Below are 71,926 nucleotides of genomic sequence, written 5' to 3'. Positions count from 1 at the left end.
AGTACAATACCACCACATGATACCCACAATTTTAAGAGCTGCCCCTCATTTATATCCACCCCAGGGCTGTTACATGGCAGACCAAACTGTAACGAGCTGATCTGTCCTTCTGGGAAACTAATAGCAAATTGGGTGAAGGCTTTGGGGAATTAGTGGCCCTGAAGTGATTAATACAGCTGAGGACACCACCCAGGCCAAGGGTGTGGGGAGGATCCAGCCCTAGCAGCACAGCTGTCCCTGACATGTGCCCAGAAAGGCTGGTCCAGGGGAGTTGCCCCTGAGTAAGGGCACCTTACCCCATCATTAACATTGGCTTTCTGAAAAGCCAATCTCATATTCCTGGGGAGGAAACTCAGATAATAAACAGCTCCTTCAGCTGCTCCTCTGAGGCAGTGGGCACATTGCTGTGGGTTGGCAGGGAACTGTGGCGTTCAGTCATTAAAGTACAAACCTGTGTTGCTGTGCTCCTGCATATTGCAGGGGGAAAAAAAACCCCAAAAACCAAACCAAAGACGAAGGAAAAAACCCACACTCATTGCTATTGATTTAAATAACTGTGGCTATATTATCAGATGGCAGCAACAAATGGCCAGCGACGTGGAAGCCACTTCTCAGGAGCTGTGTGGGCGGCCGCTGGCGAGTGGGGCTGCACCGGAGGCTCTGCAGAAACACAGAGGCAAACAGGGATGTTGCAGTCTCTTAGCCCTCATGATCATAATCAAAACCTTCAGTGTCTGCAATCTGTTCCTATCTTGAATGTGTGCCTTTAGCAATTGCGTTAATGTTTGGCAAGGTAAAAATCCTTTTATCAAAAGAACACCTGGGCTGCGGCACTGCCCTGAGCCTCCTCATCATCACCTATCCAGCCCCAAGGCACATGTAGTGCACAAATCGTGCTGAGATAGGAATGTTTCATACATCCCCACACCCACCTCAACCCACAAGAGCCAAGGGAGTGGCCAGGGGCTACAAATCTAAATCCCCCTTTGCCAAATGTGGTCAGTTTTTCTGGAGCTGTTTTAGTTTGCTCCCATTTTGAGTTTGGTGCATCATACCAACACAATGTGTTTTCCACCCAGCTTCTCCAGAACATGGGCAAGAAAGAGAAGACTTTCTAAGTGCAGAAATCCCAAGAAAATGGTTAAAACCAAGTACAGCAACACTGGCACACACCCACACATGCCTCTCCATCACCTGGAAAAGCAACAGTAGGTACTGAAACCCCCTCAGCCCAGCAAACCCTGAGACATTTAAGATCCAACCCTGCAAATAGAAAAGCAGTGGCAATACAAGAAGGGGTAAAGCCCAGTGCCTCGGAGCTACTTCCTGGGATGGGGCTGAACAAGATCTACGTGCCTCAAGGCTCAGAGAGAGCCTCAGAGCCCCTACACAGCACACCCCACAGCTCCACAGCCCCCCAGGACTGTGCCCAGCTCCATGGGGCTGTTTGCAGGAGCTACTTTTACAGCAGCACTGAGCTTCCCACAGAAATCGCTGTATCATTAACCTGAGCTTGGCTTTGAACCAGGGCTTTCAGAGTTTATACAAGTAGCAGCTAAAAGGCATTTAATAGCACACTGCAGCCAATAAGCAATGAATTATTTAGAATATTTTACTAAGAATAATTGCTGGTTTTAAAGAGATTTTTTTCCTTCCCCATCCTCCCCGGGGCCTGTAAATGATTTCATGGTAGTAATAGCATGTAAGAAAAAAACCCCAAAATACAAAGCCACCTAATAGTGGCTGCCTGGCATCAGCTAAACCATGATGCAGACAAGGAAGAGTATCTCAAATGTGGTTCCAGAGTATGTTTATTAAAGTACATACACAACCGCCAGCAATAAAGCAAATGCACTGCCAAGAGCTGGGTTCACAGCCAGCTAGTCCAGGCAGAATCCTGTACACTCTCTTGCTTTCTAAATGTATTATAACTCCCCCAAAATGCTAAAAAAGTTGCTGCTTTGTGCCTGGGCTCCAGCATGTGCTCCTGACACGACGCCATGCACAGCCCTCGCATGGGATCCCAACGCCACGGGGTGCACCACGGCAGAGCTGCAGCATGCAGCTATCCCCAAAACACTTCCCTGCATTTTGTCTTCCTTTTGGCTCATGGAACTGCCACAAAAAATAACCAGAAACATTATTTTCTTTCAGTTCTTTGAGTACTTTCCCTCCCACCCTGATATATAACTGACATTTGTGGGCTGGGAGCTCCAAACCTGAATTTCAGCATGGGGTCATTTCCCAGCAGTGAAGGACAAGCAGCCAAGGGAGCACTGATGCTCCCTGTCAATGGTGCCATGAGTTGAGCATCGAGGGATGCCATGGCTCCAGGGACCTGGAGGTTCAATTCAAAACACTCAACCTGTATAAAAATGTATGGTGATGTTCAACCCATTCGCCTGGTCCTGGCCCTGCTCAGATCAGGGCTGAGGCTCCCAGTAATGTCCAGGGGATGCTCTGCCTGCTGAAAGTCTCCTCTCCTGGAAACTCAGCAGCTGCTATGTGTCAAACCAACAAACTATGTTTCCTATTTATGTGCTGTTTCAGGCAGCAAGCACTGCTGGCGGTGATAAGTGCAAGAGAGGAGGGATTGGAGATCTACTGCCCAAAGATTTAAGTGAGGGGTTCAACTAGAGGAGGGTTGTCCCTGGATTTTGCTCACATGTTTTGGTAATCTATGGTTTTCCCAAAATCCTGGGTGAGAAAAACCTTCAAAACACAGGTGGGAAGGAGATGCTTTACTTAGGACACAGAGGAGTGAAAGAGAGAGAAAGGAAAACCAAACTCACCTCCAAACACTCAGTTTAAAAAAAAATCCAAGGATTTTCTGGCTGTCAGTCTTTTCCCCTGGATTGCAAATGTTTCCTCTAATTAATAGTACTCTGCTCCTTGAGTGTCTACTAATGATAAGCTCTGGGCAAAAGACCTAGAGCTGGGAGCTCTCTATTGATTCCTGTATTGATTTTTTATCTTTTCCCCTGTTGTTATTGTACATGCAAATGGCTGGTAATGACTCAACATTACGACCACTCTCTTCAAGTGACATTTAGGAAAAAGTGATATAAACACGGCTGCTTTCCCTCACAGTTCCCCTGTGCCTTGCCAGGGTGACCCCATGGCACTGACCTTGCCTCAGCCCCCATCTCCTCAGGAGCATCTCAGTGGGACAGGGCTCACGCACCATTTCACTTTATTCTCCCCAAAAATCTGCCCAAATGTGGGCTGAACTTTCAAATCAGTAAGGTGAGACAGCTTTCTTTCTCTTTCTTTCTTTCTTTCCTTCCTTCCTTCTTTGGGTTTGGAAGTGACCTTTAGAGATCATCTAGTCCAACTCCCTGCAGAAGCAGGTCCACCTAGGTCAAATCACACAGGAATGTGTCCAGTTGGGTCTTGAAAACCTCCAGAGAAGGAGACTCCACACCCTCCCTGGGCAGCCTGTGCCGGGGCTCCCTCACCTGAACAGTAACATAATTTTTTCTTATGTTTAAATGGAACTTTTTGTGTTCCAGCTTCCCCTTGTCCTGTCACTAGATACTATAGAAAAAAAGAGATGCCCCAACTTCCTGACATCCACCATTTATATACTTATAAATATTAATGAGGTGCTCCCTCAGTCTCCTCTAGATCAAACAGCCCCAGTTCCTGCAGCCTTTCCTCATAAGGAAGATGTTCCAGTCCCCTGATTATCTTGGTGGCCCTGTGCTGGCCTCTCTCCAGAAGTTCTCTGTCCCTCTTGAGCTGGGGAGCCCAGAATTGGACACAGGACTCCAGAGGGGGAGCAGAACCTCCCTTGACCTCCTGCCCACACTTTTGTTTCTCGTTCTTATGGCTGTAACTTTAAAACCCCTAAAGCTGTCACTTTCTTCATTTTTAGTATGCTTTTTTATAATCTGTTTGAATAAGAACACATATTTATTCCTTCCACTGAGTTTACTGCTATCATCTTGCTTTGCCTACACAAACAACTTGTTAAGGGATGTATCTCCTTTCCTCTCTATTTCTTCAGTATTTGTGCGTGGGACCAGTGAATTTTGTGCTACATTCTCAAAACATGCCAGCAAAGAAGTGCTACTTTCCTGCAAGCCTCACCATTTTCTTGCTGCTTTTTCCACCCTGTAGCATGCAGACCACAGCCATGCACCAGCACAACACGATCATGTCAACACAAATCAGAAAAACAAAGAACCCTGAAGGACCAAATAAATTTTGTCTGAATGTGGCTAAAGAAAAAAGAGCCCTGAAGGAAATGCCTGGTCCCGGTGCTGGTGGGGAGGCAGGACACCTGCAAGCCCTCGTGCTCCTCTGTCCCAGCAACTCTCGACAGTTCAGCTGGAAAATCAAAGACTACAAATTTTCTGAGGAAATTCCTGACATTTTTCTCCTTCTGGATGGCCAGAAGATATCGTGAGAGCAGCCTTTCTCCTGGCATTTTGGTATTTCTTTTCTGGGAACCTCCTCGGTGCAGGCAGGCAGAGCCAAGTCTCCCCTGTGGCATCTCCCACAGCTCAGCCAGGCACCAGGGATGGCACGAAACACACTTCAGTCCCTGGCTTTGTAGTCAAGCTAGGAACATCATTTCCTGACTAGCAAGGAATCTTTTCTCATTTTTGTTTTTTGCCAAATTTTGTAATGTTTTACAAATTAACTCCTGCATCTGGGAGATGGTTTATTCTTGTCCTCCAGAGTGGTCTGGCCCAAGAGGTGATGGCGACATGACCCAGGGATAAATGGTCCCTGGCAGAACAAGCTGCTCTATCAGAGGCTACCCTGGTGCAGCAGCTAAGAGAGCAGACAGAGTGTGGCCAAGGGAAATGGTCGGTCAGATTTGGAGCAGGATTAGACCTCAGCTCCGTCCCATCTCCACCATCCTGCAGAAGGGCCAGGGAAGGGGACAGTGAAGCCATCCCACCTCTTGATCAAACTCATCCACATTCTGATAGCCTCGGCCCATCTGCAAGGCTGATGCTGCGACCCTGCATGGGGACTGAATGCTGGGCCAAAATGAAGCAGCCACATCTCTGCCCCACAGAGTTCCCTCTGTGCTGGGCAAACAGCTGTGGGGTTTCTGAGCATAGGTGTCAATGAGGTTAATGACATTAACCGAGGGTCTTTGTGGCATGCTTTGTGATTCACAGAGGAGGTGACCCATGACACCCACACTTAGAGATAAAAGTAGGACAGTGGAAAGAAGGAGCCCTTGGGAGCTGTACCATTCCCAGCTCTCCTAGAGAAACGTGGAGCTATAAATGCTGAACGTACATCACATTAATCTGATGACTCTCCAAGCTGTCTAGACTATTGTTGGAGCTGATAGGAAACTGGCATCATCCAAGTGCTTTGAGTCTTTCTTGCCTTTTTTTTTTTAGCTTGTAATAAGATTCTTTTCATATTAGGCACTGCTGGAAAGTCCCGTTTGCATGCAGACAGCTGCTGTGTTTATAGACACCGTCCAAAACGCAGCTAAACCCAACAGCTCACTTCAAGCTGAGCACCAGGTATTTGTTAAAATGATCATTTCCAGAGGGACTGCAGGAGCTCTCATTTTTGGGGTTTTTTTTTTTTTCTATTTTAAAGTCAAAACCCTGCCCTTAGGCAGAGACAAAAGTCTCACATGGAAACACAGGTTGGGAAGATCCCACAAGGAAAACAAGAAATCCTTAAAGCTGAATGACACCCTGGAAATCAGCAGCTCCCTTACTGTTAACTGAAGATATAAGTGATGGACTGAACAGGCCCTTCTCCATGAGCGGTTGAGAGTTGTTTCAAAAGCAGAAGAACGCCATCTCGCCTTCAGCACTGAACAAACAGGACACCTGAAATACTTCCTTGCAGATCTGCTGAGTTAAAATAAAAACGAAGTAGGGAATTGCATCAAAACTGCCTCCAATTAAAACTAAAGTCCATGAGAAAGGCAGTCTGGGAAAGTTCCTTCCATGCCGTTTTCCCCCGTTATGACATAAGAAGGAAGAAAAGCAAGGGTAGGAGAGTTAATTTGAACATGCATTTCAAACGAAACACCATTTTTCTTCCAGAAGGAAATCCTACACTGAAAGCAAACAGGTAATCTCTGGTTAAGACAAAACAGAGCTTGGGAGGGAGAAAATCAGCTTAAAGTTGAAGAGCAATGCAGAGGCTGCCCATGATGCAGCCACGGTTCAGCCCTCCCCACGCTCACCCTGCCCTTGCCCCAGCCCTTTCCACCCAGTTTAACCCAGCATAACATACTGAGCGGGTTTGAATTCAAAGCCAGTGTCCAAGGACCCAGATAAGAAGGGAGCATCTCTGCGCTCCCGAGCTCTTTCCCCGGAAGATTTCCCCATGGGAGGGGAAGTAGGGGAATCGTTTGGCTGCTCTGCCGCTGCACAGCCTCCCACCTAAAGCAAACTCCTCCGGAATGTACGTTCCCTTGGATATAACAAAGTACATAGTGCCCTCTCCTGCCAGCAGCCTCTGGGTCTTTTAAATATCCCCCCCCCGCCCCAGCTGCCTTGTTGCCCTCGTTTAAGTGATGAAAAATAATTTATGGCTTGCTTTTACAAGGTGATGATCACAAACTGCCAGCGAGCTTGAGAGAATGGTGTGATTTTTCCTCGCCAGGCGTTTTGGGCTGAGGCAGCCCCGGCTGCAGCAGCACAAACCCAGACCCAACCGTGACATCTAGCGGGTGCGCGGCTCAAGGCTGCAGCTCTCCCCTACAGAGACAAGGGGAGGGAAAGGGTCATTTCTTTCCACCTTCCCACTCATTCCTGCATTCGGGCGACAACAGCCGTTTCCATTTGACGGTGTGTCCCGTGGGGAAGGGCCGCAAAGCCGCCGGGCAGCCGCCGGGCAGCCGCCGGGCAGCCGCCGGGCAGGCGGCGGCTGCCCGGCGGCTGCCCGGCGGCTGCCCGGCCGCGGTCCCGGCGCGCTCCGGCCGGGCTGTGCGCAGGGACAGAGCGCCGTGCCGCAGTCAGCTGCAGCCCTGCGGCGAGCCAAAAACATGGGGAAATCAAATAATATTCCCATCTCTTCGCTGAGGTCACAGTAAGGAGATTCCAAGCTCTATTTTTCAAGCAGCTCCCAGCAGTTTGAAGGCAAAACCCCTTGTTTTCTATGATTCTATCTAGATGCAGACCTCATGCACAAAAACATGTTATGCAGTCGGGGCAATAAGCGCTATTCCTGACAAGCCCCAAAGCTTGAGAAGCTCAGGTTCTTACTGCATTGAGCCACACGTCTCCTCTACTGCGATGTGGCAACATCTTTGTATGGAAACAAGCATCACAAAAAAAAAGCAAAGAAAGATTAGAAACGTAATTAGCTTTCAAAACCAAACTCTGAAAGCTTGCTGTTTATTATTTCGTTGCTGTTTATTATTTGGTTGCTGTTTCCCTTTGCAAAAGGATTGCTATCAGACAACACAGGACTGCTGCTGAAGGTTTAAAAGAGCTGAGACCCCTGAAGTCTGTGAGCAGCTGGAATGAGAATCTGTCCCAGTCAAGAGTCACTTGTCCTGGACCTCCTTCTGCAGGTGCAGAGAGAACATTTTCTGTTTCCATTTATTCCACATATTCAGTGTACAGTTCACTCAGAGTTAAAAAGATCAAATGAGATTTCAAGGAGAAAAAAAAACCCACAGGAAACTTGTTTTCTTCTTGCAGTTGGATTAAAAATAAAATCAGAGATGAGACTACAGCACTCAGCATTCTGTCACTGTGGCAGTCCAGGCTGGAAAAAAACAGCAGGAAAAGCATTTAATGAATGGCAAACCAAGATAGCATTAAATCAATTATAGATGCAAAACATGCTGACTGCAGGTAGTCTCATTTAACACAAAAATCAGTTCATGCATTTTTATTGGGTTCTAGTTTCCAAACATAGCTTAAGAGGAATCATTCTGTAAAGTCAGTCCATGAGATCTGTTCTGTCATTACAACACAGAGAAGGTGTCGAAGCCCAGTCTGAATAAATGCATGCGAGCAAACAATTCGTACAAATCTATGGGTCTCACCTAGCTCCAAAGTAACTACGACAGAGACACTTCAGGATGTGTCATTGCTACTGAATAGAATGGAAGTATTTTCCCAAAGAACGCTTCAAATTACCTGGCATCACACTGACTGCATCCTGCTCAAGAGGCCAACAGCCTCCCAAAGATGTTTCCCCAGACCAGGACACATTCTCCAGCTCAGCTCACCAAGAATGTGGTGACTCAGTAGCACGGTGCCAGTTTTTAGGTGCTACCTTGCCCAGCTGTTCTGGTGTACACCTGGTAGTGCATTTTGAGAAGCACTTGGCTTCCTGAACATGCTCCAAAGAGCTGTTTTAACCCACTGGAATATTGCTGAGGTTGGCATAAGGAGATGCCCTGCAAACTGTGTGTGGATCGCTATTGGTTTCTCTCTTGGTGGCAGCTGAGCTCATTTCTATGAGCACGCTGGAAAGGAGAAAGTGCTGATACACCTGGCTTACAAAACCAGAGTAAATTATCATTAGGTTTTGTGTAAAGGAAATTATGAGCTTTTATCTAGGCAGTAACCCCAAACATACACGTCCCCAGGGCAAATTCATATAGTTTTTGGAACAGTCCCATCTCCTCTGTCCACAGTGCAATGATACCCTCCAAAAGGCAAAGCAAGCGTACTCTGCTCTGTGTGCTAGAGCTCAGAGGAGATACAGGGGAAAAGGCAGCTGGCACAGGACCAGAACTGAGGGAGGTTAAATCCCACAGCTTGCCTGGAGGAACTATTTCAAGCATGTTAAATTTTAACCACACATGGCAGCATCTCTGTGCTCCAGGGGGAGGTCACCACAGAGAATCACAAGCTCCATCCCAAGTTGGTCCAAAATAAGAAACAATTTTTCAAAACACTCCAGCTCCCTGCAAGCTGAGAGTCTGGAGCAGAGCTCTTCCTCTGCCTCAGGGCAAGAAAACCCACACAGCTCTCTTCATTGCTGACCTTTAAGTTGTCAGGAAACTAATACAAGCAATCTTCCCTGGGAAGCCATGGGGAAGGTGAAGAAGAACATGGCACATGAATAAATGTTAATCTAGAGGGGGGTGGGGGAGGAAATCAACATTATGTAGTGTTGTGCCTGATCAAGGTTATAATTAGGAAAGGAATCACAGAGTAGACGAGATTCCAGCTGTCATACCCCTTTGTTGTCTGAGTTCCTAGCTGGAGCATGGCAGTCACCCTATAGCAGAGGTGTTATGGGACTGCCTAAGAATCATAGGGATGTTGTTTCTGAAAAATCAGTTGTCATCAGTTCTGGCACACACCACAGAAATCCATCTGAGATGCAGAATCTGTTCTGTACCCTAGGCCTGGAACTCAACTGCGGGACACACAGAAGACAGTCTTCTTCCTGAAATACCCATTTTCAGTGGCAGGGCCCACTTCATCGCTTCCTCACCTTCATCCCACTCCTGAAGCTGGCCCCTGTGCAACAACCTTCAGTGCAATACTTCACTCCCTCATATTCCTCTTTCCCCTCTGCTACTGCCAGCTCACCCACTGTCCTCTTGTCACAAAAGAGAAGCCTCAGTGCCAGCACTGACCTCCAGGAGAAAGCAGAGTGGCTGCATCCTTCTCAGCCCCCGTTCACTACAGCATCAGTGCTGAAGTGCTTCACGTTGAAGCCACACCAGCACTAGAAGGGAACATATGCAACGGGCAGAGGGGAAGAGGACTCCTTTTGTCTGCTGTCTTCTCTTTGCACATCACCTTCAACCAAAGAGAGCTCTCCCAGAGGAGTATGAGCCAATACAAGTACCTAAGTCTGTGCCAGGCTGTGTTGAGAAAGGCAAAGCAGAGGAACACCACATGGGATTTTCCCACAGTCACTTTATTGATGGTTGGCCCCACATCTGAGTAGTGGTTTTACACTTTCCGTGCGTGGTCAAGTATCCAGAGAAGGAACTGGTCACTGTCTCAATGCCAACACAGCTCCAACATCAGAGGGACAGGACTAAGGGCTGCTTATGCCCTGGTCCCTGCCTCACATGCTGAAAAGCTGCTGCCTCCAAAGGGTCTCTCCCACCTGAGCCGCTTGAACCAGCTGCAGTAATACATTGTCTTGGTGGCCATGACCAGAGAAGTCATGCCTGAAGCACTACTCTCCAAACTTCCTATATCCCACTGACATCCTTAATTTCACCCACGTCAAGTTGTCATGGCACAAAAGAGGTCAGACTCCTCCCAGTGTATCTGCTCTCAAACGGGGATCCCCTCGGCTGCCCCACTTCTCCATCCTGATGTGGCAGTGCACAGACTTGCCCCCCACCAGCCTCCCCCCAGGCAGCACTGCTGGGATTGCTTCCTCAGCAGTGAGCAGAGCTGCCAGCAGGAACCGGGGCTGGAGACACTCGGGGCTGTGCACAGCAGCTGCGGGTCAGCACAGCTGCTGCCTTGCTCCTTAGGGGTGGGGAGAAACCAGATTCATCAATGAAACCAAATCTGATTCATCAGAAACTACAGCCATCTGTTAGATTATTAATAGATACAGAACTCATGTAAGACACTGTAAGAACTCATGTAAGAGTCTCTTTTTCTGGAGGAAAAGTCGAGGTTAGCAGCAACCGCAGTGCTGAGGGTGTGGGGCAGAGAGGGGTGTCAATGGTGCTTAAATCAGTTTGTGATTTTACTTCTACAAAATCAATTGGTGCATTTCTCCCCCTTTTCCTCCAGTGCAGCTGCTCACCCCCAGAAGGCCTTATTTATTTTTTTTAATGTAATCCTTAACTCAGGCCTTCTTTAGATTCCTAAATCGTTCACTTACCTGCCTGCTCCTTTCTCAGGACTCGTCCCACAGAAGGGACTTCAGGTTCAAGTGGGAAATAACCTCCCAGCCCCACTCTGATAAGGAGCACATCACAGCCTTGTCAGGTGTGCAAGGTGAAAACCAGGAGTCGTTTTCACACAGGAGACCAGTAAAACACTCGTGGAAATCCAGTGTCACTGAAACCAGCTTATTTGCACTTCCTGTACTGAGAGACTGAAGGGGTGGAGGTCATGCAGAGGAAACAACTTTCCAGATTATTTTAAACCATCTCTGTTATTTCTGATATGCATTTAAACTGCATGCATGCCTTGCTCTTCCTTTTTCATAACCAAGAGCTATTTCTGTACTGTGCGTGATTCTCTTGTGAGAACAGGCAGCTAAAATAAACACTCCATATTTACTCACATCCAATAGTTTTTCCAAGAGGAACTGAAATATAACTGATGAGTGGCCTATTTTCCCTTAACCTCCGGCTTCTTGTCCTTGAAACATGGTGATTGGAGGAACCAGCCTCCCTCCCTTGCACTGCTGCGATCTGCTCTCTCCGGAGCAGACACAGGGATGCGCCAGAGATGAGGCAGCAGTGAGCTGTTCTGCATTCATGTAATTTTTCTCATGCCTGACTGACTAGATGTGGTGCAGCCAGACCAGATATAACATGTTTCTAACGTGAGCAATGGGGACTACATGGAGCCCCATCCTTGCAGCCTCAGAGCAGGTACCTTGCTCCTCCTGCACAGCCCAGACACCACGCCAATGCTGCAGAATTCACTTCTGCAGCCCAGGAATGAAAGCAGTCAAGAGTGGAGAGCAATTGAATGGGCGACCTACAGATGTCAGACAAGCCACAACAAACAGGCTTAGAGTAGGAGAGCAGCAGTAGTTCCTGGAGATCAGTATAAACCAACCACGATGATAAAAGCAAGTGGGCAGCAGACAGGCGCTGCAGCTCAAGATCTCAACCCGCTGCTAACAAAGAGCAAAGCTGGAGCCTGAAATAAGATCCATGCTCCAGCAAAATGGACTATTTCCAAGAATCTGAAAAAGCTCCAAACAGCTGTGGGGATAAAAAAAAAAAAATCTCTCACAGCCTGTGACAAGGCAGAGCAGGGCAGACACGAAAACAAGGTCTCCTCTAACACAGAAAAGGCATTGAGTCTTTGAGAAGGCCGGAGGGCAAGGGTGGTGCTGGCTGGGCACGCTCAGCAGGCTCCTGCTGCTAAACCATGCTTCAGGAAAATCCTCCTTCAAGATATTTACCAAGACTTGCCCACCCAGAAGACTCCCAAGAAACCAATACAGCTGTAAGCTATGTTTTGGGGGATCAGGAAAACGCAGGACACATTCCAGGGGACAACAGTGACAGCTTTGCTTCCTCCGGCAACTTGCCAGCAAACCCCGCCTCCCAGCAGCATCACCTGGCACATCTGAGGATGCTGATGGCCATGCAGAAGGCCGAGTACGAATCTAAAATTGCAAGGTAAAGGATTTTTATAACTATGAGGCTTCAGTAAAGGCATCTCTTCCTACTGTATATAACTACCATGAGCAGGGGCTATGGCTGCTGCTGCAGTCACTGCCTCCACCTACCCCTGGGACCATCACCCACCACCCAGCATGACAGGAGTAAGTTGGCAATTATTCAGAGTAACTTGGATTCACTTCCATGCGAGGTGCTTGAGAAGCTCCAGAGCATCTGTAAGACTTTTTGTAGGGCTGCTCAGAGCTCTTGAAAAAGCCTCTGGTCTATTATGCGTGTTTTATCTTTTGCCTTAATCCAATATTAAGCTTTTCTCTGGAGGAAAAACGCACAGGCTGTGCAGCAGCGGGAGCAGTAAGGCATTATTCTTTGCAAATTGCAAGTCATGAATTTTAACAACTCGGAGAAAAGTGTTTGTAAGTATTTTCCCAATCTCTAAGATGAGAAATTGAACAGAGATTTAGCCATAGCTCCTTACCAAGGAAAAGAGCAGAAACCTTTTCAGGCTCTATTTTCAAAGTAGTGCTGCTTTTCTCTCGTGTAGTTAAAAGGATCAAACATTTTAAATACAACGTTGTCCATTAGTTAGAAGTTACAGGTATATGGTGCAAACCAACTATTTAATTAAATCATAACACACCTCAACATGCCATCGTTGCAACAGATGGCAAGCGGGTAATGGGGAATTGCACTTTGCCTTGAACATTGTGTAGAGAAGAAATATCCATTTAAGCTTTAAATACTTGAAGTATTCATCACCTTCATGGTAAAAGGAGCTATTTTCCAGGGTTTGGGCCTTTCCTTTGTTTTAAAATCTCATTGCTGTATTTTACTTATGTTTTCCTTTGCAGTTCAAGGGAACTGAAATATAAGCAGAACTCGCAGTGCTTTCTAATAGATGTTGCATTGTCATTTCTTGTTAGACTACTGTAGTATTCCACTAGGAAAAAACCCCACCCCAACCCCAAAACAGAGTCCTTTGGCCACGTGGTTATTTATAGTTATTAGGATAAGTAATATCCTAATCAATTAAGATAAATAAAGTTAGGATAAACAAAACCTGCAGTATTTCATATGAAACGTGGTCAATTGGAAAAGCCTTGGGCTTGCATGTTAAAAAAGGCTAGCTTTAAAAAAGCCTGTAGCTTCTTTAAGAAAGGGAAAAGAAATCCTGTAATTGGCAACGTCTGTCCTTCCAACAGCCTGGAGCAACAGCACAGGGAGCTGCAGTCCAAGATTAAGGATATGCATTGGAAACTGGGGCAGCAGCGAAAGTGGTACGGCCTCGTGGAGATGAAGATGCGAAACGCAGAGAGAGCAAAGGAAGATGCAGAGAGAAGAAATGAAATGCTCCAAAAAGAAATGGAGGAGTTTTTTGAAACCTTTGGGGAAATTAACAGATGGAAGTAAACAGGAATGTGATCATTTTCAAATTGAGCTGAACTGTAGGAGAGAGACAGATCACATCCCGATCCCAGCACATACTCCCATTTCAGAGGTGAAATAAGAACCCTCCCCACAGTCAAAACTAGGCTGTCAATTCTAAAGTGAGCAGTTGATACAAGCTCATTGGGAAGCAGGAGCTCTGCATCACCCTGCTCATGTCAGGGATGCTTCATCTTTCAGATGCTTTTCTGACCTGGGAAGGACCTGGATGGTTTTTGGCTACCCTTTGGTCTTGTGCTGATGCACTAAATGCTGAGTGGGAGAGAGGTTTCAATCAAGGGATTTCCTGCTTTCTGGAGTGTGTTTCACTAGCCACCTGAGAAGTCACATAGGTATTAAGAGGAACTTTATGGAGAGTGCTGAGCTCATACCTGCATCCCAAAGTCAGCTGTGTGAATTAGAGACAAATACAGAGAAACAATGAGAGAGCACTTGCATCTCCCTGCAGCTCCCAAGCACCGTGCAGTTCCTGTTCTCTCACTGAAGGGACATTTGTTCATGAAGGAGAAGGTATTCTCTTTAGAAGGCTATTTACTCCTCTGCATTATAATCAGTCTCCCTATAGACTCCCTTAAGAACACATTAGTCCAACGACCATCTCTGGTAGGCTCTCTCCCTTACACCTCTTCAGGGCTCTCTCTCTCCACGTGAGAAACGTGTTAACTATTTTGATGCCAGTATTAATGACAAATACTCACTTAAGAAAATAACCACTGTTCTTTTAACTCACTGCAGAAAAGCTTTAATATAAACACTGACACTTGTATACTTAAATCTGTATTGAATTTCAAATTACACTTTATATGAGAAAAAACACGTGGTTCATTGTTTGCTCTTTAAGTGAGATTAAATGTGACTATTTACTTGGTAAGTCAGCAGCAGCTCATGATGTGGAGGCAGAAACCACACAGATGTTTCTCTTCTTCCCCAGAGAGGAGTGAGCAAGCAGTTTAAGATGAAGTATGAGTGAATAAGAGCAGCAGCCGTGTCCTGCAGGGTTCCCAAGTGCCACAGCACTGCCCTACTCCCTCCGGGGCACCACTGCAGCCCCTTATTCCATGGCCAACCCCTTCCTGTCCTGCCCGGCCTGCACCAGCACAACTTGTTTCTTTGCAGCCTTACCTTCACACCTAGTAACCACAAACTGAGCAGGTTTTTCATTTGAATTCCATGACCTTACCTCTTCTTCTTTTTTTTCCCCACTTCCCCCCACCCCAACCCCCCCAAGACATCAGTACTATGAAAAACCCAACTTCTGAAGTCTCTCTTTCCTCAAAAATTGAGTCTTCTTGAATCACTTCCCTTCCTCCTCACCTTTCTAGAACCATCCTGCCAACTTAAAGAAAAATAAAGAAAAGGCACATTGTAAGGTAAGGAATGCATTTGGGTAATGCTTTGTAAAGCATTTCCCTGCACATACGTCATCATCCTGCTTCAGTATTTTTTTGTTCTCAATTTAATGAACTAGATCTACCTCTGTAGCTGAAAAGAAACCCGAAAAACATCATCAAATACAGGGGAGCTTTGGCATCTACTGGTACCTTTGCTTTATTCAGACACTGTTTAAATGCTGTGTAAGGAGAAAACCTCAGGTTCTCCACACAAGAAATTGCAGAGTGGTTGTAAAAATTACTTCAGACTGCCAGTAGTGAAGCTTTTACAACACCAAGTCTGTCTTGAGAGCCCTGGTCCTGCATCTATAAAGACAGCTATGCTACCCATTCCTTTAATACCAGGAAACCTTCATTAAAAGCAATCACATCAAAGTAGTTGCTTGGTTTCTCTGCCTTTGCTGGAGTTAGAGCAGGCAGCTTCCAAAGCACCAGGAAACCTCAGCACTCTCTCTGCAATACTCACCTCTTCCTCAAAGAACAACAGAACTGTTTTTTCCAAGTTGGCTGTACCTCCGCCTTGCTCAGTGAGAACCAAATGAAACACAACATTGCTTGAGCACAAAGGGAAGAGAAAATTCTTCCCAAGTTATTTTAAAGAGGTACAGCCAGTAGCTCACGTGACACCTGCAAGGAAGCCTGACAACCCCATATGATCCTGCATCAGCACACGGATGGCAACACACACGTGTCAGCACTACCAGGCAAGCTTCTGCAGTTTAAAAAACACAACAAATTTCAAAATACACTTGGCAGTAAAACCAAGTGCTGTTCATGTTTCCAAATGTTCCATCTGATCAGGAGAAAGCAGCTCCAACCAATCTTTTAAAGCTGTCCTTCACTGTTTTTTCGTACCAATACTTACCATTTTAGCTTCCAACTAACTGAAACGTAACTGAAGCTTGGTGTTTTCAGATAACTAAGAGCAGACATCGTTTTGGTTATGGTTACAGAAAACATTCCACTTCAAAACAGGAAGAATCAAGAAAGAGTGCTTCAGTAAATAAGACAGACTGCTCAAATCTTTTAAGTATACATATTTATTTGTCATTTTACAGTGGCTTTTGTACTGTTTTACGATAAGGTTTTTGGAGAAATAAAAAACAACCCAAAAAGCTTCAGAACAAGGCTTTAACTAGAATTTCAGAACTAGTTATTGACAGTTTTCCTTATGAAATTCTAGTTTCCTTAAAGAAAATCATTCCATAAAAACAAGGAAGCATGACTGCTACCCATAAAAAAACCCCCAAAACAACCACCTAAACCCAAAAGACTTTCTAGTCATCCTGAAAACAAAGTCCAGCATCAGAGAAAATAGCCACTGCACTGAAAGGAACATGTTCCTATTGCACAAGCGTCAAGAACGAGACATGACAATCAAAGCCTAATTTCATAGGCAGAAGAGGCCACGTGTAGCTATATAATTAGACTTCAAAGTACATCTTTCTTCTGAAATTATATACCATACTAGAACTGATATTAAGGCCATAAAATCAGAACACTGTATCAAGTGATAGGGCTTGATGCTACTTTTTGTGACATTTAGTAAACAGGAGGTGGGAAAGAGGGCCAAACCAAGATATACAAGGCATTCTGAAGGGAGTGAAAACACAAAGGCATTTCAAAATAAATTCTCCAAGAACTGAATTTTGGAGGGGGTTATTTTGAGCCACTAGATAAAACTGGATTTTGTAACAAATCACTCAAGGAGCCTATTATACCCTTTAGTAGCATGTGTTCTGGAGTATACTATAGAATATATACTCTGCAATTAACTTATGAATTTGTATGAAAACAGTTAATTATTTCTATTTGCTATTCCCTCTTTAAAATAGATGACAATTTGCATACTCTTTAGAAATTACATTAACAACCAGGTAAGGCTTCACTGTACTGAGTTCACCACACACAGGTATCTGATTTGCTCTTAATTAGGTAACTTGACTACACTAAACTGCTAAAACCACCTGGGGAACCCAATACCTCATGCAATTTAAAGTCTGGGGTAGTTATGTATTGCTATCCTCTCTAATTGTGTTCATTTAATTAGTGTATAGTGTAGAACATATCTGAAAGCAATAGTTCCAAAGCAGCAGAAGCTACCATGGAAGTCAAAACATTTTACTTAGGGAAAATCTGGGAGTCTAATGAAGCTGAAAATGCACATTAGTCATTTTATAAAGTTTGGCTTGCCGTCATTTAAGAAAATATAGGTATCAAAAACAGACAAATACACTGCTAACCATCTGTTACATCGTCTTTACAAAAATTAGCACCAATTTAGGCATCTGAATTCATAGAAAAGCTAGTGACACTTGTTTGTTCAAAAAAGTTTTTCCCCATTAGAAGACAATACAACATATGCTCACGGGTGTTAAATCAGCTTTGTTATCAGTAACACACAGAACTACTGTTACAGGTAGTGAACAGAAAATGGTGTTCTTAACCAGTTGCTTTATTCTCTGCTTTTGTTATCCTAGGAAACTACGGAGTCCCGAACTACAGACCCAGCCTGGGAAGCAAATACACATGTACTTTCTTAAGTACACCCTAGAAAACATCTGGGTTTCGGGCTCCAGTATTTCCAGGCAGGGACGGCCTTTTCCTCTGGTATTCCCAGAGCACCTGTTGCAGTGGGGTCCCAACAAGCAGATACTCCAGCCTTACCACATACAACTACCTTACTGTGCATAGCCAAAAGTTAATAAAAAGGTTTTTTGTTTAAAAACCAGAATGCTCGTGCTCATAGCTTGCTGATCTTGCTGTAGGAACACACACGGTTGTATCTTTGTTGTACCTTTGGATCATAGATGGCCAGGTAGTCACATTGCTATTCAAGTCACCCTACATGCATTTGAGGACAGATAGTTCTCAAATGATCTCTTACTATGGTGTTACATTTCAGCCCATAAAAAACGATTTCTAATTTAAAATCTCCAAAAGCAGGTTTGTATTTAAAAGGAACGTGCTGATCAAATCTATCAGAACAAGACTGCAACCGAAACTGAAACACATCAAACATCTTCTACGTCATTCCTTTTTAAACCATATACCGGTTGTATTTAGAAGAATCCTAAAGTGCTTCAAACTCAGCAATTAATAAAGTTGATTTATTTTGTGCAAAACTGCAAGCACCTTCTCAAAAAAAATCAGCAGCAGCATCAAGGAATAAAGACTTAAATAGTTAAATGTACTTTCTCTATTTTGCTTTGAATTCTTGGACCAAAATAATTTGCCATATTTTCAGTAACAAATTGCAGAAGAGTGCATTTTATTAGTTTAATTTTGTATTGGACTTGATATACAGATACTATTTGAAATAGCGGACCCGGGTATATTTATATCCACAAAGCAACACTGTGGGATTGAAATCCAACGGCTAAGGTTTTAAGCTACAAAAATAGTCATTTTATAGAACACAAACAGAAACTGTGGTTATCCCTCTGCTTTCCTCCAACACTACTATGAGAAAAGATGGTTTACACTTAAAACATTAATTTAGCTCCAGACATTTTTAGCATGCAGAGTGGGCAAAAAATAAAACCGGTTTGATAAATTGTGTACTAAGCTTTTAGAACATCACTATCACTCTTGTAATAGACAATCTAAAAGATATGTAAAATAATGAGCCAGAATACACTTTTTTTTATCTGTCATATTTCAACATATTTAAAAAAAAAAAAATCAAAGACACTCTGGAAAAAACAAGGAAACCATTAGATTCACCTATAGGAACTCAAGTCCAAATTCTGCATCTGGGTGCAGGTGTCCCCTGGATCAAAACCTGTTTTGAGCAGGAATTACACAAAACACATCCCAGGAAAGAATTTGGTTCCCAGTATATGGTATCACTAAGTTTAGCATCAAGCCCTGATAGAATCCATATGGCATATGTAGAATATACAGACAAAGGCTGTTCGGCATTTACCCCCCACCATGTTTAAAGCCCTTCCATTCCAAGTGTCACAGCTCAAATGAAACACTCCCCACCAACTGAATTGCTGCAAGACTCAACCTCCACTCAAAATCCAGCATTATGCTCCATAAAGATTTGTCTGCACTTCAGCATCTGAATTGCCAAACTAGAGGACTGCACTTCTGCCAAAAGAAGGGTCATCCGCCCAGTTCTTGGGAGACTCGGTGTGTCAGCTGTGTTGTCAATGCCTAAATCCTACTTCGTTCATTGAATTGTAATTTTAAGCCAAGTACAACCTGATATAAAAAAAGAAACCTATTTACCATTTCGGGTAATTCCTTTAGGAAAGAAAAATTAAAACATATGGCATCATTTTTTTCTTTTTTAAACTCTTTTTGAGTAAAAATGTACGCTCTGTCAGGACTTTAAACAGACAAAGAAAATCTCAGGAGCCTTCTTGTTCCCTGACCATTTTTGAAACCTACCAACCAACTAGTTAATTTCTAGTTAAGACTGAATTTATTTTTCATTATTTTGACAAGGAAATGCAAACCCTTAGGGAAACATTGCAAACCTTCACAGGCTGTTTGCAAACACTTGTTTCTAGTCATTAGATTGATTTATTTTGTATGATCCATGCAGACAAAGCCTTAGTTTTGACATTCATTTCTCGTCTTTTTCAATATAAAAACCAGACTTGTCATATCACAGTATTTCCTCAGAGCACACTGAACAGGCTGCTTATCCAGATTTCGAAACACCAAGCTTCTCTTTCTGAACGTTTGGGTTTTTTTGAGGAAATATGATAAGAGTACAGATGAAATGAACTGTTTAAAACATACTCCATTTCTGCAATGCCATTCAGCTACTCAGTGTTCATATATTTAACATCCTGTTTGTGGTAAATAATCTGATTGATAGCCATAGATTCCCCTCTCCCTTTATTTTTTTCTTTCAGGTGAGCAGTTAAGATTACAGATTGTGTCTATGTTGACCACCATGTATTTTTATTTATATTTCATCATTTGTTTATGCATACTGCAGTAGTGTTAACACTATACAAAGTTTCTCAAAGAAAAGTAACATTCATGTTTACAAAACTGAGGAGGTTTCTTAATATATAGATGTATATGTATACATACACTCACATATTCTTAATCTTTAAATACATATAAATATTTATAAATGCCAAAGTGCAACAAAAAATGGTCAATTGTATCACTTTACAAACATGATTTTAGTATTAGGAATAAACGTGATTATATTGCACACCAAACTATAAACTTTTAAACCCCTGGCAAGTTACATGTGCATTTTGTTCTGCATCAGTGATGAGGTTCTCACAGCACTGACGATCCTTCCACAAACGTGGAACTGAACTTCCTCTGCAGTCAGGAATAGGACTATATGTCTAGAATCCGCATGCAGTGCATTTATAGTCTATATGTGCACACTGAAATAGCATGGGAGCTTTAGCATGCATCTACTCTGCATGCTCTGCACACGTGCCTTCTTCACATGGATGTTGATTCAGCTTATCAGCAATTTGGGTTTTAATTATACTGGAATCAAAATCCACGATATTCACAGACATTTCATGCATGCTTCAAAGGCAACAACACCTCTGTAAAATTCTGAAGCTTCAATGTATCCCACAGCAAGATGACAATTAAAAATAAAAAGGTATGAGTCAGCTTTTCCTGCAACAAGATTTACAAATAGACTCAGTTAATCTCAGGGCTGGTTGGTGAGGTTTTTGTTCCATATTGTTCCTCACCAGGATAAGGTCAAACACCAGTTCAAATCATGGAGATAAGACAGTTTTGTTAAAAAAAATTAGAAGACAATTTGAATCATACAATAATTTAGGTTGGAAGAGATCTGGAGGGGGTTGAGGAGCCTCCTTCCTTGGAGGTCTTTAAGACCCACCTGGACATGTTCCTATGCGACCTGATCTAGGTGAACCTGCTTCTGCAGGGAGGTTGGACTAGATGATCTGTAAAAGGTCCCTTCTAACCCTACCATTCTATGACTCTATGATCTGATCCAACCCCTCACTATTCAGAGCAGCCCAAGTACAGTAGGAAAAAATTTAAACTCTGCATATACCCAAAATCCACGAAAAAACCCCCAGACTTTTTTTGCATTAAGTCACCTAAAGCAGTTAACTGTTAAAATGTGCACAGTGCAACTTCTGCTGACAAAGGGAGAAATCTGGAAAAATGAAAACCCGCAGATCACTTCCATCATGAATCACTCACGTTCACTTTGAATACGTGTCTTCAATAATTTTAACTTGCACAAATCACAAGGATTAAAAAAATGCAGCAGAACAACAATCTGTACTGTTCTGCTATACAGTAAATATGTATTTAAAAATGGGGTTTTTTTCCAGTGACAAAAACACACTAAAAATATTTCACATGTACTGTCAGTATCCAAAGATAAACTAACGTGTCCATAGATTTCAAACCAAACAACAGGAAAAAACCCCAAGCCCCAATATTTAAATCAATTTGCAATTCAAATGAAAACAATTTTTAAAACCCTACATTCCAGATGACAATTCTGAATTCAAGATTATATTATGTATCTTCTTCATTTTAATTTTTTTTTACCTTCTGGGACCATAAAACCTTAATTTTTTTTTGCTACAGCAAGTATAAGCTATTAAAAAGGGGTACAATTGCATTACAAAAGCAATGTTTGCATAAAGAGAAATTGCTGCTTTTCAAATCCTACAGTCAAAAACATCGGACAATTTTCTTTTACAAGACAAATATGTCAGTAATGCAGTGGCTGGCTGGGCTGCTGTATTTTATATGTTCTATTTATATATTCAAGTCAAGAGTATCTGGATCAACAGCTAAATATAGTGCCTTCAAGAAAGTGGTGGTTTACCTCATCTTGTAAATCTCTATTACTCTTTACAGTTATACAGTTTCATCTTGCACATGTGCACACACAAGATCTTTTAGGAAAACCTCACACCTGTGCACTCCCAAAGTGAATGTGCACAAACTCACAAGTGTGGAGTACAAAGCAGTTTCAGCCCTACTCTACTGCAAACACATTTTCTAATTCAGCATACTGTGCAATGTAACAGGCAATGTTTGTACTATCCGATTCTGAAAACTGTGTTGATAAGCCTTTATTGAAGCAGCAAATAATCTCCTCTGACACTATATTTAGAAAATACATATTAAGTACAGTTTCCTCCTCCAATACAAATAGAGAGGTTTTCCTAAGGTGGGAATAGAGCTAAGCTCTGTAACTAAATACTTAATTTACAAGTGACTTAAAACTACTGTATTTTTATTTAATTACTTGCTAGATAGAATGGACCCATTTAAAAAATGGAAAACATTCATGCAGCTGTTTTTGAGGCTACAAGTCTCTCCAATTCATCTGTCCTTTCACCAGGGTTTGCAGTGAATGAAGAGCATCACAGATATAATTGCCTTTTGTGTTTGTTTGGTTGTTTGTTAATGGACCAGGATCACAAGCTAGAAAATACAGAGCATTCTAGCACTCACTCCTCTTCTAAACAGGCACTGCTTCACAGGTTTAGTTGAGCCCCTGTTATCTTCCATCCACATTTTAAAAAGTGAAAAACAGTTAGAGATACATACTCATAGCCAAAATACAAAGTAATGGCTATATTCTTTACACTTCACATTTCTCTCTTCTACAAGAAGACAGACAGAATCTTTGGAAAGTGAAGACAGGAAGGGCTCAATTAAAAAAAAGTGCTACATGGAAGAATAACTGCCCTTTAAACATAGTACTGAGAGTGTTCAACATGCCAGTTCACACATACATACAACACTCCAGTTGTTAAATACAGCAAACTGTCACAGTCACACCTTAAAACAAACTTCATAGAGACTATACATTCAAAAAACCTACTAAGAGCAATACTGTACTAAAATGTAAACAACCATTGTGGCACAGAAGCCTGACAGTCAGGACTCAAGATTCATGAACCCATTTAAGAGGAGTTATTGGCTAAAAGTCTATTATAACTGCTCACCTGAAATAGGCTGAAACAAAGAAAAGCCTATAATAGTGTCTAAATTGAAATTTTTCTGTTCTTTAGACATCAATTTGCTTTCATTCTACAACATTAAGCAGGCAATTTCATAACAACTGAGTAAAAAAACGGGCATTACTTTAGCAGAACATGCAGAACATGGAGTTTTTCTACTTGGTTCCATTAACTTACAAGCAATTCAGGCCCAATGGAAGCAAGAGTTCTTTCCCAAAGTCAAGTCTGCAATCCTGGCTGATCATCGACATCCTTCAAGGGGTCCTGTCAAGGCATCGAGGCTGCTGTCTGTATCTGAGGCCAATGTTTGCTCTGTTGACATGGATGAAATGTCATTGATAGATGATGACTGGGAAGGACTGGTGTTGCTATTCACTGCTGCATCTGTGCTAAGTAAACCAAACATAATAAAATCTGAGGCAAGACAATATTGCAGATACAAATAACCACATTTCCAGGCTTTCAACATCACTTTCCACACAGAAATGCTTAGAAAATAAAGGAATTAATAAACAGTAAAAGCAAGCATTTAAGCTCCCTAGCACTCAAAACCCAAGGTGAACATTAAGAGATTTTTCTTTTCCTCCCTCTCTGGAGATGTAATATGGTACCAATTATGGCATTCCATGCCTGAGCCCTTTGAGGAGATGGCAGCTCAGGGTGTTGAACACACAGAGACTTCTTAAGTTTTCCTATGACTTACTTCATAACAATGAAAAAGTTCTGCACATGGGTCTCCAAAGGCAGACCAAAATCCAGAGTCTTGAATAGCAAAACTTTTGCCTACCTGGATTATTAAGCAGGATTCTTCATTCCCTAGTACAACAGATCAGCACTGTGTACCAGTTACAGGAGAACTACTGAAACAATGACTAACCTGAGGGCTGATCTTTTACCACACCATTCTTGCTCCTTTCTTCCCAATCCATTACTTCTTTGTATATTAATTCTTAGAAGACAAAGGCAAGGGGAATGAAAGAAGAGACATAAAAAACATTTTAAGATCAGCAAGGATTTGTACACAATTCACACACACATAAAGGTACAACAAAATGGTTATGTGTCAGTCTGGAATTACAACTGTATAGGTATTTATCTCTCCTCTTTATTTTTATAAAGGTCTACACTCATGATTAGAGATTCTACAGGTTTTCTTTATGCATCACAGAAAGACACTAGGCATGTACCCAAATTAAGACATTTTATAAATAGAACAGCAGTCCATTTAAAAATAACAACCATCCCACTCCAAAACTTTATGTATACCTACGATGCACTAACTGCAAAAAGCCCCAGATTTGGATTTAGAAAAACCCATATGGATAAATCCCATGGAAACTCTACTTTGATAACAAAGCCATACACAAACAGATGTGTTTCTTCTCAAAGACCAATCTCTATGGATACATTGAAGCAAGTCTGGAAATGTTTAAGGAGGTTAAACAAACAAAATGTTGCATGTAAACACTAATTTACTGATTAAGGACAACTGTGGATATAGGCACATGACCAACAACAAAATCAGAGCTGTGCTTTTAAAGCAGCATCCATTGTTCTGTTTGGCATGTCTGTAGTGTGGTTCACACAAGATGGCTTACCTCAGCCCCTTCTAGAGCAAAAGGATAACTCCTGCTGCAGAGCACTAGGTATACCTTTAAGTTATACCTTCAGATAACTCACGGTAGCTTGTGTATGCACCCACTGTCTTAATGTAAATCAATCTATTTAAAAATTGTTATTCTTGAGACCCCTTGAATTCTGAGTAACAACATTTACAAATAGATTCAGTTAGATTTCACTGACCCATTGGAATTTTCCACCTTGCGTTAATCCCAAATAATGTGAAGGGTGGCTGTGCAGAACATGCCCCAAAGAAAATATGTATAAGCTAGAATCAGTACCTGAAATTTACAATGCTATTTTACTAAAACAAGTAGCTTTCAAAGTAGTCAGCAAAGACGTCTGTCTTATCTCTCTCAGTTTTGTGATGGTAGATGTTTAAAATTTCAACTGCCTCACCACTTAACGGTTTTGACTGCCACTATAAGGTGTAATTGATTTCAACACCACAACAGTGTTTATTCTTTTAAGTCAACAGTTTAACCTATTTGGTCAATAAATAAGCAATGAGAGGAAAAAAAAACCTCAACGTGAACACTGCACAAACACACCAAAAACCTTTTCTGCTTTTTAAGATCTCTAGAATTAATGAATTAGTAAATATTGTCAAGAGATATGGCTTAAATAATGTACACTGAGAAGAGGCATATGTTTCTCTTTCAGAGACTTTTCTATCAAGAAAACTACTAAGATTACAAACACTAAAGAAAATACTCAGTGGAAGGAAAAAAGAATTTAAAACCAGGGCACTTTGTTGAACAGGCTTCACAATGTTACATGTATTATATATGCACATATATGTATTCGATCCAACCAAAATATTTTGCATTACTGTTTTCTTTGTGCATTGTCACAAGCAGTACTTGTGGCTGGAATAGTGAGTTCCAGTTAGTGACACAACCCAGAACACATGAACTGAAAGCCATGCTTTAATAACATCGGTGATTCAAATAAATATCATTTGTCACACTCATTTATTTTACCTTTCCATTCTTCAATTGCATGTTCTCTTTCTTCCAATTGTGCATCATAGATCTGAGGTGGAGGCTACAAAGATAAGAAAGTCTATGATGTATCTGCCACACCAGACACAACCAACCCTAACAAAAAATAAATCTATAAATGACAACTTTTTTAGCATTTGACAATCATCTTTGGCAGTTTACTCCCTATACTTCAGAGACACAGCCATTTTTCAAGTCCTGAATTTGCTTCTAAGTTCTATCTCCCACTGAAAGGCTATTTAAAAGCATCAACTAAATTTCAAATCCTTGTAGGACTTTGTGGGGCCTTGGAGAAAGTCTCTTGTCAAAAAGCCCTAGATTACAACTGCATAGGCAACTGTTTATCTAAAGTGAAAAGGAACTGCCAACAACCACTTGCAGAATTGTATCAGCAGCAGTCATCAGGTGATTCTGCCCCTGATGTTTATCTGAATGCTTTGTGTGTGACTTTTAGTAGCCAAAGAATGAGTTCAAAGCATGCTCTCAACTAAAAGTATTCTTTGAAGATATTAAATGGATATTTTTAAATACAAACTTACAGCTTCTGCTTCGGCTGGATCATACCAGACAGTAATATAAGGATGACGCAAGGCTTCATCTACAGAAATTCTCTTGTCTGGATCTACTACAAGCATTTTTGATAATAAATCTCTAGCTTGGCTGGCTAGAAAGTAAAACCAAAAAGAACATACATGTAAAAGAGCTGTAGAGTTTAATGTCTGACACAGAATATCAATACTGAGAACACAGGGCGCAGACTGTAACATTTGTGAAAACAGACTCATAGATCGAAGCTTTGCTATACAGCTACATAATAAAAACCAAAACCATCCTTTAAAGTAAATGTTACTTTGCTATTTTCCAAAGTGAACCTTGCAGCTCACATAAACCAACCTCAATTTTAAAAAGTTCTGCTGTTACATGGGTTACAGGGTTGGTTTTTTTTGGACTAACTACTGAATATAAAACACATTGAACATTTTTAATAAGCTTGTAAAAATACATCCTGGTACAGTAATGATCTCATTTTTGTAATATCAAATTAGTTTTTCTTTTAAAGGTGCTACCCATGGTTGCAGTGGCACTTCACTCATTTCTTTTTTGTCTGAAGGATATATGTAATAATAGAAATAGGCAATAAGAAGTTATGTAAAAAAAATCTTGGCCATCTGGAGAATCTAACGAGGTGAGTTTCTTCATTTCATCTGTAATTATCTAAAATCAAAATACAGTCAAAATGAATTACATGCACATATCAACTACAAAACATATAGATAACCTCCATAAAAAGTATTACTTTCAGAGAACTTTCAAGGAACAGACATGATTCAATCGATTACAATCAAGAGAGTTAAACAGAATGCAGGAGACAGGGCATAAGAGGTTCCAAAAAAACATAAGGAAAAGTTTCTTTCCTGTGAGGGAACACTGGAACAGGCTGTCCAGATGGGTTGTGGAGTCTCCTTCTCTGGAGACATTCAAAACCCACCTGGAATGAGTTCCTGTTTGACCTACTCTAGGTGGCCCTGCTCTGGCAGGGGGGTTGGACTGGATGATCTTCCAAGGTCCCTTCCAATCCTTAAGATTCTGTGAAAAAGTCCTGCATTTAATGACTAACTACTAAGATTCCAGGACGTGTAATAAATTAAATAGATAGAAGGTATGCAGCTTCTAATGTTGACACCTATTGTAATACAGATTTTCTAGTAGTTTCTTTAATTATTTTGCAAATATTTTAAATGAAAAAACTCTCCTTACTTTTTAACTTGTCACGATCAGATTCTGATGGAAATATCCAGTCTGGGAAGAGCTCTTCAAATTTAATACCAGGATATTTTGGCCTGTTTTCTACATAATTCCTCACTGTAGGCTGTAGTTTCTTCATGAAGTCTGCTGATGGTGTTCCTAATTGTTCAATAACTTTATTCCATTGATCAATATCTGCACCATATCTTTAGGAAAATCAGCTGAAGAATTTGAAGTCTGCACTACACAAAAATATCACTTACAGAAAGGTTAATGAAAACTTGAACTAAGGACACAAACTTCATTCTCACATCAACAGTATGCTGAGTTGCCATGCAAAAAGCTAGACTGACATAAAAATAAGATTCAGATTTTGTTATCTTAAGGATAGGCAAGAGGTGCTGCACAATGCACTGTATTTAAGTATTTTTGTTAATTATTAGCTATTGGCTAGTATTAATGAAAGCAACAGTTTTTCAGATTCCAAAAGAAGCTTTATTTGGCAGTTGTATCCATAGCAAAACTACTATAAGGACAGAAAAGAAAGGCTACTGTTGAATCTTCTGAAATACAACATAATATCATCAACACTGAAGATTCTTGAAGGCAGGGAAAAATGAAAAAAAATCCTAAAGCACAAATACATCCCATTCAAAGAAAGGAATGTGGTGGCTGTTTCCTAAGGAAATTAAGGCTTTAGGTTGTAGGGTTTTATTATAAGAGAGGGGGTTTTGGTTAGATAGTTGGTGATTTTTTTGTTGAGTTTTTTAATTTTCAATTTCAGACAAGGTTCAAAGGAGTTCTGAACACTGAGTCCCGATTCCTGTGGGTTTTTAGCAGGTTCTTTTGTTTAAGCATTTCAACTGTAGTAATACTCGAAGACTATTCTGTTCTTAAATTAAGAATTTAAGTATTTTATAGGAATTGCATTGACAAGCCACAAGATGGAATCGTGCCTCATGTTTCTTCTGGACTGTCGCTTCTCTGTCTTTCAGGAGAGAGCATTTCCCCTAGACATTGTGACACTAGTTCTAGAGATACCCGAGTCTGCTCTGAATGAGCCCAGTCAGGATAACAAAGCTCATTTATCACACTGAGAAGACACAGCATTAGCATTCCTGATATTTAAATTTACTGAGATATACACTCTATCTATTTTCTGATAAAGACAATGTGCCGTTTCAGCAGATCACTCAAGGACCTTGCAAACATTCACAGCTAAACTCATAACCTAGACACTCTCATGGACAGTTGAATTAAGTAATATTTAAAAACCACTGAGGTGCTTTTATTGCAGTTAGTGTGACAAGAATACAACTGAAAATATATGCATAGTCACTGCTTCATGCTAAGACTTTAGACTTCTCATATGAAGACTGAAAATGATATTTACTTATTGAATATATTGCAAAGGAAAAAACATATTGAAATCTGAATTAATAAGTCAATATTAACTCTCATGCTAAAACAAAGCACATACAAAGAGAACTTCAACATACATCAGGAAATTTTGTTCTTAGCTGGAAAAAGACTTCTCTGAGATCTCCACCAGTCTAGATTCAAGAAGATGCTTTTTCTTTGAGCAACAGCAGTCTGGTTAGTCAGCTAATAAAATCGCAGTCTAGTCTATTTTGGTTTGGGAGCACTGGGAGGAGGGCAGAAAAAATTCATGACCTATCCCACTTTAGTAATTAAAACTGGGGAAAAAAAAATGTCTCAGTGGGATTGTGTCAAAGTACTTTACACATACTAAAAACTGAAATAACCCAAATTCCCTGATACAGTGTTGGCCCTGAAATAACCTAAGCTTGTTTTAGAAACCCACTAGAGAAAACTTTAGCTTCCACGTAAAGCATGCAGGGCATGCAATGTGAACAACCCTGCAACCTGCAGACAAAACGACTGGTCCTGTTCTAGCGACCTCAGCATTTAGTGCATGCCAAGTATGCCTGCCTACTCTGGGACTCTGGAAGAAGAAAGGGTGAAAACAGTCTTATAATCACAGTAAAGCATGATTTTTCCCAAGAAAGCATGAATATCTCCCCTCCATGCTTTTTGCATCAATCCATTAGTTTCTTTCATCTCCTGGACAGAAAGAGCACTAGGAACATTCTTTACTTGCTGGGCTTTCCATTATTTCATCTTAGGTATCTGCATTGCCTATTTTCTTTCTACATTTCTCATTTCCAGTGTAACAGCAATTGCCCATAACTCAGGCCACTAAGTGTAAGCCCCTGTTCATCCTCCATAGCACCAGTCAGGAGTAGACTCAGGAGTAGACATCGCTCTGGCAATGAGGAGCATCTCAGTCCAACCAGAGCACTGCTGCAAGTATTCCAGCAATTCCCATCCAATATATGGGAAAATAAAATATACAGAGTTTAAGAGTTGGCTTGCTGGAAGACAACCAAGAGCACATCATGAGGCAACATGTTGAATTTGGTTCCCTCTCTAAATCCCCAAACACTAAGACATTTTCAAATTTATCTAAAAAATCCCACAACCAACCGAACCCCCCTCCCCCCAAAAGAAGGTAAGCTTGATGGCCAGTGAGACCAGCATCCCCTGTAAATCACACTCAAACCAATCCTGCAGCTGAAGGTAAAAGAAAACATCAATCTGACTGAAGCAGTTATCAGTCAGGAAAAGATTCAACATCATACACAGTTATGAGGATTTCACATTAAAGAGAGCTGCAAGTCTTGCAAGAGGAAAAAAAAAGAGAGCCCTGTAATCATAGCTGTGCATTTTAATAAGACAGCAGGGAGGAGACTCCTTGAAACATAGACTGGTGTAGTTTTGTTGACCTCCAGAGAACCACAAGTGGTAACTTGCATATTCAACAAGTATGGACAAAATTTCCTTCATTTATTCATGAATAAATCAAAACAGTCCATGCAACATGCAGGTGAAAGACATATAACATACATGAAGAATTGTGTTAGGTTGGTCTGAAGGCTCCAAAAGGTAAAATAATACGTATAGAAAGGAAGAAAGGTGGAAAACAAAAAGACTTATTTAACAATTAATCATTTGTAGTACTAAATAATGCATGATCAACTGCTGAAGATTAGTGTCATGAAATTTAGCATTAAAATTGATAGTGGTCCTCTATAAGATCCATAGGTATTTCATATTTTTAGCGATGGCTTCAACTTTTCCTTGATGACAAGCAAAAAAACCACAAAAACAAAACCAAAACTTTCTTCAAAATCTTGGACCACAAGTAGGTAAACCTTCTTATGACCTACAGCCATAATGGGCAACTCTGGTTTAATCCTATCATCTGCATTCCAGTTATTTAAAGATCAATTTTGAATGCCCAGCCCTACTGCATTGCAAAACGTAGGATGAAGTTGGTTTCACTCCATTTGTTATGATTGGAACCTAAAGTACATTGACATCTTCAAAGGATATTTATGTCAAATGATCACTTCTGTTCACTTACTACAGTACAAAGACTTGTTTGTGATCGAGCGATGTATTAGGGAGGTTTCCAATCTTTAAAGCATGAAAACATACATATGAGGGGTTTTTAATACAGTAACATTTCCTACAATTACTATCATATAAGAAAGCAGAACTTTATCAAGACAAATGTTAGTAAAAAATATTGGCTGGAGAAATGGAGTAATAGCACTCTTACAGAAAAAGCCCAAAATAAACTTCTCATAGAATGAAAAAAAAAAAATCTTCAAAATATGTTTTCTTTTTATAACAAATAATGCTAATTATTTTAAAAATATTTCTCATTCAGTGTAGTTGCAATAAGGACACTGCTGCCCAGCAAGTTGTAATAAACAAGAAAAAAGTCTGATTGAAACTCAAAAAATTGTACAATAAAAAAAAGAGTCTACTGTTCAAACAACTAGTAAGCAAAATCCATGCGTGGGAAAAACTAACTTTGTAGCCTTTTTTGTAACTTATCTAGAAAGAATAAAAATATACTTACTGCTAGTTATTTTTTAAACCTAACAGTATCTTTAAGGTACAAAAGCTGAAGCTCTTAACATAATTTCTATGGATTCAACCAGTACAATTGACGTTAAATATTGTCTAAGAAAATAAAATGGAAGGCTCAACAATTTGCTTAATGACACTAATTTCAAATAGTACAGTAGATCTATTCAAACATATGATTATTATTATTAAAATATTGCTTATGCTTTTATACTTATACAGATCAAAATAATAGTGTTTCTGTTGGAAGTGGAATGGGATTCAAGGATGATTAGGGAAGGATACGATCAGTGCCTTGGAATATCACACAACCTTTCACCAATTCTCCCATGATGCACCCAACTGACCAGATATCAACTGAAAGTAAAAATGAAATGATCAAATTATGAAGTATCATGAACAAAAGTGAGGAAAACAAACAAAAACATCTAGCACCTACAATAAAACACAACACTGTGGAAAACCAAACAGCTAACACGAATTTTCAATCATATCAACACCAACTGACCGCTGCTGAACTTTGTTATTAGCATTTTGTAAAATATCCGTGTTCACATTCCTTAAACGACCATGAAGAAGGATACAATCTCTTCCTGGGAACAGGACTTTATGGAGGACCATTTCTGCCATAATGCACCCAACAGACCAGATATCCACTATCATATGTTAGGTGCAACAAGGACAAAAGATTAAAGAGGTTTTTTTAAACACCACAATTACGTATTTGTATGCTCACACTGTATTGCTACAGTCCTTCAGAAAATTTATTGTCTTATCCAGAACAGCCTCTACTAAAGTTCTGGTTCACATCAGCACTTGCTGTTTGACAAGCTGTTTTGCACATTAATGAAAGGATTTCTTTTTCATTATCAGTGGCACAACAAGGTTCTGCGAATCCCTTGTTTTACATAGCCAAGGTTAACTCATATATAAAAAGCATGGCATTTCCAAGCCCTAGTGATAAAGCAGAAGATGTACTAGCATAAAAGACCAGAGGAGGCAGCAAATTACTCCACATCTAGCAAAAAATGGCAAGTAAAAATCCCAATAATGCCAGTCAAAGACAATTTCCTTGCTAGCATTTTTTTTGGCTGAATATTCAACATATTATAGCTGTGGGTTTTTTTAGTAGTATCACACCCAGCCTCTCTGGGTGCTATGGAGACTTAAGAGGGTAGAAGGTGTGGTTTAGGTTAAGGATCTGAAACAGATTTTAATAACCAGAGATGCAAAGACAGACAGTCAAAAGAATCTTCATAATAAAATCACATTGATAAAAGGGTTTATTGCTTATATATTTGATGGTTGTTACTTTTTAAACATCATCCAGCTTAAGTATCTTTTGGAAAATAAAAATACGTCAACAAGACAACAGGACAATATGTGACAAGATATAACAATGGCAGGAGAGAGGGGACAGTTATGTTTAATGGAGACTGGCATACAAAGCAGATTATATTCTCTAAAATTATTACAGTGTAACTGTTGTATTTCCAACACCATGACTATCATACTTTAACAACAGACACAGCAAGGGGAAACCAGCGCACCCTGCCTACCCCTTTTAAAGCTGTGATGTTCTGAGATAGTTACGCTTTAGACAAAAGATGTGAAGTGTAACTGCAGCAACTTACCATTCTCTTTATATCCCATTCCAAGGATAACCTCTGGTGCTCTGTAGTACCGTGTTACTACATACGGAGTCATCATAAAGTTAGTACATGCTGTTCTTGCCAGTCCAAAATCAAGGATTTTGAGCGTACAATCTGATTTTACTACTATGTTGCTGGGTTTCAAATCCTAGTAAGAAATTACTTCAGTTAAGGAACAATCAACATACAACAACAATACATCCCCCACCCCTAGTCAGTCTATACCACCAATTCGTATCATCATCAACTGCATACTCCTGCCCTGATATGTCTGCTTATTTATACACAGGCTAGAGATAAATTAAATGCTAAACAGTTAAGTACTCCAAAAACTCAGGGAAAAAGAGAATCAAAGTGGTTTACAGAGTCTCATTTTTTAACCATTTGGGCACTGACAGTAATCAGCTACATAATGGTCTGTATATATACACACACAGAGTACACATACCTGCTTCCTTTAACACATTAAATGGACCTATTTTGGGTATGAGTACTTGCACAGTGAAGAGTCTCTATTTCAAATACTGTCATTATTAGGGGACAGATTCTAAAAAAACCGTCATGTATCAAACAAGGATCTGTAGGAAAAGGACTATCCCAACACACAAAGCATTAGTAAGTGTATTTGTTAAAGACAGGTAAGCCTCCTGCGTTATAGTGATTAGCAAGTTTCACAGAATTAGGATGTGGTGAAAACACAAAATTATCCAATGACTAAGGACAAAACCAAAATACCTCAAGACATACGTCTCATGGGAAGAATCATTACTGCACCCAAAACAATAGACAGTTTGGAAACCTGGGTTTTGTTCACAATCTCAGAAGCATCTGAATTACAGATGCACAAGTATTCATTCATTCATATTCATAGAATGGTAGGTTTGGAAGTATATTTAATTCTGCTCAAATGCTTGACTTAGTTTCAACCACACAAACTATGTTCTCAGGTGCAGAACTTCCTTTTCTTAAAGGGTATGGGGATATGCAAACAGTTCATGTAGCTTTGCATATTTTGAGAAGGCAACAAATGATCTGCAGAACACTACTGAACTTACTCTATTTGGTCACAGACTGAGTAATTTCTAGATGTAATTCCCACTACTCCATTCCTTCTGAACTATCCTAGTTGTTCCTTTCATAGTCTGCTTTCTTTTTGAAAACAAATCTTTCAATCTAATCAAGAGTTTCCAATCCATAAAGTTTATTCTGCTTTGCCCTCAAACTAACCCAGCCTAAGCTCACCACTTCAGCTCCTCCACTCAAATCACTTTACGCTTCTCCTTAGCTATTGACCGTGCAGTTCCTCTCATTGCCCACTTTTGTGTTCAACTAGTATCAGTTCTGCTGATCACTCTCAGGTGGTGTTTAGCTGTGTTCCAGTCCTCTCCAATTAAAGTCTCTTGCACACCTCCATAATTTTAGGAAAGCCCAGTACAAAGAGTACCTGGTTACAAGCTTACTCTATGTAAAACTTTCTTTCTAATACCACAGGATTTTCATGGTAGATTTTTTTTTTAGCAAAGTTGAATTGTTGTAATTGATACAGCTCCTCAATTATGTTTTTTAGATTGAACACAAAGAAAAAAAGCATATTAAACTTGAACTGGATAGTTTTCAGCCACCAGGCAAAAGACAGACATTTAAAATGCAAGTGTGTCCACGACACAGAGGAATAAAAGGAGCAGAGTCATCAAAAAGATTAGTCTTTTTTTTTTTTTTAAGTTAAAAGAATGAAGAACAGAGGAGCAGCAGCAGAACCACAGAGGGAGAGAGATACATGAAGCTTGCACACAATCTGGAAATTCTAGTCACTTTATGAACTTTACTTTTCAGAATCACAGAACGGTTGAGGCTGGAAGGGACTTCTGGAGGTAATCTGGTTCAACCTCCCTGCTCAAGCATGTCCACCTACAGCCAGTTTCCCAGGTCCATGTGCAGAGTATCACCCAGGACAGAGATATGTAAGAGGTAAATATTACATTTTAAAGACTTGTTCTTCAGTAATTTGTAAAGTCCACAGATACTCACGTTTCACTTTTTCAATCAGTTCAATAATAGTTAAATCCACCCTGATTTAAGATCTGTTTACAATACATTTTTTATCTTTGAACTAGAAATAATCTTCAGGTTTAATAATATTACAAATTAAAGAAATATAAAATAGCAATCCTTTGTCTTCCCCCATTTCATAAGAACATCTGTGTTCATAAAGAGTTTTGTTAATGATCTAATACTACCTACTCTGTGGATGATACCAGCTGAGTGGAGATGTTTGATACCACATAACATCTGGTAAAGAAGGTAAGACATTCTTTCATGATCCAATTCCATATGAATAACCTGGCACAAATTTGCATCCATCAGCTCCATAACTAAATATCTAAGGCACAAGGAAAAAAGCATTAAGAAAACTCAAGTCTTACTTTTCATATCAGGTTTAAGCCTAGCTTTTTAATAACAGTCAACTGCTTTGCTAACGTCAGCATCAAAAAGCTTATGATTAAAGAGAATAATCGTGCATGACTACAGTTTCGAAATTAAATTATCTACTCAGATACCCTACTACTAAAAATTAAGTGTTCAACAGTCCATCACAAGAGATTAGAATTTCACAAGTTTTACAAGCAGAAGAATAATTCTGAGTTTCTGCAGTGTGAAAAATTAAGGCTGACTGATGTTTATGCAGAAATTGCACATATTGCAATGTATCAAAACACCAAATGCTTCCTTTCCACTGTATTTTAATTTAAAAAGAGGAAAGCACAGTAAGAACTAAGAAAGAAGGATTAAGTTTCAAGTTATAATATTGTTTGCTTGCTGGCTTCAGACACACACACACACTCCCTCATTTACCCAAGAAGTCTGTTCACAAACCACACAGCATGTTCACTGGAACCACTGCATACCCCATCCATTAAATCACCAGGAATCTCCTCTCCACCAACTGACAGAGCTTGCATAAAAAATAAATATATTCCATTCTTAGCTGAGGACACAAATATTGTTGTGCTGATGTGACTGGTATGGCAAAAAAACAGCAGGTTATCCAGACCAAGTTATTACCCTGAGATGACCCATATAGCTAAAGGACAAAGCACACAAAGCAGATGCATATGTAGTCTGTGAAGATAAGAGGTAAATAGCCTTTTTTTTCATTTTCTGCTTCTAGAGAAGCAACTTTCTTGGTTTTTCTTAAGGAAATTTATAAATAAAGACTAATTAAAGGCTAAATTTTGCTTTTAGCTACCCTTTATTTTCAAAGTGTGAAATCTGTAGGACACTGGAAATACAGCTCCAGGGCTTAGGCCAGTATGTGGCAGAGAAATTAAAATAAAAAATGAGTACTTACACATCCTGAAATTCTTCTAGTGACTTCTGTGGTGTAAACACATTTAATAAACTTATTATCTATAAAAATAAACATAAACATAAAAATAAACATAAGAAACTTCCACTTTAATTCACATAAAAATCCACTACTGCAGAAGTTCCTATTCAAAATCAAATGCACAATGTCACTACGTACAATTTGAATGTTACTTGGCTTCACTTAATTCACATGTGCTGAAGAACTGCCAATTCAGAAATAGTTCAAAACTGCAGCATCTATGCCAAAGGAACTAAGACAGGACAAAACCACTTCTATATTTTTAAAGTCATATGACACCTTTTATCTCCGTCCCCAGTGCCTGAAATATATCCTATTTTTTCCCCCATAAATAATCTTGTTTTTTGAAATTCCATGTTGTGTAAGGAATTTTAACCAAGGCTGTCCAAGAACAGGCACACAGAGGTGCCCCATACCATGCCATTCAACTTGGATTATGATTTACTATTTCCACAAGAACTGCTAAAATTACTGTACTGCTAACCTTAACAGCCACCTTGCTTTTATCCTTCTACTTCTAAGGAGGTTTCTTAAAAAAACCCAAACAAGTAAACAAAACAAACAAACAAACCATTCCTAAAAGGCTGACTCCAGGAAGTTTGAGACAGGAGGGCACAACTTAAATGACCTGCAATGCTTCTAAGTTCATGTTAGTTTCAGAACACAACAGTCACATTAAACTTACATTCTTCTAACTGAACACTGAAATGTTGATTTTAAGGCTTGTTATTTTAGAAGGTTCAAAGACTTTAAAATATGTTCCCAGTGTCTACATATCTCACTTGTTTACCAATAAATTGTTGGACAGTGCTGCACTCCTGCAAACCCCACCAGTTAAACAGTATACTTAATAAAAATCTTTTTTTAAGCTCAGAAGATTTAACTACAGTGCAGTCACATAAGCCAAACCCACAAACCCATTGTCAGACAGACTTTGCTGCAGTACAACTTAAAAGGGCAAATGCAATACAGCCAAGGCCAGCTCTGTAAATCTGATGGCAAAAACTAGATCAACAATATAGAAAAAACCCTCCTCCTCTCGGCACTTGATAGCCCATACTGCCCACTCAAGAACCTCCACATATTGCGGCGAACTGCACTATCCATAGCAAATCTTTCCAGTCTCTCTCACTATTTTTCCATTACTTGGGTTATTACGAGCAAGTAAGAGAGCAGATCTTGAGCTTTTTTGACAACTTGGGGTAATGAGGGAGAGAAATATAAAGCCACACTTACATTTTTGTGATTGACACATTTTAAAAGAACAAGCTCTCTGTAAGCTCTTTTTGCGTGGGTTTGATTCTGAAAAGGACGACTCAGCTTCTTTACAGCAACATTTATTCCAAGGACTGTATCAAATGCAGCACTACAAGTTTTCAAAGACAAAAAACTTAAGTTGAATTCTGTTCGAGGGAGATGAGGAGGTAAAAGGGAGACGAGATTTTAGACAAAGCATATCCTCTAAGCTGGTTATACGAACTTCATCTAATTATCTGCAAAACACCCTTTAAAATCCACACATCCTATAATAAAAAAATGGGTTAAACAGAAGTCACTGACACTCATCACAAGTCTTCCTGTCCTTTCTGTCTTAATTTCGAATCTGATGACTCAAGACACTCAAAATTGCAAGATCTAAAAATATTTTAAGCTTATTTGAAATCAAGAAGCATTTCAGTTGCCTAATTTGCCTATTTGAAGTGTTGCTGACTGACAAACATTTAGTACTTGCAATAGAAATTTCTCTTTGGTAAAGGAGAGCCACAATCATGGATACTAACCGAGATCTGTTCTGCAGGCATCCGTACTCTCCTGTCTGTGGACAGTTTACAATTATAAACAGTTGTAGTAACCAGCAGAAAAATCACATTGATCATCTAGCTTGCAGAAGAGGCGACTGATGGGTGACCTCATTAATGTTTACAAATACATAAAGGGTGGGTTTCAGGAGGATGGAGCCAGGCTGTTCTCAGTGATATCCAATGATAGGACAAGAGGCAGTGAGTACAAGCTGGAACAGAAGAGGTTCCAAAGAAACACAAGGAAAACTTCTTCCCTGTGAGGATGACAGAGCACTGGAACAGGCTGCCCAGATGGGTAGTGGAGTCTCCTTCTTTGGAGACTCAAAACCCACCTGCATGAGTTCCTGTGTGACCTACTCTAGGTGGTCCTGCTCTGGCAGGGGACTTGGACTGGATGATCTTTTGAGGTCCCTTCCAATCCTTAAGATTCTGTGATCTGGTTTTGGAAAAAAACCCACATAATTGAGAAATATGGAAAACTCAGGATTGCAGGGAGCATTACGAGAGTTAAAAAGTGAACATGACCATTAATTTTATCTTGTCTTTAAGTCATGCTTGTTCCTTCTCCCTGCAGTTTGAGGCTGAGGAGCAAAGTTGCTTTAACAGCTATAAGAATCTAAAGCTGTTACTTGTATATACAGAACACGACTGAAGTGGGAATATTCTTCGTTATTAACACATAGACTGTAGGGCAAAATATATGTGAATTCATACCGCAAACTACTCAAGAGTTCTAACCTTTAAATAGTTCCAGATTTAAATAAAAATTCCCACATTACTGCCATTTAATGCTACTTTCACAGCGTAGGAAGGAATTCTCATTCATATATATTTTCCAAGCATATTTAAGCCATTTGTGAGCTCCTCTCTTATCTCATCAAGACAGGTACACCACCAGGCTTACAAAGACCACCACATTCTAATACTCTTACAAAAAAGTATAGTTCTCCTGTGATAACAACATTACTCAAATTCTATGAACTTCACCAGCACCAGCCACTGCTTTGCCTACTGGAAAACGCAACACCACCTCAAAGCAGGGCTCACCTATGAGATGATGTGTTTTCTTGGAGGCATGTCCCAAGTTAGACATTCCAAATTTAAATCAATGTGCCACTTGCACTAAAGGCTTGCTAGTATATGTTTCAGCTTATTTCTGTGAAACATGTAAGTCATTATTCAATGATACAATCACTCTCAGATTTACCACCTTTATGTCTGTGCAAAACAAAAAACTGGAGGGCTACTGGACAGATAACTGCAGAAATAACTTTCCTCCTAGATACGAAAGCACTGATGCTTTAATATTTATTTCACCTACAAGACAATTTACATAAATTAAAATGTTCTGCATATGTTAATGACTTCAATGACACAGGAGAATTAAGGGACAAAGAAATAATTTCAGGGGAAGTGTCCCTTCATGATCTGACCAAACAGGTGTATTTCTAGGATCGGTCCAAGCACATATGAAGAACATTTGAACCTCTTTTTTTGCTCATCCACATAGGAATGACTGATATTGGAGCTCAAAAAAATTTTAAAAAGCTGTCTGCTACCTACACAACGCAAGGGAAAGAATTAAAAACAGTCTGGTAGAAAAAAAAAAGGATTAAAAAATTGTGTAAGCATACATTTATTTAGTTTACCAAGGAAAAACAAGACAGAAGAGAATCTCTATTACCATCAAGACCACATCACATAATGGTACATAAACTATCAAACAAAACAATCACAGTTGTAACTGATGTTCAATTCCATTCCCCATGGTAGTTATTTGAATTCAAGAGACTTTTTCATCATGGCAACTGTTTCAGGCATAGATTTTTTAAAAGTGGATTTGCCAGAGTCTACTCAGTTATCATCTTGGCTACTAACAGAATGCCTACAAATTATTTCAGCATTTGATATCACAGAAGAATCTCAGTGTCTATGCCCCTGTACAACGATTCCAATTTGATGGTGAACTGTAGTAGGGTCTTCACTGCATGTGTGATAGCTTTGCATTTTTAGCAAACATTTAATATTAAAAATAGTGATGTCACATAATATTTTGTTAATAATTTCATCATTTATGACTTAAATTATAGTAGGAAATGACACTTCATTTCATCTATGTTTCTATATGCTTTGAACTGCAATATGCTACTACTATGGATTCTTCTCTGTCACTTCACTTGATTAATTCTTGCCTTACTGTCTAAAAAGGAGTTTGTAAATAACAACAAACTTATCCCAACTGTTTCTTCAACTGCAGCTGTAAGTAAAATCATCAACACAGTCAAAGGTGTGCTATTTATAAGATCATGGTTTTTCAGCATTGCAGGACAGAAGAAACTTGCCAGGATAGGAAAAAAAAAAGTCAGATTCGCTAGAAAATCAAGAACAAGAAAGGAAAAAATATGTCAGGAAGTTGAAGACAAAAATTATTTCAAAATAATAACTTTGTGTAAGTATTCAATTCTAGATTATAAGACTGTAAATGTATTCTTAGGAATAAAGTAGCACAGAAAATCATATATAGAAAGCACTTTGTATATGAAATACAAAAAGCATATCCAACTTCTCCCCTAGCCTGTTTGCAATGTGAGCTAGAAATACCCTCCATGTAACTCAGTTACTACTTCATCTTCTTAGAGGAAAAGTGATAAATGAAAGCTAAGTGTGTATTTTAAAAACTACTTATTTTGCTACATTCTAATATCAAAGAAAAAACTAAGTAGAAGCAACATGAATGGAATTTCCCATTAATATTTTGAGGGAAAAAAAAACCTAATAGCAAAATTCAGACCTCTGCTAGTTGAAGTTCTGTATGTAAAGTGACATATGTGGTATTAAAATTTTCTCAACAACAACAAAAATTCAAATCCACACACAGATCTCCAGAATTACTTCTTCTAACTTTTATGTCAAACACTGAATGATAAAAAAGCATATAAATTATTATGGTTATGAAAAGGCCAAAAAAGACACCGGTAGGTGCTGCATAAGGAGTTTCTCACAATACGTGAGTCATCACACTTGTTCTGCAGAATTTATAGCTGAGGAGAAACTGCAGACTGGGCTTAAACAACCCACTATGTGTTGTGATTAAGTCTAATATTAGGGAGTTCCTGAGCATATCTGTTTGGTCCCCTGTGTATGGCATTAAAAAATGCATCAATAAACATTTCTGCTGTCATCAATTAAGTTCTGCCCAACAAAATACGGGCTGGCAATAAGTCACGTAGAATGGATTGCTGCAGTCTAAAAAACATTTGAAAGTGTTTACCTTTAGCTGGCCCAGAGGTGTGGTGCCATACAAGAGACTAAGGTTCAGGATCAGACTAACGACTCTCACGTCCTGGGCCAGTGGAGGCTGGACACATAGCCGAGGTGACACACCAAGGAAGAGCCGGCCAGCCCAACCCCTCACACAGCATCCCTTTCTGGTTAATCCATGGAGTGACAATGACATTGATTTGCCTCATCCTGCCAGTTAATGGCAAGGCACTGCATTGATGGCTCCTAGAAATGGACAGGAGTGATCGGGAATAAAAGGGGGGAAAGAAAGGGGGCCATGAAGAAACGAGTAAAACCCAGAGTTGCTCACCATCGCATTGTCACACCTCACACTGCAATATCATAACTACACGGGAAACGTGAGGACCAGAAACAGAAATAAAGTGGTTAATGAGAAGGAAATTTGTTGACCATTTAAATTTATGCAGTTACCCAAATATTAATTTTCCCCTAAAAACAAAACAAAAAATAGGTTGGCACACGAGCTATAGCAAGCAGGTGTGTCAGAATTTATTTAGTCCATAACCCTGTAGCAAGAGACAGAAATTATCATCAGTACTTTACATTCTGGCATCTCTCAGAAATACATTCAAATTTCTGGTTATATAAAGTATTTATTACTCACCAAACAATGCCCTGTGCCCCTGATCCTATAGGCTTCAACTGCTGGTAACGTTTTAGTACAGTGAATGTTGAATCTGCAACTTGAACACTGTAAAACTGACTGTCACATTTACTGTCACTCATGGTGTAGTGTCATGTAGTTTTCTCTCTTGAAGACCTGGTAATGTTTTCAAGATCTTAAAGAAAAAGAAAAAAAAAGAAATGTTCAGTCTCTTACTAATTTCAGGCAGGCAAGATGGAAAATATATATATTTTAATACAGATGAATTTTTCAACAGCATCAACTTTGTGTATTACCACTGCTAATGAAAAATACTTACAGATAGCAAATAATTACAGCCTTCAAAGCTTTAAGTAAATGTATATTTGTATTCCAATCCCTAGAACAAAAAGTAGCTAAATAAACAACCGTAAAAACCAACAAAACCACACAAATCCAACAACTCTACTCCTTGAAGGGCACTCTCATTAACCTGGAATTAATACTATGTGCTAGGACTGTATGAAATTTCTGTATTACAGAGAATCACATATGATGTCTTTCAAACACTCGTAACAGATAAAAACAGCAGAAACCCACGGAGCTCACAGACATGGAAAGAAACAGGGTTTTAATAAAAGACTTGATTACAGCTATAAAACAGGTGTGAAACACAACAACTGCCCCCAAAATCCCTACAGCGAAGGCAGTTTCTCCAACATCCCTTTCAACCTGGTTCAGTAGGAAATTTCAAGCAAGGCTCTCCCTCCTCATCTCTGCCAGGCAACTTGTCCCCCATCCATACCTGTTGAAACTCCTTTCCATTTTAAACACAGCATACAACATCTTATGCTATCAGTTACTGTACCTACAGTCCTACAAGAATGAGAGTTTTGTGCTTATCATTTGAAAGGGACTTTCATGCCATAAAAGAGAGTAAGTTATATCCATTTGTCAAGAATGAATTAGAGGTAGGTAATTACAGCAGAGAGCAGGGTAATGTACTAAAGCTCTTTAGCTTTAAGTGCTACAGTAACAAGTGCATAGACCTCCAGTTTTCCTGCACCTCCACCCCTCTTCCAAATCTTAGAAGAAAATTGCCTCAGTAATTACTGAAGAAGTCTCTCCTATGTTATTTTCACATTCCCTATGACAGATAGTGTCAGTTACCATCCAGAGTAAATTGCATAGTCAAGCGCTCCTTGAAGCAGGAAATTAAAGCAGATCACCTTCTCAGGAGAAGCTGTCCTCACCATCAGCCTCTACAATCCCTGTTTTAGCTAATGGAAGAGCAACTAGTCTCCCTCTCTCTCTTTGCTGGCCTACAGACTATTTGTGAGCTGATGTAAAACTGAAAAGCTTCAAGAGCAACCCAGATGCCTATCCTGGAAGGACAGAGCCACAGGAATAACTTTTGGTTGCTTCACAAATTAGAACCTGGACATCTCTCTTCCTAGGTGCATGTAGGACGGAGCAGTATCTTCTCCATGGCTCATGCCAGCAAATGAACTCCAAGAAACCTGCAAATAAAACAGGCAGAAGACCTGCAAGTCTTAAAGACTGAGTTTAAACTGAACTGGGAATGCTTAGTCTTAAAGGATTCTTAAGAATGTCTAGAGTCCCTTTTACCTTCTAGTTTCTCAAAATCTAAGCAGCATAAAAAGCAGAGGAGAAAGACTCATCAGAGGGAAAATGGGATCTACCAACTTTCTGCCTTTGCCACAGCAGTGGTAGGAGGGAGGATGAGAATTATATCTTCTGTACAACATTTTTAGAGGCAGTCAGATGCAATTCCGTGATCAGCTAACACTAATGTGAGACCAAAATGCTGCCTTAAAAGGCACTCTCAACCTTTCCTTCTACAGCCCAGGAAAAAAACCTCACTCTTCCTTCTGACTCTTTTTAATACTCCAAAGCTGTGGACTCCAAGGTACCAAATTTTTTGATTCTCAGTTCCTAGGTAGCCATTGCATTTTCAGTGACTCTTCATACACAGGAAGAAAGGTATGGCTGGAAGGTCAGGATCCTATCACTGAAAAGGACTTCAGAGAACAAAATGATATGTATAGATTTTGCCTAAGCTGGGTAATGAGATAAAGATCTGTTTAGTCACAAGAACTATGCCGTATCTCTTCCTGGGTTAATGAAACATTTTTCTGTTAACAAAGATAAAGAAGTAGGGGATAGGAAGTTATCCTGAGTCAGAGAAACCCTGTCTTTAAGGAACCTTGTCTGCACAAAGCCATCTTTTAAAAATAATTTAGAAATCAGGACAAGCTCTTTAGACAAGACCCAATAAAGTAATTAGGCATCATAACGTGCAGCTTTTATGTTCTCTGACATCCTCAGCAATCCACTGTGCTAACTACCTGGCCTTTCCATAACCTGAGCCATATTTTTTACTTGGGCTGCAAGTTGCTTGGATGCATCAGGACATGCATTCAGACACATACATATGTAAAATTAGCTGCCTAGGGACTGTAGCCGTTCACAGGACTGCAGAGAGAGAAACTATTTTCGGGGTAAGAGCCTTCAAATAGAAACATATTTCTTATAGCTCAAGTGAAAAGTGTATCTAGTGTATTTCTTCATCCTGAGCTGTTACTCTCCTACCTGAAATAATCTGGTTTATCACTCCAGCTAAGACACTCCACACTTCTTCTGTACATAAGTTTGTTGGAAGTAGGCATTATTTGCCCTTCTGAAATCTAAGTTTTCATTTAAGGCTTCTTAGCTGCAGCTGCACCAAACAGCAACAGTGGCAAATGTAAAACTAACAGGATGGTCTGCAAACATACTTCTGCTTACTGATGTCACCATGCTGTGAATCACGATACTTCAAGATTATTCTTTATTTTAGAGCATGGACAAGTTATATATATATAAACTGAATGCTGGGGTTATTTTAATATAACTTGCTTGTACAATTGAGGAAATTCAAGAATCACAAAACTGCCTGAGCACATCACACATAGGAATCTGACACTAGTGGTTTTCAACCTCTATTTCATGAAAGATAACTAGAAAAAAATAACCAACACACTATTAGTAGCCTAATGAGTTGTTACACAGAATTCCACTAAGAAATTTTTAGAAGTCAAAAGCAGCTGCACTATAGAATACACCCTGCATTGAAGTCACTTCCATTTATTAAAATGGCAACTTAATATTGACCAGAGCTGTCTTCTGGATATCTTCAAGTCAAAAGCTTCTGAAACAAACAGGTTGTAGCAGCTGGGAACACATTCCCACGGTTGTTTTGGTTACAGAAATGTTATTACTGACAATGGAGCCTAAGAACAAGAAACTTGGCTTGATTTTTAAACATCAAGTTAAAATTCTACTGGTGACAGAATGAATAGACAGTAAACACATATATACATATATTTATGAAAAGATAGGTAGGTCTTGTGCAGAAAGTCTCCCCCCTTCTCTTATTTATCCTTAAAAATGCATTTTGAATTCTGCTGTGCCCTTTTAAGGACTATCACCCCACAGTGTTGGGGTTTTTTTTATTCTTTACAACAATGTACATCAACAGGTATGGGTCCAACTACAAAATTCACAGTTACCACTTAGCCCTATACTCACAACCCTTGAACAGTCTGTTACAAAATATATGCACAGCAAAGTAGTAGCTGAGTAATGACAATTGATTATAGTGGAGTTTAGAGGTATTCTGTTTAGGTCATTGAAAAAAATCAGTTTTTTTCTTTTTCAGCAACCCAAACTATTACTGACTGAAGATTTTACTAGCTACCTGTTATCATATTTTATTTATATCATATATATATGTATATCATATATATTTTACTAGCTACCTGTTACCAGTATCATTCAGCTGTTAAACATACACTGCAGACAAACACTAAGTGAATCTCAGCACTCCTTCTAGGGCAAGCTGGCAGAAAGAAAAGTTTAAATGTACATCTGCAGTAGCCAATTAAGCTCTTGTAAAATTAGGTAACGGCCACATAACTGGGCAAGAGTACTTCACACAGTTCTTCTAAAACTTTTGTTGAGAAATTGCTTCGGTTCAAAATCTCAGGTTCGTTCTCCCTGCGTACAGAGAGTTGCGTGGCAGGAGCCTTTCCCTCGTCTCGGCCGCGCTCCCTTCGACCCTCTCAGGACAGGGGTGCTTCCAGAGCAGCCGGACGCCGGCCTGCCCACATACCCCGGCGGCAGCGGGGCACCCCTGCCTCCCGGCACCGGCGGGCGCGGGGCAGGGGGCGATCCCGCCCCGGGCCGGACACGATGCAAGAGGAGAGAAGGCGCGAGAGAGGCAGCGTCCGCCGCAGCGCAGCGGGCGCGGCTCCCGCCGGGAACGGAGCGGGCCGGGGCCGGTGGAGGCACTGCGGCACGGGGAAGCGCGGGGGACTCGGCCAGGGCAGCCCGGTGGGAGCGGCGCGGAGGAGGAAGCGGCCCCTAGCCCGGCCGCTGCGGTCCTGCCGCTCCTCCCTCCCGCCCCGCCAGGCCCAGGGCAGCCGCGCGCGGGGAACCGCGGCTCCGCGCCCGTCGCGGCGGGCGGGGCCCGCGGAGAAGCCGGGGGCTGCGATCGCCACAGGGCCAGCCCCGCGGCCAGGAGCTCGTCCCGTTCCAGCTCCATCCCCACCGCCCGCACGGCCTCCCTCTCAGCTACCTCCCTCACCGTCTTCCCCTTCGGTCGGGCTCCGGCGGGACGGGGCGCGGCGCTGGCGGGCCACGGCCGCTCTTCCTCCGGCGCGCAGAGCTGCCCCAGCTACAATGGCCTCCCAGTGCTCCACACAGGCCGCGCCAGGCCTGAGCCCGCTAACAGGCAGCCGCATCGCCCAATCACAGCCCTCCGCCGCGAAGCTCAACCAATGGAGCGCCGGAGGCGGGACCTCCTGGCCAATATATATGGGAGGCGTGTCAAGCACTGCAGCGGAGGTAGGGATGTTGAGGCCAATGAGGGCGCTGTGCCCGCCCCGGCCATGATGTCATCAGCGCACGTCAACCTGTCACCATGTTTCTGCCATCACCTCGCAGCAGCGCCTCGTCATGAGCGCCTGGGGTGCCCGTCCTTGTGGCTGGCCGGTGCCGTGGGTTCCTCCCAGCCGCCCCGCTCCCGCTCTTAGGGGAGCCCTTCCCATGTACAAGAAGACCCCCAAGTGCCACAGCCAAATGACATCACACGCTGACAGTCTGTCACGGTATCACAACACACCACAGCCACCGCCTGTATGTGCTCTGGGCTGACAAGACTGCCCTGTCCCCACAGCACTGGGTCCTGCTGTGGCAAAACCTGAGCCCCTGGGTCTGTGAGAGGCCTCAGAACCAGGCATAGGCTTCACACACCTTGTCCAGGGGGAAGGGTTCAGAAGCAAAGGGATTTATTTCCTCCCCAAGAGCTCACCTAGATTTGACCCTCCCTCAGAAAATCATAAAGCACCTGTACATTACCATACCATCTGCTTTGACATTAGGACTGCTTGCTTTTTAAAACAGAGGATGACTAAAAATGAACTCCGTATCTTTTTTCACCTCTCCCACGGCTCTATCTGTGATTTCTTTTCTCAAAGATGACTTTAGACAAACTCTCCTGTAATTTTCAAAATAAGTTAATTTATCGTATAGATTAGATGACACGAATTTCCTTTAATAGCTCTCCCTTTTAATGTGACGAGGATACTAATCCCAGACAAACAGTAAAAGGGGCCTTTGCATCACTTACCGAAACATACTGGATAAAGCGTTACATATTCTTGGCATTTAGGTCAGATAATCACCACACTTTTCGTTATGATTTGGGTTCTTTCATGTGGTTATAGAAAGTACTAGAGCAGTTTCCAGTAAGAAGCTCCTATTACAAGCTAGCATAATACTTTCAAGCTATTAACCTACATAAGCATTTAAACACCTCCCTTTAGAAGCAAGGCTGCAGAGGAATATCATAAAGAAAACTGCTAGTCAAGGATTTTGTTAATAAGAAGTAGAAATCAAATACTATGATTTCTGATGGTTCCAAAAATAACAACTGTGCAGAAAACTTCACGCATTTATCTTATTTCTGTGATGTTTATAGATGCTTCCTTCTGCTAGTCAGCTCACAACTGGCAAAGTGTGCTTTAGCAAATACGTGTGTTAATAAAATAGGGCTTTAGCCCGGGCTTGAAGATATACTTAATATTCCATTTTTTGACTGTATTTATATATATATCTATCTATATCTATCTATCTATCTATATATCAGTATCTGTAATTTAGATACTATATGAAATGCAAGTTGATGGCAATTCTTTCTTGGCCAAGGAGCCAACTTTGAGACCATAAAGAGCATATGTAAAAATACAGACACAGCTTCTATTTGCACCTGCAGGATATTGCTTCCCACATTTATCTGCCTCATCAGAAGGTAACACACAAAGGTTTCATCAATAGCTCGTGTGAACTAGAGCAGAAATTACAATCAGAGGTTATGCTGCTGTGTCAGTATTATACTAGATATGTACCGATAAGTCACCAAATTAAATTCTCCTGTACTCATGTCCTTCAGAAAGGTGGCAATATGGAGCAAGGCACCCAAAACTGACACATTATTTTGAAATGCAACTGCTGAAAGAAGGGTGTGCCTATCTGCAAGATCTGTGTCATACAAAGAACTAACTGCAAAAACACATGAAACAACTCTGATACCAGGATTTAGGCAAAAGTGAGGGACAACAGAGTCTTGTATTAGCATACTGTGATGGTGTTCCCATGTTCAGACCTGAGATGAGGAGTCATCAAATTAAAAAAAAAAAACCAAAACCACACCACAAAACAAGAATTATATAATCTTTTAATTGCATTGTAATTTCATTGTACACTTCAAATAGAAATATCACTTGAAAGACATCCAGTTCCCTTATTTTGTTGCACTGTACACGTTATGCAAATAAGAGCTGGGGTGGCATACAAAACAAAATGTTGCTCTGGCTTTTCAAATAATTTGTTGAAAGAAGCAGAAATGTAAAACATAGCTGGGATTTTACAGCCACAGAAGAGCTTTGCAAATGACTGGTTAAATATGAAACAGATGCGAAGCAGAGAAAGGAAGCTGGGGAGGAAAAGTACAACAAATTTCCAGTTTGAGGCTGAAGTAGAAAAAAACAAACCCTAACAACTGTACAAGTGTCAACATGCTCAGTATTTACATTCTGAGCATTATCAATGCTACAGATAAGCAATGTACTAAAAAAATAACTTAAAAAAAAGCTATACAATTGTAGTTATAAATACTATATCTTTAAAACTAATTAAGTAGTGTAGGCTAAAAAATGTTCACAGTTACTCTGAAGAGAGCTGTATATATATATTGCACAGTAGAAAAGTTCATTCAGTATACCATGTGTAAACAATTTTTATCTTTGGCAATTTCATGACTTAGAGGAGTAATTGCTGTGAGCAAAAGCACTGGGGTACAACAAGGCACATGAAAAGCTTTTAAAGCTGCAAGATAAATCCCTCTGACATTTTCCAGTTAGCACTGTCATTCTGTTTAGAAAAACGGGTGCCTATCAATTCAGAACAACACATTTCTACAAGTATAACTCAGGAGTCTGGTAACAAAAACATCAGCTGTTCTTGGTTGTTATTCTACAGTAACAGATTTGGCCAAATTTCTTGGAAAGTCCACCTAGAATGAAGAGACAGACTTTCAGTATGTGATAGAGTAATACTGACGTTCTGCATTTGACAGTTCATTTAGTGGGCTTTTTTTAAAGACTTCCCAATGAATTCTGCTATATTCTAGACACATTAACATACACAAGAGACTAGAGATCTGCAGATAATGACTCACTGTTGAATTCATTCTTGCTTCCAAAACCCTTCTAACACATACATATTTGTTTTGCGTAAGGTACCTTTCCAAATGAATCATTGTTATCAAACTGAGACACCTAGCCAGTGTCAAGACACTAAGCTGTACAAAACACAGAACTATCTTAGGTTAAAGTGCAGTATCACATTTGAAGATATAGCTCTCATATCTGCACTCAAATCAAACTCAGCAGGTGATCTTTATAATTTTTTAGAAGGATACCAATTAAAAAAATACAAAGCTCAAGAATTGGCACTGAAATGCCATCTCTACTACCATAGTCACTCTAAGCTCTGCTCACAGTCATCATAGTTCTTTGGGTGGCTGGACTAGATGATCTCTAAAGGTCCCTTCCAACCCCTACCATTCTATGATTCTTTGTTAGGTCTGCCATGTAACTGTGTCTCTCACTTCACACTTGTAGGAAGAAGTTCAGAACTGAACTGAATATGAAAGCACTTACATCATATCCTCTGAGAACAGCCAGGTGAAATGAAAGCAACTGGAGAGGAATAACACTCAAGATTCCTTGAAGGCAGTCAACTGTATGAGGCAGCTCAATGGTTTTGTAGGCAAATTTTGAGCTTTCTGTGTCTTCTTTAGAGCACAGAATGATTGGACGACCCTGAAAATAAAATTTTGCAGTGTTATGTACATAGTTGGCTTAGAACTGCTTTGAAATATTGGTTCACAGCATGCCTGCAGTATGTTTGAAGATGCTCAGGTAGCTAATAAAGACAATGCCAGTATTGAACATGGACTTTTGTCATTCACCATTTTGTCAGACTTGAATGTTTTTCACCCTGCAGAGTTTTAACATTATTCCATTTGTTTCAAACAACAACAAAAAAATCCCAGATTACCCATGTGCAATTATTTTTCACTAAATGTGAACCTGTAACGACAACCTACAATTCAGATATAGCATCTTATTTATAACTGAATTAGGAAAAAAAATTACCAATACATTCTTTTTCTGAGGCACAGTCAGCAGCAATATAACATGCATCATCTTCTTCCCTACATCATTGTATTAGATAAACATCTTACCTGTCGAGCAGTGACCTGTTGGAGAGCATTCTGGCACTTGGTGAAACAAGGATCCTTCATTATCACCATGATAACAGGCATTTGTTTATCTATAAGGGCTAATGGCCCATGTTTCAGCTCACCAGCCAGGATACCTTCAGAGTGCATATACGTGATTTCTTTTATTTTCTAAAAACAACCAAAAAAAAAGCAAGTGCCATCAAGTTACTAATAAATCAGATGCAAAATAAAACCCACAAGAAGCAAAACACCAAGGCTGTACATCTGCCACTTAAATACAGACATATGGTATCAAGTTGGTACTTTCAAAGATCAGTGAATAGTGAAAACAGACAGGCTTGTCTGCGGGGATTTCTAGCAGGCTGCTGGTAGAAGCAGAGCTCGCCTGTGTACGTGCATTTACAAATAAAGAAAAATCAACAGGAGTTTTCAGAACAGAACACTCAGTACAGCCTTGGCTAATGCAGTCTACCTTTAACATTTCAAATTTCTGTGAGAGAAGGATATGCATCCATTCCACCAGAATGTTCGTAAAATAATTTGAGTCGCCTGCATGAGCATCTCGTCTGAACGTCAGCACATTTTGTTTTTTTGATGTTACTTTAAAGTGGGTCATTTTAAACTGGTGTGGCGAGGTGGTTTTCTATAGGCTTATTAAACACTGTATTTATCATGTGAAAAAGCCCAAGAAATTGATACTTCATCCAGGTTCACCTCATCTAAGTGTTCAATCCAACAAGACTAGATGCTCTTAGGTTTTACTGCAGCAAAATTAAGTTGTAGTGAAATATTAGAAACAAGCAATACTGCAAAAGCCACAAAAGCTCATTTAAAATAACATCCAACAACACTGAGCGGTTCCTACCAGAGCTCCTTCCAGACAAGTGGCATAATTATAACCACGACCCATAACCAGCAGAGATCTCTGTTTATACAGTTCAAGAGCCAGATCATGTATCTTCTCATCCAAGGACAAGACTTCTTTAATCATCTCTATAGATGGAACCAAAGCACATATTAAAATCTTTTTTAATAGGAATAAATAGTTTGCTTGTAGTAGGATGTTCTACTGGTCTATAAGAACAAGTATACTTAATAGAATTCAACCCTTAATTCTTCTTCATCTTTGACTGCATCTCAAGGATATTTTCTCCAGCCTTTAAGTAACACATGTAAAACAACTCTTGGTTTCAGCACTGCTCACACATCCCATGTGTATCTCTAAAAGGAAGTTGTGAACATCCATTTTAAAGTCACCATAAATTATTTTCTTTTTATCTATCTTGATTTAAGGTGAAAGGCTTTAAAAATTTCAAATCCTAAATTTAGGAGAGCAAGTAATGTTTCCCACAAAAAACCCTATCTTATTGTAATTAGAAAACCAAATCCATGAAATATCTGCTTCCTGACACATTCCTTGGAGGGGCACTTGTAAAATTGGCAATTAGTACAGAAACTAATAGTCCATTTTTGTCATATTATCTACCTTTCAGGAGGAGAGAGAGAGTGAAACTTAAATGAGAATCACTCCTGAGTAGTATTTTATATTGCTCATTAAACAACACTCCCTGTTCCTCCTCAAACTCAAAATATCAATATACCTGGCAATGATTTTAGTCCACTAATGATTTCCTGTCTCCTTTTCTGCAGAGAAATTCTGTCTTCAGACATCATTAGGCCAAACATTACAAGAGACACAAACTGGCTGGTATAAGCCTGCAAACAAAACAAAACATTTAGCAGCTAAGTCCACAGAGAGTTGGTAGGATCTCAGTTTGAAGTGCTACAATTAAAATTTTAATTGTATTTCACAGGGCTGAAGTATGAAAGTCAAACACTGAACAGCAATTACCTTTGTGCTTGCCACACCTATCTCGGGACCTGCATTAATATGTACACCACAGTCAGTCTCCCTGGATATTGAGCTGCCAACTGTGTTTGTGATGCCAACTGTTAGAGCACGACGTTCTTTACAGTACCTCAAGGCCATAAGTGTATCTGCAGTTTCACCTGGAAAACATTTACATCTTCACTTCTGTTTGACAGAAGATAGTAATGACTCATGAAAATCACAAAATTCTATACGTGATTGTTCAAAATAACTCTATCCACACTTACATACTACAAAATGTAACTGAACACAATCTTTCAGCTCTCACTCACCAGCTATATTTTGATCAAGTCTGAAAGAAACTTTAATTCAAGACAAATCTGTCCCAAGAGTCATTATCCTCCTTTGCAATATGCAGAAATAAATAATTGTGGGGTTTTTTTTCCCCCTACAGTTTTCACTCAGCTGAAGATAAACAGTAAATGCAACTCACCTGACTGACTTATAAAAAAGCACACATCATCTCTGAACACAGGTGTGTTTCTGTCCAGGAAGTCACTAGCAAGTTCCACCATCACTGGTAATTCAGTCAACTCTTCCAATACTTGCCGAGTCTGTATTCAAGCAGCACACACAGTATTTGTTATTGCCACCCACAAAAGTCTTGACATCCAAAGACATCCCAAGAGTCAGAGATAGTCTAAATGGTTTCTTTACCAAAATTGATAATTACAGCTCACCAGAGCTTTAAAAATCAAGGTGAAAACGGGAATTTATAACATGGTAGGTAACAGCACTGGAGCATTAACAAAGAATGGGCCACCAAAGTAAACCTAAATAAAGGAGCAAGACTCCTCAATGAAAGGCAAAGTTTGATATATAGAAGAAAAAGTAGATGGAGAGCTGGTGTCTAAAATCACAGCAACTAGGAGTTAAATATACATTTCAGATAAGGCTGAACATACAGCTACTGCAGCATGGTAACTGGTCCCACAGCCAATAATGATCAGTCTCCGGCATCTTCTGATTTCTTTCAGATGATCCTTCAGCCCCCCCAGCAGAACTGTAAGTAAACAAACGAGCATTTATTAATGGTGTGTTTTATTTTGCTAGTTAGCATGTTCATAATTGGCAGCTTTGAGCAGGCGTTCAAGCTGCACTGGGTTACCTGTGCTGTTCTCAAAATTCACTCTGCCTCTCATTGTATTGACGACTGATTCTGGTTGCTCAAAAATTTCCTTTTGCATGAATGCACTGAAGTTACCTGTTTAGAAAAACATTACATCATAATGCTTACATTTGCTAAGTCTATCACAGTTAAAAAGTGATAACTTACGGTAGCAAGCTAATTTTAATTGACTGTGTTAGCTTAAACAAAAGCTGAGGAATTAGCAAAAAGAAAAGGGCGATTGGTAGTTTGTTCTATTTGGTTGTTTTAATTTCACAACACTGGCAAAGTAAATGAAATTCCTTTCAGTTCTTAGTTTACAATCAAATTTTGCCAACAACTACATGTTAAGATTAGCTATATTTTCAATAAATATTGAGATGAACAGAAGCATCCAGGATTTTTCCAAGGCTAAAAACGGGTAGGGTCCCATACCACCCATCTTCCCCTGTTCTTAAGAGTTTTGAACTGTCAGCTCCTCATAAAATTGTCCTAGATATCAGGTCATTTTCACAATAAACTAGCAGCTTTCTGCCTTATCTACTGCACAGTCAGTAACTAACCATTCTTTGATGATCCTAATTTACAAACATTTCAACCCACCCTTCATGATTTGCTGCAATTCCATCTGCAAAGTTTGGATGGCCCGGGAAGGATCATCACTCGCTGAACGCTTGAGACGGTGAATTGAAAGCTTCCCATCAGTTACTGCTGCAATGTCATCATCTTCTAAGAAAATTACTCTGTTGGTGTGCTCAATGATAGCACTACAAAAAAAAGAAGCAAGACAAACCTGACATGTCTGTAAGAGCTAGTAGCAGCACTCCTCAAAGCAATTAAATATGCCACACAGTACTTCCAGGCCCCCTTCTAGCTTCCTTTTGGCTATAACTCCTATAGAGCCATTTTAAAGGAAATGGCTCCATCTGCTGCTTCTCCTGCACTGTCACAGGAACCTGGAGAAGGATGCATCAGCAAGTTCCTGCTGCTCTGCTCTTCCTTCAGTGTCCCTGATGGACCCCAAAGGTCCTTATCTTCTTTCTCAGATAAATGTGTCCCTGATGCCCAGGTTCCTTCTATGTCCAGAACCACACCACTATTTGGTTGTCTAACAGCTGGATTAAACCACCAAAACCCAGACTAATCTATAGTCAGACCCAAATACTTGGCTGATAGTGTCTATTTGTACCTGTTATATCCTACAATGGATGTAATTTACATAGATCTTAGCAGCTGGCAGATATTGCACTTGTTTGCAGTTCAAATGCTGATGTCAAACTCACATTTTTCAAGTACCTTAGCCTGGGGGCTTTATGAAGTTACCTGGACTAGAATCTGTTGTCTCAGAAAACAATTGTACAGCAGCAAGGCAGCATAAAGATTTCCAGAACTATATCACTTCTAACAAAAAACAGTATTTTCAGAAGCATTTAAGTACTTTTATTACCTTGCATCTGAAGCAAAGAAGAATTCTACTGCCTTGTCCCCAACAGCATGAAGGCAAGTAGAGCTGTCCAGTCTTTTCATTCGTGAATTGCAAATGTTCTTCACATTCTCAAGGTTGCCTGTTAAAGAAATTAGATACTTTAAATGTAAACCCAGATCTGTTCAATTTAGAAACTACAGACTATACAGGTTCAAAGTATCACAGTTGCACAAGTATTTTTAGAGAGATGGGACTTTCACATGAACTATACATTCAGTAGTATAAAAATGTAATATTCTCAGCTAAGAAGCTATTTGGGGCATCAGCTGGTAGATTTATAGTACAAAGACCAATTAACCTATTTTCTAATCACAATAATTTTAGTTCTTAAAAATAATGTAATTGGATTTATCAACTTACATGTTCTATATAAAACAGGTATCTGTTCAGTGGAGAGCTTGTATTTGCTTCTAACCCCAATGAGCAAAGGGCTTCCTCTCCTACAAAGGAAAAATGTGCAAGGTTATTAAGAGGAAAGTGCATACAAAGAAGCCAAACTTGAAAGACAATATCACATCTAGCTTCCTAAAGAAGATCCTCTTCAATATTTATCCTAAAGCCATTACATGGCAGAAGTTATATAAACTTTTCTTGTTTCTGTAAGATTTGCCAAATAATACTCTCTGAACAAGTGCCTTGGTGATTTGTTCCATGAACTACACCCAGGCAGAGAAAAAACATAGATGAACCAGCTGGGTTTTTTTCCAGTAATCATAAAATAGGCACCAATTTGAATACTGTTTTTAAACAAAGCTTACTCTGCCTCTGAAGCAAGCCAGCAATAAGCTTCAGTGCTCATAGTACTGTAACATTCTTCCACCCTTTAACCTTTTAAATTCAGAAATGTCAGCCATCACTACTGCACCTCTGAAACTGCAGAATATTAAGATCATTTTTTAATTATAGGGGTCAGGTGCCACACTGAAAAAGTTCTGGAACATCTCACTAGAATAAAAGAGTAATTTACCCTTCCCAACACCTCAGATTACAAGTTTAGCTTCTTCTCTTAATGCCCTCACTCCTAAAAACCCAAACGCAAACCACATATAGAACAGTTAATTTCAGAAGATGTTCTCTAATTAAAAGTGATGTTACAGCTGGCTTTTTCACAGTTTTAATATAGCCCTGTTGTAGACCACAGAAGCAATGGGCTTTTTGTTGTAACATAAAACAGTCTTTATTCCCACTGCTACTTCACTTGCCGCTTTCATATCTTTACATTTCCTGGAAGTTGTTTGCAGAGTCATAAAAAAAAGTAGAACTTACACAGAAAGAAACTCAGAAATGTGATGACAGCTGACACACTTAGTCTTTATCCATTTTAAAATTTATTTATTTATAAATATCTATAAAAATGAATGTATTTATAAAAATATACATTTCTAAATATTTATTTCTAAATATTTGTTTCTTTTCCCTCCCCTTTTTGATATAGGAGAACTGTTTCTACAGTTCTATTAAAAGTGTGATAACAGAAGAACCATTGAGCTTCTTTATTGACACACTGTAACAGATAAAAGGATAGACAAACTCTTTCTCATTGTCTATCCTCAAGGTGGGACCTTCTAAATTTGTCATTTGGATGATCTTGATCCAAAAGTGTATTTGCACAAAGCAAGAAGACATTATCTGATTATTTTTCATTACTGTCCACACCCTCAAAAAGTGAGTAGCCACAGTTAATATATTAAATAAAAATCAAGTTAAAGGCTATAGAGAATCAACACAAGCCTCTGGAAATTATGTGACTTGCCAGCAGTACAGCTCAAGTTATATTTAATAGCTAGTTGAAGTTCAGGAGAGCTTTCCAAAGATTCCATTAGTGCAGTTATCTACCTTCTGAGTTTTGGTTAATAAAGCACTTTAAACAACAGTACTCTTCCCTCTCCCACCCTGCCCCCCAAGAGATATTAGCCTCTTTGTAACCTTAAAACAAGCATAAATTTTGTATACAATGGACTTCTAACCTGGTAGCAACAGCTTCACCTGGGTAATGGATGCTCTTGAAAACCAATGCAAAAGCACCTTCCTGGAAACCAAGCAAACAGGAGAAAAAAAATCAAGCAACTTATCTCAATTACTTGCATATCATTGAACTGGGGCCCCTCTTCCTGAGAAGTCTGTGAAGGAAAGCTCTTTACTATCAGGAATCTCTTCCTGGAGGGCAGACTGGACCTTTAAAGGAATTGGTCAGGGAGTAGAACAAGCCAATTTGCACGTAACAGCACAACAGCTGAAAGATGAGGAAGTGAGCACTTGGCCTCTCTTTAAAACTAAAAGCAGTATTTTCTAATGCAACACGTAAGAAAATCTCCAACATGTTATAGTCCGCATGAAGTCTGTTAGATGTTTACTTTTAGTAAGAACGTGCATGTAGCTGCATTTTAACGTACATTTTCAGACAAGATTTTGGAGTTACTACTTCTAATTTAAGCAGGAAATTCTGACTAATGTTATTTTAAAAAACCCAAAAGCAAAAATATCCATCAAAAACTCCCTAAAAATCCACAATGCAAGAACAAAAATGGCAACACACAATAAATCACTGTAATATTAGCACAGCTTGTAAACTTGGAGTGTTTGAAGCACACAAGCAAAAGTCCTCCTGCCTTGCAAACAGAAGAGACATGGTAACATCTGATTCCCTCCAGTGACTCCAGTCAGACTACTCTGCTCTTGCACTGCAGTCAAGTCAAGTCACCTTCCCTCTCCTCAACTAGGTGGCTGCACCACTAGTCCCTCTTGATCCATACAGGTCTTTACTGGCATGTTTGCCAGCTCTGCCCTTGGGGAAACCTACAGTGCTGCTTTAGAGAGAGACAGGGAGGTGAAAAGAGTGTCAGAAACTGCAGGAAGGGGAGGGAAAACATCTGCCCAGAGACTGGGGGAGGAAACAAAGCAAGCTTTCTCCAAGTTTGCAATGCATCTATCACAGTTTAAGTTTTCACATACTAACTAACAGTAGATTCCCACTTCACAGCTTGGAAGCCAGCTATGCCATGAATCAGTACAGCTTGTTAGATCCATTTCCAAATATGGGAGCCAAGGCATATTATTAGACAAACCTGAATTACAGCAGTGTTTTAACATGATCAGAATAGCTTTTAAGAACACATTGCCCTTTATAAGAGATTTCAGCTCCCAAAGGCTCCTATTTATTTTTTTAATTGAGATGCCTCATTAAAAGACTGATAACCTCTTCCTAAAAACAAAATTAAACAAACAAATCAACCTCCACAAAACAAAAAACCCAAACCACTAGCAAACAAACAACTAAATAACCCCCCACATTGCTAATACAATTTAAAGATTTACCATTGAAAAGCCTTTGAAGTTTCCTAAACTTTAATCTTATTTCCTGATCTATTAAGCACTGTTTAGAGGTCAAAAAGCATTATTTGCTGCACCTTCTAAGGAGTCCTACAGAGGATCTAAATGCAGAAATGCAGAGTACTAAGGAGCCCCACAAATAGCTTCCACCACATCACAGGAAAAAAAGGAACTTCCCACTTACCAACTGTTGAATAACTCTTTCTACCAAGGCTGAAAAACTGGTGTCCTCACTCTCTCTGTTGTCATACATGTATTTGATCAATTTGGGGATTGTTTCCGTATCTGTTTCAGATTCAAATTCATAACCTTTGCTCTCCTGAAATATTACATAGAAGAGTGAAAAGTATTTTCATCCTCAGGCAAGAAATACTGAAGAGACTCTCAGCTGCCTCCCACCAGAAACTGCACAGCAGGACAGGCTGCTTGAAGCACTACGTTGGACTAGTGGATATATATCACTATAGACAAAATATAAAGACTTATCCTGACACAGCTGCTCTTTTGGAAATATTGTAATAAAACACATTGTAAGACTTGTTTAGCATCTGTCAAGGAAGAAGAGACAAGAGAGAGCCCACTCCATGCATCCTCTCAAAGAATTTGAGTGCAAATTGCTACTCTAAAGTACTCTGCACTTAGTATTACAAGAACATATTGCACTTCACCAGTTCCCAAGTAACTTTATTAGGCAGACTCCTTCACAGTACTATTTTGTAGACAATATTAAGAAACTTGAATTGAGATTCCAACAGTCATGAAAGATCTGATGGTGGTTGGTAGAGCATTTACTTTCTAGTTTTAGAATCAAGTTGTCACAGACTCACCAGAAATTTTCTCAGGTCCTTGTAATTTGTGATGATTCCATTATGGATAACAACAAATTCTAAAAGGAAAAAAATATATATTCCTCAGTAATGAAAAATTAAGATATTTATCTCAGAATACAAAAATTAGAGGGGAAAAAGCTTAGAAGTACACTAGAAACTAGGCTTCAGACCTACCATTTATCATTACATGGACAACAGAAAGTAGAAGCTTACAAATTCTGAAAGCGTGTAAAGGTTGCTCCAAATCAATAAGAGAGTTTTAAACTACACCCAGTAACGTAGCACCAAGCCATCTCAAGTAAAAAATAGTATGAAATCATCCTTCTGCAGACCAGATAATATTGATACATTTACATTTTCAGAGTCTTAAAACAAGAATGTTGTACTTTGACTAACTTGCATCAATTTTGAGAGAATAGATCTCATTACTGTTTTACAATGTCACTTTTACCTCGGAAGAGGTTTTTTATTGCAAAAGTGCCTAACCTAAAGGAATTAACAGAATGGCAACAGCTTAGCCCTAGCACACAAAATAAATACCATAACACTAGTATGAACAGAGAACTTAGGTACTATGTGGATTGAACTACTTCAAATTCATACAGTTGCAGAGTGCTACAGAGATTACATACCATTCCTTTTGTCTGATCTCTGAGGGTGACTGTTTATTGCACTTGGTACTCCATGGGTTGCCCAGCGAGTATGAGCAATTCCAAAATGGGTTTCAAAATCTGCTTTTGAATCCAGGTCATCTTGTTCTATACACAAGAAATATTTAAAATTGAGTCTCTCTCTCTCTCTTTTTCACACACAACTAGTAAAACACTAAGAGAATTCCTACAGGCAAAAATCCTACAGTTATCTTATGGCTTTCTTTTAAACTGTTTACTTTCTTGACATTACACTCCAGATAGTTCAAGCTACTGTGGTTAAAACTTTGTTTGCCAAGAGTTGAGTATTTTCAGCCAATACTAAGGCTAGGGTAACAGACCACATTACTACAAATTATAATGGAAATGTATTAAAGCAGAACTTCAGTTCTTCACAGATGGAAACACTGCATAAAGCAGATTGTGATGACAGTCAATTGCTGAAACGGTCATAAATTCTGCCCAAGTCTGTGCTTTGATGTTTCAGCTACCAAGTACAGAAAGCATGCGAGTAAAACACCAAGGGAGCCCAAGTCTTGAACAAAGAAGCACCCAAAATAGGACAGAGTAGAATAATAATTTCACAGCACTATACCTAAAGATCAGCTTTCCTTTCAAGTGTAGGTTTAGGAGGCACAAGCAATTTAACTGCCATTGGATTATGCAGCACATTTTTGGTATAAAAATCATAACAGTAATTTCATGGTCTCACTTTTTGCTGAGATGCAGATGATATCTAACTAGGAGGCCAAAGTAAAGGGTTAATTTTTAAGACACTTACTGTACAACTCTTCTTCCAGGGCTTTTACTTTTCCTCTTTTCTTAACTAGTTTGATGAACCTTTCTTTATCTTCATTATTATTGCCATCAATTGCCACTCCTACAGTATAGACACAGTCACAAGTGTTATTTAAAGCGTGAAATACACTGAGTGAAAATAAGGATGAGAAAATAGAGGCAAGTACACGTTAATGAAACAAGTAATTTTTAAATTATCCTTCCAAAGAACATACTTGAAGTCTGTTGCTAGACTTATGAATCTAAAAATCAAGCTAGATGAAACCCATATCCACTGTATAGATGTAAATGAGTCATCTAAAATTTTGCTTGAGGACAGAGTGATACACTTTGCCTGAAATAGGCCAACTCAAATTTAAAAACAAGTTTAATCTTCCTCATCCTTTCACTGGGACTCACATGCACAAAAAAGGCTGAGGTACAAACTATATGACCCAGTATGGAGGTCTTCCTCCTCACTCCTTGTTTGCTTTGCTTATCTGTACTAAACCTCAACCACCATGGTGATTAGAGAGCTGAACACCCAATTTAAAGTCCTGAGGAAAGTTGAAAAACCTACAAGAAGCAGGGTAATTAGTTCTGATCTTTTAACATGCAGGATAAAAAGAGAAAAATCCAACACACAGAAGTTGAATGTACCCAAAAAGTCAACTAAGTAGCAATTGGTTGCAAAAATGAATTTATTGAGTCAGTTCACATACCTGCAGAGTCATATCCTCTGTATTCCAATCTCTGTAATCCTTTTATCAGGGTTCCAAATATTTCCTTTCGAGTACGAGGGACTCTGTAGTTTAGATAAGCAAAAATTCCTGTTGAAACAGAAAAGGGGAAGGGGGAGAAAAAGAAGCAAAGATTTTTTTTTAGAGTTCAGTTTAAAACTCTTTGTAACTTGCATCACAGAAAGGCCCTAGGGCAACCCAACCTCCTATTTAGCAGAATTTTTCTTACCGATTTTTTAAATGGCAAGAGCTCAAAAACAATAAAGTACTCGGGACCTTCATTTTCACCATATCACCGCATACACTTTCCTGGCCAGTTTCGCTCTCCTCATATTACCCACCAAGAGTTAAACCCTTGAGAGAGCTTAAAAAAATTTCAACTTTGCATGAAAACCACAGCTGAAAATGGGAACATTGTGATCTATTTCATATCCAGACATTCAAAGAAGGAATATATTCACCAGTACTAACACAAGACTTTTGTAATCAAAGTCATGGCTTAAATACCCATGGGTAGGTACTAGGCACAACATCTATTTCTGAAAGGCTCCAGCTTAATCCTGTAGACAACAGTCACTTCAGCAGGAAGGGAATAGAGAAGAAAGCATAAAGAAAGGGCAGAAGTCAAAAGGATAGGACAACAAAGTAAAGAAATAGATACAAAAAACAGGGTCACCAAAAAAAACAAGCTATGCTGCCTCAACACAATGCTGCCTGCCAAACACAACTCAGAGACATAAGATCCGTTTGTTTGCCCTGTGTTACTCAGTTCAGCTCTTACAGAGGCATCATAAGGAAAGACGTGAACTCACTCCTTGTCTACACGGGAAACAGAGCCTGGAAGAGTCTGCAAGCCTGATCCCTCTTCTCTTAAACAGACCAGTCATCAAATAAGAAGTGGATGTTGGTTCCTCCTCCAGTTCACCCCCACATAATTTTGGGGGGTGGCAAAGTACACAAGCATTTTTTCATTTGAAGGAGTTCAGGGAATTTTGGGGTTTTTTTAATCTTTAGAAAAAGTGTAATAAAAAAACATTACCCGCAAAAGGAAATACAACCATAGTCTCTGCCTACTGCTCTTCCTGGGACCTCTATCCTCTATAAGGATAGATCAGGCTTTTTTACTAACTCTTGCAAATTTACATCCCAATAAAACAGAAACATCTAATTTCACTGTTTCAACCATTTCTCCAAACAAGTCAGGACTGGAGGCTATGGTTAGCAAAAAACAGACTTTAAGAGCTCAACAGATAAGCAGCTCAGAGAAGCAAGTGTTTTAAATAGAGAAAGCCTTTGTTTGAAATTTAACACCCTCTTCCCCTTCAATTAAAGGCTTTTGAACTGTAAATGGGTGTAGTGAAGAAGCTGTTACAATGATACACCAATAAATCTCCCTTATAAATATTGTTGTGAATTCAGTTACTCCACTGGTTTGAAGCCATTAATACTGTTGATTTGACAGTGAGACTAAGAGACTATTACATTGGTCCCCGAATTTATATTGGGAGGATTAAAGGGTGGAAAATGCTTTTCTGCTGCAGAAGTGAGATTTATGAGGAGCCCGGCCTAATTATTTCTAGAGCATCCAACATTAACTGAGATGTTAAGACAATAGTTGCGTTTAAAGAGGTATTTGGGAATTTGAACAGATAAATACTGTTCTTCATGGACACTTTGAAAAATAATGCCTCCAGTTATATATAGTCACTTTAGACTGAGAGCTTCTTGATAATTTTTCCAGACAGATATTTACCGTTCTCTGGCACTAACCACGAACCTCAAGAGCAGCATTCTTCAACTTCTTCTACACAAATTTCTCAACATCATTCCAAAACATTGCTACACACCTCACTTGAGATCCAGCTCTACTTTCTAGTCCAGATTTCACAATGCTTTTCAGATGCATCAGCCTTGCATGTTCCATGTGGCATCTTTAACTACACAGAGCTCCAGGAAGAACCTTCCTTTGGGACTGACCTTACAATGCTACTAGTGTGCTGCAATTGTTAAAAAGATCCTTGTTTCCAGGGAACTGTAGCTGTTCTTCCACACACATGAATTAGAAGACCCAGAAGTCACCAGAGGCCATTTACAATGAATGCAATAGCTGGATCCTGACTTCAAGGAATATTTTATAAACCCTTTCAGTTAAAGGAAATAAATCTTACTCTCAGCACTGTTTCTCTAATTCTTTTCTGTTTTTACACATGTGCCTTTTTTCTTCCCTACCCAGTCATCATTCCGGCTACATTTAAAGCATGTTGCTTAACTCATGTAGAAACAACTTTCGATAAAGACTTTGTGTAGCTTAACGCCTTCTGGAAGCAGAACAGTATGACTGAACCTTACTTGAATCATACTCTTGATAAGACTTTTGTGATAACTCACAAGTTACTTTATAATGGCCTCTCCAAGCTAATAGATGACATTTCCAGAGCTTGTATCTCTTCTCCCCCATGAACTTTCAAGCACTCTCTAAGCTAATGCAATACTTAAGTGACATTTATTAGTCAGCATAACATACACAAAGACCTCAAGTCATACATACAATCACAGAATCCAAAGAAAGCATTTAGAAGTGTTTTACTTAGCATTACTCCTTTGATCTGAATGCTAAATCTAGTTTATAACTATCCACAATCACCGAGTTTGCATAGAAGCATAGACTCGGTCAATCACATATGACTTGCCTTTAGAATCAAAAAGCAGAAACAGAGGGTGTTAAAACACTACTAAAACCAGCCTTAATCAGGTGCAGACACTGAAAGCGACGCACTTCCTTCACATCCATATCACGACATTAGAGTGTTCCCTTTCATGAATGGAAGTAAAGCATCAAGGAGAAAAGACCACTGAGGTTTGTTTTGGGTTGTTTTGGGGATTTTATTTTTTTGGTGAGAAAAATCCACAAGAACCCTTGCAATTGCAAGATTTCACCAAAATCAAGAAGGGGGCAGCCTACACTTGAGGTTTGAATTTTATTTTATTTCCTTTTTTTTAAATAAAAGGATGCCTCTGTTGGGATAAGAACACCATTGATGCCAGAAACTTAGCTCTGGTAAAATTCTCAGTTTCATACACTTACAAAACTAATTTTGATTTAAAATAGGTAAATCGTCAGTTTAAGAGCATCTTACCTGTTTCTTAAACCCTGCATACTTTTGCTTTTCTGTGTTCTTACATGTGAGTGTGACAAAATCTTAACTCTGTTTCCTAAAGAACACGTTTATAGCAATATTTAATGACCTATGTATTTTCAAAACAGAAAAAAAAAGTGGTTTAAATCTTTATTTGCTACCCAAAGTCAGAGAAAACACAACAGGACATATTTTCAACACTTAAACCTGGAAAGATAGACAAAAATAATAATTAAAGAAAAAGTCACTTAGAACCTCTTGGTTTCAATCTTCAAGAACTCCTGTACTTCCTAGAGCAGATCAGCACAGCAAGGAAGAGATGGGATATTATTCTTGACCAAAAAAAAGTCACAAAGTCTCCGAATGTGGATGGGAAGAAAACTAGCACTACTCTCACTGCACGTCATGAAATGCTTCTCTCTTTGCCATTTCTTAGAGTCTGTTACTCCACCTCAAGCTAGATGCTTTACCACATTCACCTAACAGTGTTAACAACCTCGTTTCCCAATCGATATACAACCCAGATATGCTAAGTTTATTATATTATCATTACACATCTCACTGCTTAGTGCTTGCCACCAATACCTTTGGTCTGCTCAGCACTGAGCCAAGTCTCACACCCAAAGGGTTTTGTTTAGAAGATACAGAGTCTCATTGATAGTGACCCGAGAGTCACGTAAGAGGTCAAACAACATCACCTCGTGTTTTCATTCAAGTGAAAGAGCTTACTGGACTCCTTGCTCTTTCTGAGGTTACTATTAAAGAGAATGTGGAGGCAGGGAAAAGACATGTAGCTCAGTAAGTACATTTTTGGGAGCAGTAACTCAACTCATTTCAGTCCAAGTCTCACAAAAGAGGCTTTGTTCATAGTGGCCAAGAAGTACAAGCACAGGTTTTTTTACTTCAAGCAAAAGTATCCTTCCAGACCCTAGAGGAGGCTTCAGTGAAGGGATAGGTAAAGTTTCACTAAAATTTCCTTCATAACTAAAACACGTTTCATTATCAGCTTCTGAACCCGCACTTTGATTTTAGTCTGATCCAAAGCATATCTAAGCACTTGCTTACACGATGTAGGCATTACCTTCGCCATCTCATCTTTATTAGATAAAGGAAGGTGAATAAACTCACATCAGCTAAGAACTGAGTTGTTCACAGCCTTTGTTTGAAAAACAACAAACTCTTCCTATCGCTGCCACTGGAAAGATCCCTGGTCCTGGATGCGGAAAGGCAGAGCCAAGCACCTCAAGCCGCCCGTGCATTAGCCAGAGCCGCGGTGCACCGAGGCAGCCGGACCAGGAGGAGCGAAGGTCCACAACTCATCCGAGAACCCCCCCAGCAGCCGGGCAGTACGAACAGGACAGTTTTCCATTAAAAAGCAGAGGCAAGTCAAGGGCGCAAAGGACACAGAGAGGCGAGGATGTGGGGAACGGCAAGAGTCTCTTTTCCTCGGGAGACAGGGGCGGACGGAGGAGCTTTACCTTTACCCGCCGTCACCGCAGAAGCCGGTCATTCTCCCTTCCCACCCCCACAAAATGGATGAAACGGGGCCGATCCCAAATGAAACCGCTGTCACCAAGGGGACAAAGCAGTCCCTATTCGTCCCGCACTCCGGTAGCGGCGGCGGCTGGCCCCGGGCACAGCCCTCTTTGCCCGCAGGCACCTCGCTCCTACCAGCGGCCCCCGGCCCCGTCCCACCCGGGAGGCGAAGGGCTGCAGCGGGCCGGGCTGCCCAGAGCCCCCGACGGCCGGCAGCAGCGGCCCCGTCACTCACCGCACATGGTGGCACTTCACGGCCCTTCCCACTGACAGGAACCGCAGATCCCTCCCGACGGCCTCACTCACGGACTGCAGCCTCCCCTGCCGCCCCGGTTCTTATAGCGTGGCCGTGCCGGCCCCTGCCTCCCTGCTCATTGGCCGGCGAGCAGGCGCTGGGGCCGCTCGCCCGGGGCCGAGCCCCGCCGCAGAGGCGGCCCGCGGGCGGTGTGCGCCCTGGCCCTGCCCCTGGCCCTGCCCCGCCCCGGCGGCCGCGCACGCCTGCCCAGCCCGACCTTTCCGGGGCCGTCGAGGGAGTCCGCCGGGTGCACTCACGGAGCCTCATCCAAGCAAGGGGAATGGTGACTTTTAACGCGAGTGTCTTGCAGCATGCTTGGACTGCGAGCACTCACAGAGGTAGATCACGCCACTCTTTGATCAAATATACTTTCTTAAAAAAACAGAGTTTTGTGATGATTTAGCCTGCTCAGAATTTCTACTTCCCTATTTAAAAGTATCATAGTATTTCATAGAGATGATCTTACTTATATATAGATTTATTGAAGCTAACGTGCAAGGTGTCCTATTTAAGCTGTAACTTGAGGGCTCATTCTTGTATTGCATTCCTATTTGTAGGTCATTTTTTACAGTAAATAGTATTTCCTTCAAACTTTGCCACGTTTATTCTTGTTGGAGAGGGTTGAACCTCTCCATCCATCTCTGTTGAAGGACAGAGATTGGAAGATTGACATTTCAACTACAATAAACCTTTTTTTTTGGTAAATTTTTCTGCCACTCTTGAGAAATGTCTCCATTTTAAGGCAGAAATCTAAATTTAACATGTTTTCAAGTCATAATATTGAGTAAAACTGTTAGAAATTGTGCTTGAAATTAACTTAAGGAATAAAATAAATTTTTAAGAAGGAATAAAGTTTATAGGAAATACAAAATTTATAAGAAGGAATAAATTAATATTGTGTACTGCCTGTGTGAAGCAGCTATACACACCGGGCTCCATAGAAACAGCTTTGTTTTCCTTCCCCCTTTTCCCCAGAATAAGACTAAATAGGCCCATGATTTGTCACCATTGCAGTCTCAGCTTTGTCACAGACCTGCCATGTGACGTTAGGCAAGTCATTTCGACGTTCCATTCCAGCTTGTCCTGTCTGTTTAGGTTACTTTCCCCCTTGTCCTGTGAAGCAACCTCTGATCTTGTTTCCCCCAGTCCAGCTCAAGCAAAGGGAGAGGGTCCTAATCTCAGCTGTGCATATTAAGCAGCAAATTAATATACAAGAAAGATGAAGTGTTTTTTAGTCCCTTTGCAACACACATTTTAACTAAGGAGTGGTGCAGATAGTAGGAAAGATGCACCATTTTTTTAACATCACTGCAATGCTAATTGTCCAAGATCACGAGTCAGAGCCCAAAATCTCACTCATGCAAGACATGTTTCCATGTGACATTCCCAATGGAGAAAATTAAACAAAAATGAGACTCAAATGCAAGTATGAACTGCATTAATTAGTGGTTAATGTGTCACTTTGATAATTATCAGTCAACACTTCCCAGGCTCCTCTGTCTGATGCCATTTAGTTTTTTCAGGACTTTTGGAAAGTGTTTTAAAGAATATACTAATTGTATTTACTGGCAGGTTTGTTTGGCTCGAAGGGACAGATTTTACAGCACCCAGATGAGATGGTCAAACTGATCTCATCTCGCCATAAAACTTTTTAAAGCCTAAGCGCCAAAATACATGGAAGTATCATCTACCACATTCAACACAATAAGGGTTTAGCAATTCTGCTGAACTCTGGAAAGTGCTCTTCTAAGGAAACCATTAAAAACAACCACAACAAAAGAGAGAGTTTTGACAAAGTTTGTAAATTGGAGGTTGTCATTTTCACACTACAAGAGACATTCAGCTGAGAAGGAAGAAGGAAATCAACTGCTACAACTTCCCACAAAAGTCTGAATGCAAATCTGAAGTGATGCACTTCAGTAGGCCAGCTATGTCTGTCTTTTTCCTGTCTTTGCACAAGTGATGAAAAATATAAGTAGGAAACAGTAAGGTACAGCATGGAGACTACTCTGTCACTGTTAGTGTTGGGTAACAAGGAAGTTGCCTGAGGCACCATTAGGCAAAGTCGAGGAGCAATGAAAATCATTCAGGATGTGCCTGGAAAGAAGAGGAGTTTATCCATAGTCTCTCTCTGTACCTAATGCAGACAGTAGTTCTTAACAGCATTTATGACCTGCCTGAAGAGCAGCCAGCAGCATTCTAAGCACAGATGTTTCAAACTGCATTTGCATATTGAAGAGATTCAGATGCAGATCTGTCTACCTTGTTCTTTTCCATCCTAGACACCAAAGGGGACTGAATTTCCTACTGAGGAGTTTCAGTAAATTCAGTTAGTAAATAAGGGCAGGAAGAAAATAGTAGTGGATGAAAACTGCTAAAGGAAGAACTGTGATAAATATCAATAAAAAATTGGGGGGAGCAGTTACACAATAGAACAGGCTGCAAAGGCGGCTTTATGGCCCTTTCACTGGTGACACTACTGGAGTAAATCCTGTGTTGTGAGCCATCACTAGAGTGGGTGATCACTGTACAGTGCAAAGGGTGATGGGTGACCAAATGGAAGCCCTTCCAACTGCAGTACTTCTTTGCTTATATATGGGTTATAAAACTCCTTTGAAATTACCCTTTTTGAACTGCTGGTTGAGTGGCTACTGCATTTTCTAAGAACTAATAGCCTGTTGCTGATTCATGCTAGAATACACAGCACACGTTCTTACATTAACAACAACAGTTCAGCATTTTGATTTATATATATATATATATATATATATATAAAGAAAAACTAAACTGGAGAAAAGGAACACCAGGAAGGATTCAGTTGAAGTATTTTTCTTGCTTCAAAATGTGAAAGTTGAGAGACCAAAAAAAGCAGCCACTGTACACTACAGATCACCACCCTTCTCAACTAGACTCCTGCACTTTTGCAGTTTTGATGTGTTACTAACAATATTGTGAGTAACTCACAATATTTAGTATTTATTTAAAGCACTGAGAAAAGCTAAGCACTCCCATCACCATCACTTTAACATTAACAAAATGGCACTGAGTTGTTCCCTACCAAGGGTCTCAAGAATATTTGGGCTGCCAGCTTGATCTGAATTTCTCTGATTTCTTCCCAGGAGTCACTAAAGTGAAGCTGAATTTCACCAATAGAAAAATACAAATGTAAGGGGCTGACCTTGTTGGTATTTGAATGAGGGCAGGCAGTGCAGTTACATAGGAAGGGCTGTCTGCCTTCTGCATCCGTCTCAGCCCTACAGAGAGTTTTGAAGATAATCAACAAGTAGCTTTTAAGTGAAGACAGCAACACCTTTCTGCTGAGAAGCTCAAGAGAGAGGAAAATGTGTTATATTGGTGATTCTCTCAGTGGAGGTGTCAACTAGCTGTTCACCTAGGGTCTGTCTAGGACTAAGGAGTTGGTATTTTCAGTTTAAAAGTACATTATAGTAATTAACAGCTTTTAATTTGAGAAGAGGGGAGAGTTAATCATCATTCCTCACTGTCAGACAGCTGTCTTTGAAATGCTAAAAATGATGTCTGCTAGGAGAGGTTACAGTAAATGTGAATCAGCTTCATACCTGTGATTGAGAATTAATTAACCGCACTTAAATTCAATGACAGCTTTTCAGCAGAATTGTTGTGATGAGCATGTGTAACGTTAAGACCAACCCAGCTAATTAACTAGATCTGAAATACTTTAGAAGCACAAAGGCACATTTAGTAAGAATTAATCTAAAACATTAAGTTTTAAACAACAATAAGTGCTTCCCTGAGTTTTTGTTGAAAATGCCTTATAACAGGAGATGCAAATAAGGTAATGGAAAGTGTCAGGGAGAAAAAGAAATGTTTGGAAAAGACTGTAGGTTTTTCAAGCAAATTAACATTTGCTGCTGGGTTAATTTTCTCATCCTGTTGTGTGGTCTTACCTGCCCTCCCCTGCCCCATTTCTGGGAATCAGGACCATCCACTCGGTATTTTTCATAAATACAGGATTCTCACAGATTGTACGGGGTTGGAAGAAGCAAAGCTAGTAAGAAGTAAAAAAGCTTTAATTCCAGAGATAAAGAAGCATTAAAACTCCAGTAAACACCAAGTTATGGTTTGGTGAAAGTGTTTGAACAAGGAAGCGATTGTAGAATCAGAAAGGTACCACAGGTCTTCCATATGGCTACATCACACCGAAGGACCAGCCACAGCATTATCTCTTTCTTCTCCACTAATGGAAAGCCTTACAACTCTTCCCGAGTTCCCATGAAGCCCTCCTGGCAGGAACCACTCTCCCCAAGCACAATTCGACACTTCCCAAGCTGCATTGGCTCACTTAACACCACAGAGTAGGGAGAAGTGCAATTGCTCTGGTTAATTTTATTTCTAAACATATGAACCTGGCTTGCTATTTTGGTAAGAACAATTTCATTCCATTCTTCTCTTGATTTGTTTTCACAGCTTCAAGGATTTAAACTTGCCTTTGAAAGGAACACCTTTGAAGCTAGAAAATAGTTTTGCTGCTGGCTGCCCTCTGGTTTGCCCTTTAGACAATTCTCTGGCAAGAAGCTCCTGATTTTGCAAATCACAACCTGCTGTTTTGCAGAACACATACCTGTACTCTCTACAAAGCAAGGCAAGGGGATGCTAAATAACAGTCTTGTTTTCTCCACCCTCTCACCCCCCAACATTGCTTCTACCACCCCTGTCCAGCACAAAGATCCTCTGGCAGCAACTGGAAGGAGCTGGAGGGAAGCATGGTGGTGGGTGAAGGTGTTCCATATAGTCTCAGTTATTGGAATTTCTAGACTAAAATGAAACCAATCCAAATTTCTAAAAGCAGCCCATATCACAGGATGCATCTGGCTTTACCTCGCAAATTCAAATCTACTATCTCTATCACTTCCTTCTACAATCAAGACAGGCATCAAAAGATTACGTACTGGTAACTTAAACACTACTCCTCTTCCCCCCTTTTTGTTCCCCCATTTGTGATTAAATAAATAATAAAGATTCAAGATATAGCAGTAATTTTTAGGACTAGTGTATTCAACATTGCAGCTGCAGTGTTACTATTGATTTTAAAAGAAGCTGAATGTAAAGTACCTCATGCCTAAACACCACAAAATGCCCACAGGTGACCAGAGATTCCCCACCTTTAATAAATATGTTAACAGTGATGA

At 40.0% G+C, this 71,926-nt stretch overlaps 3 protein-coding genes across 6 annotated transcripts; 1 reads left to right on the top strand and 2 right to left on the bottom strand.

Moving 5' to 3' along the window:
* Positions 1-11,993: 11,993 nt before the first annotated feature.
* LOC133626121 (rho GTPase-activating protein 24-like) lies at positions 11,994-13,720 on the top strand. The gene is made up of 2 exons (XM_062002795.1): positions 11,994-12,247; positions 13,450-13,720. Exons 1-2 carry the CDS (start codon positions 11,994-11,996, stop codon positions 13,655-13,657), a joined length of 462 nt encoding a protein of 153 aa, XP_061858779.1. The 3' UTR covers positions 13,658-13,720.
* A 2,415-nt stretch (positions 13,721-16,135) lies between these two features.
* On the bottom strand, positions 16,136-46,866 carry MAPK9 (mitogen-activated protein kinase 9). Of its 4 annotated transcripts, XR_009819226.1 has the most exons (13): positions 46,755-46,866; positions 42,128-42,302; positions 37,655-37,784; positions 36,380-36,438; positions 35,272-35,410; positions 33,013-33,178; positions 31,664-31,735; positions 27,431-27,613; positions 26,212-26,336; positions 25,652-25,715; positions 23,926-23,997; positions 23,226-23,432; positions 16,136-19,296 (listed from the first exon to the last, which is right to left on the bottom strand). XR_009819226.1 is itself a non-coding variant. In XM_062001963.1 (12 exons), exons 2-12 carry the CDS (start codon positions 42,247-42,249, stop codon positions 23,290-23,292), a joined length of 1,275 nt encoding a protein of 424 aa, XP_061857947.1. In that variant the 5' UTR covers positions 42,250-42,302; positions 46,755-46,866; the 3' UTR covers positions 16,136-23,289. The 4 variants fall into 4 exon arrangements, 3 of the variants coding, with proteins under 3 accessions (XP_061857947.1, XP_061857949.1, XP_061857950.1); XM_062001963.1 differs by having other exon boundaries at positions 16,136-23,432; XM_062001965.1 differs by lacking the exon at positions 16,136-19,296 and having other exon boundaries at positions 23,334-23,437.
* A 2,052-nt stretch (positions 46,867-48,918) lies between these two features.
* GFPT2 (glutamine-fructose-6-phosphate transaminase 2) lies at positions 48,919-66,788 on the bottom strand. Its single transcript, XM_062002342.1, has 19 exons — positions 66,699-66,788; positions 61,773-61,880; positions 61,055-61,153; positions 60,256-60,381; positions 59,621-59,679; positions 58,978-59,112; positions 57,431-57,492; positions 55,824-55,903; positions 55,425-55,542; positions 54,581-54,744; positions 53,978-54,073; positions 53,775-53,872; positions 53,303-53,423; positions 52,831-52,988; positions 52,580-52,694; positions 51,844-51,971; positions 50,979-51,146; positions 50,392-50,553; positions 48,919-49,742 (listed from the first exon to the last, which is right to left on the bottom strand). Exons 1-19 carry the CDS (start codon positions 66,703-66,705, stop codon positions 49,698-49,700), a joined length of 2,049 nt encoding a protein of 682 aa, XP_061858326.1. The 5' UTR covers positions 66,706-66,788; the 3' UTR covers positions 48,919-49,697.
* Positions 66,789-71,926: the final 5,138 nt, after the last annotated feature.

Source organism: Colius striatus, chromosome 9 (genome assembly GCF_028858725.1).
Source record: "Colius striatus isolate bColStr4 chromosome 9, bColStr4.1.hap1, whole genome shotgun sequence".
NCBI lineage: Eukaryota > Metazoa > Chordata > Aves > Coliiformes > Coliidae > Colius > Colius striatus.
The sequence above is the reverse complement of the archived record's forward strand: the minus strand, read 5'-3'. Positions and strand labels throughout refer to the sequence as shown.

Excerpts from the sequence above, each read along its gene's own strand:
- MAPK9 (XM_062001963.1), bottom strand. The coding sequence starts at position 42,249 with ATGAGTGACAGTAAATGTGACAGTCAGTTTTACAGTGTTCAAGTTGCA. Across the intron at positions 36,439-37,654 it reads AATGTGTCAATCACAAAAAT|ATAATAAGTTTATTAAATGT; the intron begins GTAAGTGTGGCT and ends TTATTTTTATAG. Across the intron at positions 23,998-25,651 it reads TGCAATTGAAGAATGGAAAG|AATTAATATACAAAGAAGTA; the intron begins GTAAAATAAATG and ends TTGTCTTCTAAG.
- GFPT2 (XM_062002342.1), bottom strand. Across the intron at positions 51,147-51,843 it reads CTTGTCTGGAAGGAGCTCTG|AAAATAAAAGAAATCACGTA; the intron begins GTAGGAACCGCT and ends GGTTGTTTTTAG. Across the intron at positions 50,554-50,978 it reads AACAGGTCACTGCTCGACAG|GGTCGTCCAATCATTCTGTG; the intron begins GTAAGATGTTTA and ends TTTTATTTTCAG.
- LOC133626121 (XM_062002795.1), top strand. The coding sequence starts at position 11,994 with ATGCTTCAGGAAAATCCTCCTTCAAGATATTTACCAAGACTTGCCCAC. Across the intron at positions 12,248-13,449 it reads TACGAATCTAAAATTGCAAG|CCTGGAGCAACAGCACAGGG; the intron begins GTAAAGGATTTT and ends TCCTTCCAACAG.